Source organism: Sciurus carolinensis, chromosome 6 (genome assembly GCF_902686445.1).
Source record: "Sciurus carolinensis chromosome 6, mSciCar1.2, whole genome shotgun sequence".
NCBI lineage: Eukaryota > Metazoa > Chordata > Mammalia > Rodentia > Sciuridae > Sciurus > Sciurus carolinensis.
This window is the reverse complement of record NC_062218.1, coordinates 100,272,220-100,333,533: the sequence shown is the minus strand read 5'-3', so window position 1 is coordinate 100,333,533 and position 61,314 is coordinate 100,272,220. Positions and strand designations below refer to the sequence as shown.

Below are 61,314 nucleotides of genomic sequence, written 5' to 3'. Positions count from 1 at the left end.
AGGCTTCGCAGGCCGCAACTTCTGCAGTCACACGGGGCTGCTCTGAGAAGGGCCCAGACTCAGAAGGGCTCTGATTTGATTTGATGCTATGCTGTTGCCATCTTGAAATTCTTAGTAATTTTTGAACAAGATTTTTCCCTAAAATCTGAAAATTACGTAGTTGATCCTGTACCCAGGAGAAAGGAAAAACCAGTGAGTCTATTAGAATACGCAAAGGGTTTACCTAGCTATCACAGAGAGAAAACGTGAAATATCAATAATCACTCTCAATTTTCTGTACTATAAATCTTGATTGTCAGAAAACAGAAATCTAACTACATCAAACCATACCAAAACATACCCGTTAAAAATGCGAAGGAGGGAAGAAGAAGCTCCAAAACCTTTCACCAATGTCACTAATCATATTTAGCCAAAGAAGCAAAATCCATGGCAACCCTACCTCAGGGTGCTCAGACTAGAGATCAGACACCTCCCAGAGATGCAAAAAGTGAGGAACCCCAAGAATCAGCTCAGGAAATTCTCACAAAGTTGTAGCAGGGGGTGGATTATGACATCATGTCATGATCTCATGTCAGAAGTCACAAGAAAGAAGAGAGCATTTCAAAGCAGGGTTAATAATTTGGTGGATGTTAAAAGATTTAGAATCTAGTTTTAAGGAAAGGATTGGATAAAGAGAGTCTTTTATTAAGTTTTTTATTAAGTTTTGCCTTTTGTCTCCATCACAGATTTCAGTGATTTTGGTTTTGTATATGTGGTTAGTCTTTTCAAATGAGCATTTCCCTTATGCCCAACCCTGTGCTATATTAAACACTTTACATGCATTGTCTCATTTAAACACTCAGGACCCCCATATCTTAGGTAATTTTATCTTTCTATTTTACAAAAGAGGATGTTGAGGCTCTAAGTTTGAAGTGATTTGATCAGTGTCACATAACGGTGGAGCAAGGGTTAGGACCAATGCCTCATCAGTCTGACCCTCTTTGGTAGCCTATAAGACAAGAAGTTACAATTTGCTGTAACAGATACAGAGAGCAACAGCCTCTAGGGAAGGTCCTAAAGAAGTTAGTATTAGAGTTTAGGACATAAGAGTAATACAGACAGAGGAAGAGACCCCAACTCTATCTCCCATCCCCAAATGATGGAGCCTAAGGCTAGGAAAGAATAGTGGTGATAACAGTGGTTCAACATAGGCCATTAAGTGGACACTAGGAATGAGTCACAGAATAAGACTCATTGCTGTGGAGATGAGTGAGCCTTCTGCCATTCGTCCACCACTGGTATCAGAGGGTATGAGGAGATTGTGCTGGGCTCCTCCACCTTCCCAGCCTCCTTTCTGAGAGCCACCATTCACAAGCACCGCTGAACCAAGCCCTTGACACATGGAGAAGCAGCAGTGTGGAGAGAAAGGCCTGGCCCAGCTCTTATGGAGAACTGGATGGTGGTGAGCCCCACCGAGTATCAAAGTGTCACTGAATTCTTGTTGGTCGACTGTCATTGTTTATTTGCTCATCATTTAGATCTTAAAAGTCTATGTTCATGTGGGAATCTGAAAACTTCGTTGTTTTTACATGGAGGCTTCATCCTTAAAAAACAAAAACAGAAAACTTGGGAGCTATTATACTACAAGTTCAACTATAAATAACACTTAGAATACTACCGTGCCCTATTTAGAGCTCTGCTCTAAGTGCATTGACCAAGTTAAAATTTGACAGCAATCCTACAGCATAGTTACCATCATCACTGTCATCATCATCATCATCATTATCACTGTCATCACCATCCCTAATTTAAAGTTAAGGAAAGTAATCATGGAGAAGTTAACTGGTTTGCCCTTGTAACACAGACGGTCAATTACAGACCCAAGCTGTGAACCCAGGCAGCTGGATTCCTGAGCCCACAGCATTAACCCCAATACTATGCTTGAACCAAGCCAACACTTTCTTAAGGAAAGTGGTCAGTTGGGTCTGTAAGGAGAAATAGCCAGATCACCACGTGACCAGCTTCCCTGGTTAGTGCAGCCAAACAATAACATGGGTCGTCCCAGGGTTATATAAAGACAGACTCTTACAAAGGCTTGAGGTTGCTGACAGTATAAGATGTCTTCTGTGCTTCTGATGCAAGGTAAAATTTGATTTACAATAATAGGCACAGAATGATCATGTTTATACTTGCAACCTGGCATTTTATTATTATTCCCCTGAATAACAGTGAAAAGAGTTTTGTAACCCCAAGGTAACATGGCTCTGTGAGAAGGAAAGCGAGGTGAGATTTAGCAGCAGCTGCCATCATAAATCAGTGTGTGGCTGTTTCTCTCAGAGCTCCAGGCTCAACTCTTGGCTGTCAAAAACTTGTAAAGGGAAGCCCCATGAGAATTTATGTAACGATGGGAAGACTCATTTTCCTTCCTGTAAGAGCCTTTCTGAAGCAAGGAGAGAATTAGGCTGATTAGATTCTATATGAAGAAAACAAAAAACAAAAACCAATGGTTTAGAGGAAGGGAAAATGTGGGTCAACTTGAGCTACTTCTCTTGCCAACAAAACTGACCTTGTAAACAGAGAAGAACATGCTGAATTCCACCAAATAAATGAGTGACTGGATGACCGAATGATTTAATGACTGAGCGTGATCCAGGCTTCCTCCGGGTGGTTCTTTCAGTGTGAGAACAGTTCGATCCTGGAGTGACCCAGAAATGCTGAGTACATAACAAGGCCAATCAACAGAGTCAGCTTTTGAATATTCATGAACAGATGATGCACCCAGTCAATATGTTTGATTTTTGTGTTTACTGATACATTTTCAAATTCACTGTGTAACCCAAAATTCTGAAGAAAAACAAAGAGAGAGAGAGAGAGAGAGAGAGAGAGAAGAAAAGAAAGAAATTTGTATTGAGAGCATTTGTTATTTCTGAAAAGGGTTGTCAAATAAAAATACTTTGACCAAAAAAGTATTTAATTATTTACCTGTAATTCAAATTTAACTGGATGTCCTGCATTTTTATTTGCCAAATCTGGCAACTTCTATGTGAACCAATAACTTAAGTAGAAGAGAGGACTGAGGACAGTATCTGGGGGACATGCCTGCACCTGGGAGTCAAAAGGAAGGTAAATTAAAGGAGTCCAAGAAGCAGACAGAGGAATGCGCAGGCATATGGAGAGGGAACTGGGTGAGTACACAACTCTGATGAGCTGTGATGCAGGCATCAGGGAGAGGTGGGGTCCAGGAGGATGCTGCGTTAGGAAGCATCCAGCTTCCTTACAGAGCTATAGAATTGGTGCATTGGTCAACTTTCTGCCACTGTAACAAAATATCTGAGAAAATTAATTTAAAGGAAGAAAGATTTGTTTGGGTTCATAGTTTCAGAGGCTTGGCTGGCTCCATTTTTTTTCTGCGTCAATGATGAGGCAGGATATCATGGTTGAAGGGTGTGGTGGAACAAAGCTGTTCACTTCATGGTGATTAGGAAGGCGGGGAGGAGGGAGCATGGCACCAGGTTCAGGGCAAGATATAGTCTTCCAAGCCACACCCCCAAGGATCCACCCCTTCAACTAGATCCCACCTCCTATAGTACATTCAGGTATGAATCCATTAATGGATTGATCCACTAATGAGGTTAGAGCCCTCATGATTCAATCACTTTCCCAAATTCCCACCTCTGAATATTGTTGCATTGGGAATCAATGCTTCAACACATGAGTTCTTAGAGGACATTCCAGATCCAAACCATAGTAGTTGGCTCTAGAGTTTGGTCTTTACAAGGTTGCTGGTGCATCTGTGAAGTTCTAGTCAAGGTTCTCAATGAGGTTGGAGAGGCCATAGGTTACATGTCAGAATTGACTGGAATGTATCAAATTAAAATCTGAGGATTGTGGAGAGAAATGAGTGTGTGTATTACCCTGAACGATCCAGAACTCATGTGGTTCAATTATGGAGTCATGTTATAGTTGCCAAGGCAGAAAATAAATTTGGAAGACAACACCAATCTTTTCTTGCATTCTTCTTGAAAATCATGAAGGAGGTCCATAGTTTGCAACAACTCATTTTAAGGCCCTTGCCTTCTCCAGTCTATTTTCTTCCCAGTCTCTTTTGTTCTCTAATGTACCCCTCTTCGTAATTTCCTCAACTTTCAGCAAGCCCCTCTCCCATCCAGTTATCATTTTAACATGTAGATCAACTGAGCTCTCTTTCCAGCAAAAAGATCTAACCAACTTCCCCAATCCTGCCCCAAATGACCTAAAAGATGAAGTATTTTAGAAGGAGGTTAAATTGTGCTGGAAATTATAGAATATTCTGTCAGACTGGGATGGGGAGAAGTATGAATTTTCTTGCCTTGTCCCTGATATTTTGCAAAGCTTCCCATGTGATTCTGATAGTTGGTCCCTTTAGAGAACTGCCACTCTTAAGTAAGACTTAAGCCCTTTTCTTTTCTTGAATATTTCTATTGCTTGGCAAGTTTCTCCTTGCAAAATGCATACCTCTTTCTGCACTGGACCCAGGAAGAGGTGTCATTGTGTGCAACAATGCCCCAACAAAATCCACAAAATGCTATGTCAGGAGCTGGTGACCCAGAACATCTAGCTGAGTCCCCTGTGTCAAGATTCCTGTCCCTGCCACATACCTGTAATCCCAGTGGCTTGGAAGGCTAAGGCAGGAGACTCCCAAGTTCGAGGCCAGCCTCAAGTCATTTAGTGAGGCTCTAAGCAACTTAGTGAGACCCTGTCTCAAAATTCAAAAAAATTAAATAAAATAAAAAAGACTGGAGTTGTGACTCAGTGGTAAAGTGCCCGTGGGTTCAATCCCCAGTACCAAGTTAAAAAAAAAAAAAAAGAGAGAGAGAGATTAAAGATTCTTGGTCCTAACTTCAACAAGATCTTTCTGAAAAAGCAGGCTGACTTCGGATGGTACAGCCACCTTTCTGATTGGAATGACCTGAAGACAATGCTTCTTGGCTGAATCAGAGCTGCCTCGTGTGGTGCTGAGCAGCTGCTGGGCAAGTTCATGAGTCAGTGCAGAAGACCTGATCCCTGAGAGTGGACATCAGCCCAGCAGGATCTTAGCCCTCACAGCTGGCCCATGAGGCCCCCAAGGGGCAGAGTGGCACACTACTAGTCTGACCCCTTGAGGTTCCTCAAGATTCAAGCATTTTGAAAAGATCCTGTGACCTCACCATTTTCACTCCATCCCTCGGCTCCTCCCTGTGGCCAAAGGGTCATGTGTGAGCAGCTTCAAGTTGGCAGCGAGCAAGTCCTTCAGGGACCAACCTCAATTCTGTCCTCTTTTAAAAAATATTTGGGGCTTGAGGGAAGCTATCCTTAGTTGTTTCAAATCTTTTTTAGAGTGCTACCCCTGCCCCTTCAAACCTCTTTTCAAAACTCATGGAAATGAAACCTTTACAGACCAACTAGAGATAGATCCATTCACCCTTTGACATGTGACTACTAAAGGGCAACTGACATAGCCAAACACAAGGCAAGAAGATGACTAAACGGGGACCTCACTCCCAGAGGCCACCACCTGTAAAAAGTCTGATGCCTTGTTTGCTAGTTTTGGGATCTTTAAACAATTTTTAAAATGTATTTATTTAGCTTTGGAATCATAAAGGTTTGTTTTAGCATTATATCCTCAATGTGAGTAGAACAGGCACATGGCAACGGTGAAAAACCACATGCAAAATCCAAATTTAAACTTTCTCATGCCCTTTTTCTTTTCTTCTTCTACTTTTTTTTTCCCCCCCAGTACCAGGGATTGAACTCAGGGTCACTTAACCACTGAGCCACATCCCCAACCCTTTTTGTATTTTATTTAGAGACAGGGTCTCACTGAGTGGCTTAACACCTCACTAAATTGCTGAGGCTGGCTTTAAACTCGAGGTCCTCCTGCCTCAGCCTCCCAAGCTGCTGAGATTATAGGCGTGTGCCACCATGCAGGGCTCTCTCATGACCCTTTTCTAAATCCATTCAAGACAATGCAACATGCACACGCGCGCGCGCACACACACACACACACACACAAATAAATTTATGTTTATAATATTATAAACATGTTTATAATATAAACACGTATACAAAACATATATAATGAATATACATGAAACAATGTCTTTTCAAGATTATGATACAGGTAAAACCATGGACTCCATTCATTCCCTCTGGAGCACCATCCACATTAGGTTTTTCCACCATGAGATCCTTCTGTCATCTGTGTGTAGCTTCCTCCATCGTGGTCTTCCGGGCAGCACAGGTCTATGAGCCCTCCCATATTGGTGACTGTCCCCTGTCTGTGCCTCTGTGCTTTCTCCCTGCCTTTGGCCACCAGATGGCATTCTGGAAACACTGTCACCACTGGAGTTTTCTGCATCCAAGTTCCCCTGCAGCATTCTTAGGAATCTCCCTCCCTCCTTGCTTCTCCCTTCCAATTCACTTTCCAGAGTGTGGTGGAAGTGACTTCCAGAGGGTAAAGCTGAATGATCTTGAACAAGTTGCCCAACCCTCTGTGCTCAGTTCTTCAGCCTGAAGCCTTGGTCGTGAGGCTGGCATGAGAGGATGCAGGTAAAGCATTCAGCACACAGCTGAGCACTCAGCACATTGCTGCTATTCTCATTATCCTGCTTGGAGCCTTCTAGCAACTCCCCATGGCATTTAGGAAAAGTTTCTAATCTTTACCATGGGACCCTAAGTCTCCATCATCTGATGACCTCTGCTTGTGTCTCCAGCTCCTCCCTTCCCTCTCCACTCTACCACAGGGACCCTGCTGTAGTACACAAGGAGCCAGTTGGCCACCTTGAGGCCTTTGCCCATTCTGCTCCCTCTGCCTGCTCTGCCTCTCCCCTGCCCACCCACCTTCCTCTGGCTGGCTCCTCCATGTCCACCAGGAGTTAGAGAGCACCCTCCGTGACCACCAGGCCCCAAACCAGAGCCGCTGCACCAGGCTCACTTCTTCCATTCCCCACCACCAACACCTTAGACCATAAGCCCCTTGTTTTTCTCACTACCTGGCACATGGTGGGATGAATGCAGGCCAGACAGCTAAGCCATCCAGTGGTCTGACTGTCCCTAGAGGACCCGCTGTGTCCCTGATCTCTGAAGGACCACTTGACTCCCCTTCAGTGCAGGCAGCTTGCCCAGGTTGAGTGGAGGGAGACCTGGGAAACAGGATTCCTGGACAGGGAAACAAAGAAAAAAGTGAAAGGGCAAATGCAAGGCCACCTTCTCCATTTGCAAAGGAGGCATAAAACCTGGGAGACGACAGAAGGTAAAATCATAGTCCATACGTGCTGTAAGCCAGGCCCTGTGCTGAGCCCTTCATGTGTATCGTCTCCTTAATCCTCACCATCAACTCACGAGATAGGTGACAGTCACACTCTCAGAGAAGGAAACAAACCACGGCTCTGAGAGGTCACCTGTGCAATGTCTCAGAGCTTGCAAGGGTGTCAGTCCCCAAAGTCATGCCATAGGAAATGGCATAGAATCAGGACCCTTGCTCTGATTTAATGAGTTTTAGTGAGATGATGGGGAAGCCTTCAGGAGTGGAATATGGGATGAAAGGAAAGAAAAAACAGGGAAAGGGAGGAGCGCAGATGGCTGTTCCTCAGCCACCTCTGTCCTGACAGCCATGGGCCTCCAGGCTGATGAGCTGATAAACCCTGACAGTTGTCACTTGTGTCCAAATGGCCCCAAGGACTTAGCTGCAAACACCCATCTAGGGGACACTGGCCTTAAGTCATATCACCTCAAATGCTTTACAAACCCCTGAAATTGACCTTGAGGTGGGGTGTAAGTCTGGGAGACTATTGGGGCAACCTACTGAGTGAGAAGCAACAAGACCATCCCAAAGGCCACCCAAGCAAACTGCCCACTTCCTTCTTCCTGTACCTCACCTCTGTAAGGTGAATGGGAGGGAGGACACCCCTTAAGATGTCTAGAGGCAGTGTTGGGGCCAGCAAGGGAGTTGTTGTTTATGGGACTTTGTCATAAACAGAAATGAGGAGAGAAGAATAGGAGGAAGGGAGGAAAAGACACAGATGAAAGGGAGAGGAAGGTGTGGGAGAGGGAAACATAAAAGTCTGAGACAGGGAGCGAGGCTGGGGGTTCCCCAGACAGGGACTGAGGCTGGACCAGATGCAGAGAACAATGGACTGCAAGGATGGGGCCGGAAGGGAAGGGGGAGGAAAGTTACACAGTAAGAGCAAACAGGTCCTCAGAGCTTCAGGAGCGAAAGCCGCGGGCATCCTCACGGTGTGAGCAGGGACTGCCCCAGGACCAGGGCAAGAGCCAGGGGCAGCCACAAGGTGAGACAAGTTGTGCAGATTACAACCCCCTCCCCAGCAATAACTTGCTTGTCACTGCTTATGATTCAGGTCCAGACCCAGCCCGAGGCCCTCATGCCTCATCTCATTTAATCTTCACAATTTCCTGCTCAGAGGGCTCCTATTCTTATCCCCATTCCCACTCTGAAGATGAGGTAATGGAGACCCAGAGAGGTTAAATGACTTGTCCCAGATGACCCAGCTGGTAAATCGCAAAGTCAGTATTTGAACCCAGGCTGTTTAGTTCTGCTGGCTGCTCTGTGCAGCCCAGCTGCTGCATCCTAGGGAGACTTGCACATGAGTGATCCAGACTGGTTCATGAATGAGAGGTAAACAAGTGTAGGAAAAAGAAGTGGAAGGAGGAAGGACGGGGAATGAGGCAGGGAGGACAGACAGCGAGCTTGACTTGTCCAGGAGGGGCATCAGTCCAGGTGCAGCAGGCAGGGCTCAAGTTCTCTGCTCACTTGGCCATGCAGAGGCTCTCTGGTCCTCGGCAGAGCTCGCTGTCTTGCTGTGCGGACAGCATCTTCCCATCCGGTCTGTCCCTGGCCTTATCCTCCTCAGCGGCAGGCCACTCAGCTTCACAGGAAATGCTCTTTCTCTAATTGGCATTGAAATTCACAGCCCTCCCTTTTCCTGTAGGTGGGGTTTCCATAGGAAAAAGCTGCTTCTCTGTTTCCCCAGCCTAGTAACTGTTTGGAAGTCCACTCCCCACATCCTGCTTTACTGGGTCAAGTCCCTCTTAGAGCCACTCTTGCTCATGGTTGCTAAAGTGGACCAAGTGGCACTGCTGTGGGGGGTCTCCTCGGCAATTTTGCTTCATCTGTGCTTGGACCTCTCAGATTGCTTCCAATGAAAATGACCTTGCCTGGGAATCCTGCTTGTTCCTTCATCTTCTAATTATGGGACGAGGTTGTGCCAGCACATCTGGGGGCAGGAGAACGGGGCTCATCAAGCCATCCAGAAAGCATTGGAGGACTTGTCCAGCCTTTGAAGAGCTCTAGCAGCCTCTGAATCTAGCCCACTCTGGCGGTAAGCACGATGCCACTTCTGCAACTTCTGCTGGGGCTTTTCGGGCCAGGTGGCTACTTGTTCCTTTCAGGGGGTTGTCAGGAGGTAGCCACTCTCACAGTGAAATACCAAGTGACAGAGGAGGTGCCACCTGGCACAGTGATAGGGAAGCTGTCCCGGGAACTAGGCCGAGAGGAGAGGCCTGGGCAGGCGAGGGCTGCCTTCCAGGTGTTGCAACTGCCCCAGGCGCTCCCCATTCAGGTGGATGCTGAGGATGGCTTGCTCAGCACGGGGAGGCGGCTAGATCGAGAGCAGCTCTGCCGGCAGAGAGATCCCTGCCTGGTTTCCTTTGATGTGTTTGCCACAGGGGATCTAACTCTGATCCACGTGGAGATCCTAGTGCTGGACATCAATGACCACCAGCCACAGTTCCCCAAAGGGGAGCAGGAGCTGGAAATCTCTGAGAGTGCCTCTCTGCACACGCGAATCCCCCTGGACAGAGCTCTTGACCCAGACACTGGCCCTAACACCCTGTACTCCTATACTCTGTCTCCCAGTGAGCACTTTGCCCTGGACGTCATCGTGGGGCCTGATGAGACCAAACATGCGGAACTTGTGGTGGTGAAGGAGCTGGACCGGGAAGTCCACTCATTTTTTGATCTGGTTTTAACTGCCTATGACAGTGGGAATCCCCCCAAGTCAGGCACCAGCTTAGTCAAGGTCAATGTCCTGGACTCCAATGACAATAGCCCCGTGTTTGCTGAGAGTTCACTGGCACTAGAAATCCGTGAAGATGCTGCCCCCGGCACTCTCCTTATAAACCTGACCGCCACAGACCCTGACCAAGGTCCCAATGGGGAGGTGGAGTTCTTCCTCGGCAAGCACGTGCCTCTAGAGGTGCTCCACACCTTCAGTGTAGATGCCAAGACAGGCCAGGTCATTCTGCGCCAATCCCTGGACTATGAGAAGAATCCTGCCTACGAGGTGGATGTCCAGGCAAGGGACCTGGGTCCAAATCCCATCCCAGCCCATTGCAAAGTTCTCATTAAGGTTCTGGACGTCAATGACAATGTTCCCAGCATCCACGTCACGTGGGCCTCCCAGCCATCATTGGTGTCAGAAGCTCTTCCCAAGGACAGTTTCATTGCTCTTGTCATGGCAGATGACTTAGACTCAGGAAACAATGGTCTGGTTCACTGTTGGCTGAATCAAGAGCTGGGCCACTTCAGGCTGAAAAGGACTAATGGCAACACATACATGCTGCTAACCAATGCCACTCTAGACAGGGAGCAGTGGCCCAGATATACACTTACCCTGTTAGCCCAAGACCAAGGAGCCCAGCCCTTATCAGCCAAACAATTGCTCAACATTCAGATCAGTGATGTCAACGACAATGCCCCTGTGTTCGAGAAGAGCCGGTACGAGGTCTCCACTCGGGAGAACAACCTACCCTCTCTTCACCTCATCACCATCAGAGCTCATGATGCAGACTTGGGCATTAATGGAAAAATCTCATACCGCATCCAGGATTCCCCAGTGTCTCACTTAGTAGCTATCAACTCAGACACCGGAGAGGTCACTGCTCAGAGGTCACTGGACTATGAAGAGATGACTGACTTTGAATTCCGGGTGATAGCAGAGGATAGAGGTGAACCCCAGCTTGCCTCCAGCATCTCTGTGTGGGTCAGCCTCTTGGATGCCAATGATAATGCCCCTGAGGTGATTCAGCCTGTGCTCAGCAATGGGAAAGCCAGCCTCTCAGTGCTTGTAAATGCCTCCACAGGCCACCTTCTGGTGCCCATCGAGACTCCTAAAGGCTTGGGTCCAGCAGGTGCTGATTTACCACCAGTGGCCACTCACAGCTCCCGGCCATTTCTTTTGGCAACAATTGTGGCAAGAGATGCAGACTCTGGGGCGAATGGAGAGCTCCTCTACAGCATTCGAAGTGGGAATGAAGCCCATCTCTTTGTCCTCAGCCCTCATCTGGGGCAGCTATTCATCAATATCACCAATGCCAGCAGCCTCATTGGGAGCGAGTGGGAGCTGGAGATACTGGTAGAAGACCAGGGTAGCCCCCAATTGCAGACTCGAGCCCTGTTGAGGGTCATGTTTGTCACCAGTGTGGACCACCTAAGGGACTCTGTCCAGGAGCCTGGGGTCCTGAGCACGTCGGTACTGACTGTGATTTGCCTGACTGTATTATTAGCTATCTTTGGGTTGATTTTGGTTCTGTTCATGTCCATCTGCCGAACAGACAAGAAGGACAACAGGGCCTACAACTGTCGGGAAGCTGAGTCCACTTACCGCCACCAACCCAAGAGGCCCCAGAAACACATTCAGAAGGCGGACATCCACCTGGTGCCTGTGCTCAGGGGCCAGACAGATGAGCCTGGTGAAGTTGAGCAGTCCCACAAGGACATGGGCAAGGAAGCAGTGATGGAAGCAGGCTGGGACCCCTGCCTACAGGCCCCCTTTCACCTCACACCAACCCTGTACAGGACCCTGCGTAACCAAGGCAACCAGGGGGCACTGGCAGAGAGCCGAGAGGTGCTGCCAGACACTGTCAATCTCCTTTTCAACCATCCTAGGCAGAGGAATGCCTCCAGGGAGAACCTGAACCTTCCTGAGTCCCCGCCTGCCCCAGGCCAGCCACGGGCCAGGCCTCTGAAGGTTGCAGGCAGCCCCATAGGGAGGCTGACTGGAGACCAGGGCAGCGAGGGGGGCCCGCTGAGCCCACCAACCTCCTCTGCAACGCTGAGGCGGCAGCGGAATCTCAATGGCAAAGTGTCCCCTGAGAAAGAATCGGGCCCCCATCAGATTCTGCGGAGCCTGGTCCGACTGTCTGTGGCTGCCTTTGCAGAGAGAAATCCTGTGGAGGAGCTCACTGTGGATTCTCCTCCTGTTCAGGTACCTTGGGCATGGGCATCTCTTGTTTTGGTCACCCTTAGACCATCACCAACAACATCAGACACCCCCATTTCCCTCACATTCCTCACATTCACTCCTTAGGCTCACTTAGCACTTTATGATACTTTCTTTGAGTAGCAATAGTTCAGGGAAGAGTTCTGGGGTCAGCAGATCTTAGTTGTGTGAACCTGGGCAAATGACTTACTATCTCTGAGCCTTAGTTTCGTTAATGGTAAAATAGGAATGATAGCAAGAACATCTCCCTTGTAAAGTCGTCCTGAGGATTCAATTAGTTCATTCCTATTAAGCACTTATTCACAGTGCCTGGCACAAATAGATACATAGCGAAGATAGTGATTATGAGTACAGACTTTGGAGCAAATTGCCTAGGTTCCAGTCCTGGCTCTGCCTCTTCCCAGCTGTGACCCACAGAGAAGTGACTCAATTTCTAACTGTTAAAGATGTCCATGTTAATAGCATCCTTCTCCAAAGTTTGCTTAAGGATAAAATGAGTCAATGCATTTACTCCCTGTAGCACAGTATCTAGCTAGGCAAATGATTACTATTACTTCTGCAAAGCACTTCATCTCTGCTTTCCTCCTTCCCTCATCTCATCGGGCAACCTCACTATGAAGTTAGCAGGCCTAACATCGTTTCTGGGTTCAGGGCTGCATTTGACTTGCCTGAGACCCCAAAACTTACTAGCTGAACCTGCAGAATGAAGCAGAGGAAAAACCTTAGAACCTTGGAGCTAGGCAAGTTCAAATTTCAACAAGTGGGATCTGAGCAACCTTGGGCAAGTTCTTTCACAGCAAAGCCTCATTTTCTTCATCCATAAAATGGAAATCACAACCAAACTTACCCTGTGTCTACCTCTCAGGAGGGTGAGGATGAAGTGGAATGATGAATGCCAAGCTATCTAGTGGCTCAGGATCTACTAGACATGTGTGAAATCTTCATGGGAATGGTGCCTTTTCTCACCCCATCTTCTCCTCTGAACTCCTGGGAGTTTTCATTGTGCCAGGCTGCCTGCCCCAGGCATGTTTCTGTTTGACCAGGCCATCAGCTCAGGTTTCCTGTAGAGCAAGGACACAGTTTCCTTCCCCCACCCCTTTCCCAGGAAGCCACCTGGAGATGGCCTGGCTGTTTTCTTAGGAATCTTGTTGTGGGTTCTTTACAGACCCAGAGTTTGCCCAGAGTCATCTACTCATCCATCCATCCATCTATCCATCCAACCATCCTCCAACCATCCATTCATCCATGCACCAAACACTTTTTGAATGAACTCTTTGTGCCAATCACTGCTGGCTGCTGGTGGACAGGATAGCAGAGAGCAGGCATGATGGGTGACTCCCCTGATATGATGGAAGAGTACTCATTTGGAATCAACTTGAGGGTAAGCAAGTAAGGTACCCAATGCTCATGCCTTTCCAGAAGTACAGCACCACTGTGGAGTCAGACATGAGTTCAAATTTCACTCCTGAAACTTGAGCATAATGGTATCTGGTGGTTTGGACTATTGTAAGGATTAAATGAGATTGTATACTCTCACAGGGGTCTATGAATATGTGATTTAATACCTTGGCTTATTTAAACCTCATAATCACTACATGACCTAGATCTCATTATTATTTACTTTTTCACTATTGAGGAAACTGAGGCTCAGAATGCTTAAGTAATTCCTCAGGCCCACAAAGATGGGAATTAGGACAGGAACAGTTTTAAAATGTGAATCTGAGTCTGGGCTATAACTGTGAAGTGGCCCCAAATGACAGCACTAAGCACAGGGCTTGGCATACAGGGAGTGTTTGCCAAATATCATTTGGACAAAGGCTGCAGGTGCCTTTTGGCCCTGAGCAAGGAGGTGGGATCTACCCTGAGGTAGCAATGGGACCCTGATCCTCCCAACTCACAGTGAAACCCCAGTGCTGGTCACCTCTCCATCCAACTTTACTCTGAGGTTGGCACTTCTGGGCCTTTCTAGGGAAGAGTGGGAGGAGCCCACGGAGGCAGAAGCAGCATTTCTAGGAGTAGCAACCCAAACTCCTTGTATTTGCAAAGTACTTTTAACTTTTCCAAACCTTCTAATTAATCCTGCCAGCACTGTGAAGAAGGCTGGCCCCTCTTTAGAAATCAGAGATGAAAAACTGAGGTCTGAGTAGGTCTAAAAACCTGCCTGAGACTATGCAATAAGTTGGCAATGACCTTGAACTAGAACTCTCTCCTAAGACCTGGTCTTATGGCCTCTCCCTCTCATGGCCCTATAGGGTCTGTCCTTGACATCTTACCCACTTGCTGCCCCCTTTTCCAGCCTTTCTGACACTCTACCATCTTTCTGGTCTTTTGGATTACAGTGCTCTGGTCCTAAACCTCCCTTGCCCAGACCCTCACTCTCAGTCCACTTAATGAACTCCTATGGAGACTCTGGGTCTCAGCAGAACTGTTTGGAATGTGGTAGGAACACAACATTTGTTGAAAAATAATGAATAGACCTCCCTCAGTACCACCTCCCTATGTCTTCCCTGCTCCAAGGTGGCGGGGGGGTGCCCTCTGCTCCTGCAGTCTCCCATCCTTTCCCAGCACACACAGCCCCCTCTCCTAGCCACTCTTTCTGCCTTCCTGACAGACTGTGAGGTCCCCGAGGGCAGCAGCACAGTCTCCTCATTCTTATTCCACAGCAAGCCCTGAGCCTGGCATGGGCAAGTGATTATTAAAGACTTGTTCAGGGAATGAAAGGGTGAAGAAATGAATGATTAAATGCTATCGTTTTTGTCTCCTCTACAATGCAGTCTTACATCTGGCCCACACAAATTGGCCAGAGTGTTAGAATACTGCTAAAAGGGGAAAATAACACTTGAAGACAATTCATATCAAATAATGACTCTATGATCAGGAAATGCTTTTTTCACCCCATGTCACGGAGTCCGCTAGGAGCAGGGCACTTGGGAGAATAATGGGGAGAGAATGAGTCGGGAGGGTCCCCATGCTCTCCCCTATATACCCACAGCAGCGAGCTGCCCCCTCCCACCAGGTCCCTGTCTCCGTCACGAGGGACCATCATCCCCCATTTGATGATACAAACATCTGAAGCCAGAGGAAAAACTATAAAAAGAAAGCACCGGCATTGAGGGAAACATCCGGCGAGGAAGTGTGCTGGGTTGGAATTGTGTGGAGTCAACAGATTTTTCCTGTCTTGTAGCAAATCTCCCAGCTGCTGTCCTTACTGCATCAGGGCCAATTCCAGCCCAAACCAAACCACCGGGGAAATAAGTACTTGGCCAAGCCCGGCAGCGGCAGGTAAGCAGCACGTGGACCCCACGGATTTCCCAAGGCCCCCACTGCCTATCCCTCATCCCTGAAGCCTCAGCGAGTGAGGAAGGGTGAGCACATCCTAGACGCTGAGTGAATGAAGCAGACAGCATCCCCCACCCTGGGCGCCATGTCCTGGGCCTGTTTTATTTATAGTATTTACAGAACCCAGAGTCACTAAGGAAATGACCTCATCCTGACCTCTGATTATCTGTCCCCCGCTAACAGAGGTGCTGCAAATCAGCTTTAAAACTATAACTTTCACCTTTCTTTCTCTTGGCCCATAAACATAATATAGAAGGACATGGATGTGTGGGTGTGTCCCTTTGGGCAATCCGAGAGTTGAAGAGAATTCAAGAGGACATCTAGCAGCTGGGTGTAATAGTATACAGTAATCCCAGTCATTTGGAAGGCTGAGACAGGAGAATCGCAAGTTCAAGGTCAACCTGGGCAATGTGGCAAGACCCTGTCTCAAAATAAAAATGAAAAAAGGAAAAAGAGGACATCTAACCCAATTTCTCAATGTAGATGCAGAAACTGAGGCTCTCAGTAGTTTGATCCAACTTAGCTATGTGAAAACTTGAGCAAGTCAAATAATCCCTCAGGACCTCAGTTTCCCCATCTGGTAAATGGAGGCCATACTACTCCCCTTCTGGTGATGAAGTAAACCCTTCATGATCAAATGTATTCTACATCCATAGTCCAATGCCTATCATGTATTAGGTACATAAGCAAAGCTAAGTCCTTTCTTCTTAAAGTGGCTTTGCTCAAGGTCACTGAACAAGTGAATGGCAAAGTTGGGTTCAGTTCTCCGGGTTCCTGACTGGATCAGTGCTCTTCTTGCCCTAAGAACTTGTATCTCCTTTTAGCAAGGATGGTAAGAGAGAGTAGAACAAGAGGGAAGTTCAAATTTTCTCTCTGAAGGTTCAATTCAAGTCTGCTGCTATAAACTGGCAATGGGCAAATTAGCAGGAGGAAAACCATAACAAATTTTTTTGATCATAGTTTTACATGGGAGACTGCAGATTGAAGACCCAAAGACCCAGGGTGAACTACCCAATTTTATGCTTAAGTTTGAAAGAGTGGAGACAGCTGTGAGAAATATGAGTGGACAAAAGGGTCAAGATAATGGGAATGATTGAGGGGAACCCCAGAGAGGCCTATCTGTCCGGATTCTTCTTGGCCTGTCTGTGCAGCATTCCTTCCTTCCAGGCATGGGTCAAGACCCTTTCTGGAACAGGGGTCTTATAACCTACAATTAAACAAGGCAGATTAGAGAATTTCTTTATGGCCAACTCTTACCCAGAAAGGTGGAGAGAAATGAGAATAATATTTTTAGGTTTTATGGCTAGCTTCAGGAAAAAGAGGCTCTGGTTTCTATGACCCACCTTGGGAAAGAGGAATTCTAGTTTCTATGGCTTGCCTCAGGTGAAAATGAGAGGTGAGAGACAGGAGGGCAGACAGGGTCATAGAGTTACTGCTTCTGAGGCCTTCATTTTGGGGTGTCCTTTTCTGAGCTCTAACAGTATACACATTCCAGAATCACATTGGTCTGGATTTGAATTCTTGCTTCATTGCTTAATCCATGGGGATGTTGGGCAAGCTGAAAAATCTTCACAAGTCTTGGTTTATCTCATATGTAAAATGGGGATGAATAAAAGAGAATGCTTATATGTGTGAATGGCTCGAATGAGAAAGTGCAGGTAGCTTGCATAGTATGAGGCCTAACTCAGTTATTGCTCAATAAACACTAGTGGTCATTATTACCCACAGACTGGCCACCTCCCCACTGATCTCTTAATAGCAACTAAAATGGCCATTAGAGGGGTGGGAGACAATAACCAGAAAGGATTCTTAGACTTTAAAGTTTCAGGGAAACCCTCTCACCTGTTGGGATGAGGGTCCAGGCCTCTCTCCAAGGGACTGTTAGAGGGAAGGTCCATGAGGTAGTGGGACCAGGGTGAGCCAGCAGGAGACTGGGGTGCAAGTGGTATATTGGATCAGCTTTAAGACGTCCCCCCTTAGCTCTGTCCTCCATAGATCTGCTCCTCTGTTCTTAAGATTTGGCTTAAATAGGGAGGAAGAACCATTCAGCCACTCATTCAAAAAAACTCTTTATTAAGCTCCTACTATGTGCCAGACCCTGTTCTGAGCACTGGTGAGAGAACAGGGAATGAGATTAAAAAATAATATCCCTGCCTTAATGGTGGGTGGGTTGACTGCCTGGGCTCAAGAAGTTTACTAAGCTCCTGCTTTGTGCCACACAAGACGAAGACAAGGGAAGGACAAGGGTGAGTGATGACATGAATAAATTCATGTTCATTTCTGTTTGCTGAGTGCTTGCTATTGCCAGGCACTATGCTAAGCCCTTTACCTCCAACATTTCATTTGACAAAACAGCCTACAAGGTGGGCGTTGCTTACTACTGCTATTTAACAGATGAGGAAACAGAGGAAGTATGGGCTGGGATCACAGAATCCAGGCTGGTCTGACTCTGAAGGCCAGGCTGTGGATCCGGTTCCCTGTGAAGATGAATAAATACTGGCATGAATGAGCAAATCTGTGTGGGAATTTCCTCACTCGCAGACTGGTTGGTTTCCTTTGCAGGAGTGCAATCCCAGACACAGATGGCTCAGGTGCCAGGGCTGGTGGCCAGGCAGAACCGGATCAGGAGGAAGGGCCCTTGGATCCTGAAGAGGACCTCTCCGTGAAGCGGCTACTTGAAGAAGAGCTGTCAAGCCTGCTGGATCCCCATACAGGTAGGGACTCCTCAGGCTCACACCAGTGCTGCTTCTGCCCCCATGTGCCCAGGCTTAGGAGTTCTGCTCCAAACTACTGCAGTTCTGGAAACATCCATTCTATCTGGGGAAGAACACTACCAATCTTTTACTTCCCCTGGAACCTCAGAAAATATTCCTTGGTTTAAAAATTGCCTATTAAGTTTAAAAATCATTGAAAATAGTGATGATTACTGAGCTCTTGGTGTGGGTCAGCACTGAGGAGGTACCATCTACACATTATCTCACTTAAACCTTCAATAATCTTTCAAAGTAATTTATTAGCTCCAATTTACAGAATAGCATCTGAGGCTCAGAGATAAAATAGCCTACCCAGAGTCACCAAGCTCCTCAGCGATTGAAGGGAAGCCTAAACCTGGGCCATTCTTAATTCCTAAAGCACACGTGTGCATTTCTTTGTTGTGTTTAAATACCCTTTAACCCTGGGAACTGAGCCAACTCTCTAATGTGCTTACACTGCTAATTGAAACAAAAAGAATTTGGGGGGAGGGTAGCAAAACAAGTAGTTTCAACAATGAATGCAAATGTGGAGTTTAACTCAAGGATCTGCTAGGTGCCCCACCCCCTGCTGCGGACACTGATCAGGCTTCTTTAGGTAACAGCTCAACTGCCTGACCACTGTGGTTTGTTTTCGTAATTAACAATTTCTCACATGCACCATCTGGCACAAACATGTTGAAGGCATGACAAGGGACAGTCCTTTCCTTGGTTAAGAAAATAAAGCCAACATTTTTGCTGAGTGTGTTTTACAGCCAGTCCCTAAGTTCTCATGAGGGAATCTTATGAGAGAGGGGGCTATTCATAACCCCCATTTCATAAAGAAAACAATGGAGGGTCAAGAGTGTGGAATGATTTGCCCAAGGTCGTGCAGTTGATAGTTATTAACACAGGCAGTGTAGCGTAGCTCTAAATTTTCAAGCTGTACTCTTAGATGTGGTAGCCACTGGTCACATGTGGCTATTTAAATTTAAATGAATTAAAATTAAATAAAATGAAATATTCAGGGGCTGGGGATATAGCTCAGTTGGTAAAGTACTTGCCTCAAATGCACAAGGCCCTGGGTCCAATCCCCAGCACCACAAAAAAAAAAAAAAAGAAAAATATTCAGTCACATTTTAAGTGCTCCATACCCACAGAGGATAAGCAGTTAAGCTTTGAAATCTATCCCCATTGGCCAGCTCTGGACCTCTCCCCACAGCACAGAGGGCACTGGGAGCCAGGACCGGAAGTGGAAGATAGGAAGTAAGGGTGAAGGGGACAGGAAAGCCTTTGCTGTTCACAGGGCTCCTGATGAAGGTGCCTGAGACTGGAGTCTGGGTGATCTTTAGATAAAAGCTCCACTTGAGGATGTCATGATGACAAAATTTTACAGGTTTCATGAGCTAAGTGGATTCTCACAATGATGAATGTTACTTTCTCACCACTTGTAAAGAGGGAAAGGAGGATCAGAGAGGTTGAGTCGTTTTCCCAAGGTCACACTGCCCCTAAGTGGCAAAGTTGGAACATTAAACCAGGTAGGACCTGCAGTTGGAACTGGTGGATGATACAGAGTGAATACTCAACTTTTCAGCTGTTCTCAAAGGCCTACTGATTTCTCATTCTCTTATGATGCTGAACCTTGTAAAAAGAAAGGCCTGATTTTTGGACCACCAAAAATCAACCTGACAGTGTCAGTCTCAGGGAACAAGCGTCAAATGTCAAGAGTCACTGTTTACTAATGCTTCAACAGATTGTCACTGTCCCAGGCATGGGGCCAGACTCCAGAATCCAGTACGGCAAGGACCCAACCCTACCTCACAGTCTGCATAGACCAGAACCAAATGCAAAATAGAGAATAATTTATCAATATAAAAAATGATCAGCTGCACTTTGGAATAACGTTTTCAAATCACGAAAGTAGTATTTGGTTAATGTAAAAAATAGAAACGAAAAGGGTTAATTTTGGCTAATAATTTCGCCTATCTCCTTTCCAGTCTTTTATTTTTGCACAAATTTTAAAGCAGCTCACCTGATATGAACATTAAATAAATATGAAAGTAATGTGTGTCCTTTAAGACACTGTTTCTTTTCTTTTTTCTTTGTTGGGGGGTACCAGGGATTGAACTCGGGGTACGCAACCACTGAGCCACATCCCCAGGTCTATTTTGTATTTTATTTAGAAACAGGGTCTCACCGAGTTGCTTTACGCCTCACCATTGCTGAGGCTGACTTTGAACTCGAGATCCTCCTGCCTCAGCCTCCTGAGCTGCTGGGATTACGGGCGTGCACCACCATGCCTGGCAAGACACTGTTTCTTAATCACAAGACTTATGCTCTTTCCTCTGGTTTGACCTTTTGCCATCAGGTCTGGAACTAGTTTTTTGAGACAGGACTTTCCGTTGAAGAAATGGGGAAAGAAGTATGATGGTGGTTATCAGGAGTCTAGAGGACAAACTTTGAATTCCCAGGCTGCTTTATCACTGCCCCTGCCCTGGTGCCTTTCCTGGGATGGTCCGCAGTCAGGTAGCCTCTTTCCAGCCTGACTCTAGGCCTGGGGTTCCTGCAGCTTGAGAGGTGAAGGTTTGAGGAGGAAGAAAGGTTTTAGGGCCAGGTGGTGACAGTGTGGCCCTGGGCATCCCTAGGAATTACAGAGAGCACCTGGAGCATCCAGGGAGAGGAGGGGCCTGCTCTTAGAGAGAATGGGAAAGGTGATGCAGTCCCTGAGGCTTCAGTCATTGGCCCTGGAGTCAAATCCAGGTTTGGTGGCTGAGCAGATGTGTGACTTAACTTCTTTGAGGTTCATTTCATCATCCATAAAATGAAGATAATACTCTTGACCTCAAAGGCCTGTGCAGATATTAAATAATTATGTAAATTATTTGGCAAGTAAGTACCTAATAAGTAGCCACTGTTATCATGAATGAACAGAGGACAGCACCAAGCCAGGAACCCCAGGCGTGGCTAAGAAAGGGGATTTCCCCCATCTTCAGCTGGCCTTGCCGTGGGGGAAGAAGTCTCCCCAGAGGGGTGAAAATCCAGGCTGCACAGGAGTGAGTAGAAGGCACTTAAACCCCACACGTGCCACAGACAGGACAGTTGGTCAGGAACAGGCTAATTTCTAACTTGAGGCCCTCCTCTTCCTCCTGCCACCCTTTACACAGCTCATCCGGGTGCTTCAGTCAGCAGCCTTCCTGCCCAGCAAGCTTCCCTGTCAGGGCCTCTTCCTTCCTGTCCCCCTCTTGCCACCGGGTCTGTCCCCTGACATTTCCCTTCCCTCCTTTGTCCACTGCCCTCACCCTGCCCACAGCTCCTCCTCAGCCGCCTGGCTCTTCCCTGGCAGACCCCTCACTGAATGCCTTCCTCCCCCTATAGGCCTGGCCCTGGATCGGCTGAGTGCACCTGACCCCGCCTGGATGGCGAGACTGTCTTTGCCCCTCACCACCAATTACAGAGACAACGTGTCTTCCCCAGACACTGCGACCTCGGAGGAGCCAAGGACCTTCCAGACGTTTGGCAAAGAGGCAGGGCCTGAGCTGAGCCCAACAGGCACACGGCTAGCCAGCACCTTCCTCTCAGAGATGAGCTCCCTGCTAGAGATGCTGCTGGAGCAGCGCTCCGGTGTGCCAGTGGAGGCTGCCTCCGAGGCCCTGCGGCGGCTTTCAGTCTGTGGAAGGACTCTCAGTCTAGACCTGGCCACCAGTGGGGCCTTGGGCATGGAAGCACAGGGGGCCCAAGTGGAAAGAAGGGGGCCGAGGGCAGGACCAGTGGCAGCAGGTGTCTCTGAACACACCTTGGAGACCTCCAGATCCAAGAACCAGGTCCCCTAGGAGATGTGAGTGAGCAGAAGCCCTGAGGATTGGGTCACATGATCTGGTTCTAAAGTCTTGGAACTCACCAATCAGAGGTAGTCCCAGAATTTTAGGGTGACTGATGCGGCCCCCATAGAAGGGTCTGACCAAAGAACTCCCTTGAAAGGGGCTCTGTGAGTCTTTTGGATGACAGGGACAATTTTTGGCTGAGGTGTTTGCTGGCAAAACACACACAGAGTGTAATGGGTTGGTTCTTCAGGCAGAACAGAAGCCATGGAGTCTCACAAGCAGGAAGGTGGCCTTGGCTACTGGATGAAGACTGGATCCTGGGGGCACCAGGCAATGCTCTCTGACCCACCAACAAAGGAGAAAAGCGGCTCATTCTCCAGTGTGCACCTGTTGAGAGGGAGGAGGGAAGGGTAACAGAGCAAGGGTTCTTTGTTGTCCAATCCCTAGCAAGAAAGTCAGGCTGGGTCTAGACAGGTGTGGGGCACCTTGGTTCACAGTGACAGGTATGCAGATGATGGATGTGCGTGTTCTTGTCCATGCTCCACTGTTATCAAATAATCTGCTTCTCAGCTGGAAAACGAAGACTAAGAAAAGCACAGCTATAAATAGAGCACTTATATGAGCCAAGCACCACACTTAACAATAGGATTTAATTGGATTTTCCCACAATCCTGGGAGGGAAGTACGATATCCCCATTTCACAGACAAGGATACAAAACTTGGAGAGGTTGAGTGTCTTTCCCAAGATGGAACGGGAAGTAGAGGCAGAGCCAGGATTGGACCCAGGTTGATCCAACACCAAAACCATGCCCTTAAATTTGGCTCAAGACTGCCAGTCAAAAGAAGGAAAACCAGAAGCCCAAGAGGTGAATAGTGGACTCACCCAGCTCCCCTTGCAAAAATGCTCTTAAAACGGACATTTCCAAAGGCACTCAGGCGCACACAGCTCTGCACTAGTAAGCACTGGGTGAGAGGAACTTGGATCTGACCTGATGCAGGTCCTGTCCTTTCCCAGTGAGTAGCCTTTCAGTTGCTGACGTCATCTTACCTGACCCCTGTTTGAGGGTAAATCTTCCTTTGTCATAGCAGGTCCAGGCCTCTGAATTCAGGCCCCAGAGGACTGTATGTGAACTGGATCTATGAAATCCCACTGACAGCAGCCAACCTTCCAGGGGAGGAGGAGTGAAGAAACAGCAATATTTTCCCAAGGTTTAGCCTTATAATTTTCCTGGAAATTTCCAAGTAGTCACAGCTAGTTTGTGAATAGCACGGGGACTCTCACAGTCACTGAAGGCAGAGTTCCTTCACCTCTCTTCCTTTTGTCCTCTTTTGGAACTCAGCACTCATGTCCACAGAAATGGGCCAATCATACTCCCAACTAGGGCTAATGAAGCAATACATATTTGGGATGCAGTGTGGCATCATTATTCCATTTTACAGATGAGGAAAATGAAGCCCCCAAAGTTAAATACATCAGGGGCAAAGAAGCTGTGGTCTCTGATCACCTCCCTCTGGACAACAGTGATCTCCTTACAAGAGCTGTGATAGTCAAGCTGATTCATGGAGCTGCAGGTCACTGAAAGAGACCATGAGGTCTCCTGCCTGACCAGCCAGGTACCTGACACAGAGATACTTCACGAGTACCTGCTGAATGGATGCCTGAATGAATGAATAAATTGATAAATGAATGCTTCAGAGTCCTCTCTTATCTAAACTGAAACTCTGGGTAGAACTGCACTGGGAAAAAATGGCTTCATTATGTAAAAGCAAACTCTGAAAACTGCAGAACTACAGAAGACCATGCTGATCCCCTAGCTACTAGTAGCCCTGCAGTTGGGAGGGTGGAGAAAAGAAGAAATTGGGGGAGGAAGCTGAACCATAGCTGCAACCGGGTCATTGGGTTCTCAGGACTACTGTATCCATCACTCTAGTTCAAGGCTCTCAAACTGTAGTCCTTGACCCCTGAATACCAGGCAAAACTTTTATATAGGCATTTTTTTAGGCAGAAGGCACAAGTTCTTATCAGATTCCCAAGGGAGCTTGTGATCTATAAAAGGTTATGTCTAAAGGGCCACTGTCATCATAAGGAGTCTAAACTTTAGCTATTTCAACTTTTCATTTTATATCCAAGGATATAAAAAGACAGAAATGGCAGATGACTTGGCCAAGGCCACATGGCAGGTTTGTGGCAGAGCTGGGATCAGGATCTGGGACTTGGTATAGTGTTTTTTCTAATACATCGAGGGTTCTTAACCTGGGGTTCTTGTCTGGGCTTCAGGATGTGTGAACCTGATAAACTGCATTCAAAATTGGGAGGATGTGCATTTTTCTTTGGAAAGGGGTGCTTTCATCAGATTTCCAAAGGGGTCTATGACTGAAAAAAGATTAAGGGTTGGATATGGTGGCACAAGCCTGTTATCCTAGCTATTCAGGAGGCTGAGGAAGGAAGATCCCAAGTTCAAGGCCCAGCCTGGACAACGCAGCAAGACCCCGTCTCCAAATTAAAATAAAAAGGGCTGGGGATGTAGCTCAGAGATAGAGAACCTCTGGGTTCAGTTTCAAGGACCACAAAAAAGTAAAAAAAAAAAAAAAAAAAAAAAAAAGATTAAAAACCACTACAATCCTCGAGGTTGCTTCTTAGTCCTGCAGAACCTGGGGAGTCCGGGGCAGAGCTGCTTCTGTTCTGAGGCAACTGCTCTGGCCAGGGTAGGAGTGTGAGGTAAGGGTGGGTGCACTCTCCTGCACCATGCATTCCTTCCCAGCACGCTGACACCAGCACTTTTCCAAAGAACAGACTGAGAGTGAGACAGTGTATATGGTGACAGAACTGGGTGTGCTGAACAGGAAGGTTACAGAAACTTCTTGACATCAGTCAAGATGTCAAAGCTGAGATTTTGGACATGCTCAAAACAATTTCAACCAAGATGGGCTCTGTCCCCTGGGAGGCAGAGGGAGCAGGCGAGCTATCAAGCACTCAGTTAAATGTCGTCTTAATTTGGAAAGCACAGAGGGACACTTTTTATCAATAGTCAGCCATTCTCCAGCACCAGGAGTGCAATGCAGTGCTCGCTGGGAGCCTGGGGGCAGCTCAGAGATTGACAGGCAGCCTTCTTGTCTGTCACCCAATTTTCAGCTTGGCAGCTCACTGACCCTACCTCTCCTCTGGCTGAAACAACAGTGAGATGGAAACCACTTCCCTTGGAACTCCAGAGAGAACCAAATCCCAAAAAGAAGATAAGAAAAGGGTGGAAGGAGTCTTAGCATAGGATCTGGCTGGCACATAGTATGTACCTAGAAAACAGGACAGTGTTTTCTAGCCCCTACTAAGTATTGAGTGCAATGTAATGGAGAGGCACAATCATAAATATTCACCCAACACTTTGTTGAACAATATCTAAGTGCCATTAAGTAGCAAAGGATCAACAGTAGGGGGAAGGGCACTTGGAATCATTCATCCATCATATTCAACAATTGTTTAAAGGATCTACTATGCTCGAGGTAGGTTTGGTGCTAGGCTTTGGGTGGAGGGAGTGTATATAATCACTCTCACTTTGTGAATAAACATTTACTAAACATCTAAGTACCTGCACCGTATTAGCACTGAAGATCTAATGAAGCAAATGGCCTTGCTCCCCGCAGTGTTGGGGCTTCCTGGGAAGAGCATCTCCAGACAGAGAAACTGAGGCAGTAGAGCTTTGCTCAAAGGTCTCCTGACTGAGGACACCAGACCCTAATCTTTGGGTGCTTCGGCATTCTCAGTCAGGCTGGTCCTGCTCTAAGGCTATCTCCCTGTTCTCCTCTCACATTTTCTCTCAGGGCACTGACAATCATTAATAACAGAATTTTAATGGCAGAAGCACAGCAGTTCCAGGGTCTGCCCATGAAGCCTGTCCCCTGGGGCTTTATCAAGACCGCAGTGACTGCACAGCCATGAGTTTTTGGTCCCCTGACAACATGTCTTATGACTTCCACCCTTCCCTCTCCACAGGGAGAGGCGCTTCCTTCTTAGATTGGAGGGCTTAGAAACATCCCACCCCACCTCAGGCATTGCAAACCAAGTCTGTGTTTAACTCTGCATTAACTGAGGGGGAGGGAGAGTGGCATCAGCCATCATTACAGGATGCCTGGGGTCTACTGGCTGAACCACGCTCAGCCCCAGGCATGGTCAAGGGAAGCGGAAGTCAGAGAGCCCAAAATGCCACACAGGTGAACAGGCTAGCAAGCGTGGCTGTGGGGAGAGTAGACAGTGACACTTTGAAGAGTGCCCAGGAAGGACAACCCAAGGGAGGCAGGCTCTGCTCATGTCAGCGAGGAACACACTGGGTTAACCACATTCTTACAGCAGGACTTCTTGGAACTTGGAATATGCTGATGTGTACTGTGAATCTATAAAAAGGGGACGTCTAGTGCAGTGTTTCCCAAACTTATTTGACCACAGAAACCTTTTTTTCTTTCTTTTTGGCTTAGAACTCTGACCGTGGAGCCCGACACTGCACAGAGCACTGATCTAAGTTCTGGAATACTAAGGCGGGTCCCTGCTACCAAGGAGCACTGTGTAGGGGAGATGGCCATGTGAGGGGTGAGGATAATGTGCAGGACAGCTTTGAGCAGGGATCAGGGGGCAGGGAAGGCACTGGGGCTCCAGCAGTCAGTGAGGTACTGGAAAAATGTGACAGAGACCACTCAGAGGTTGGGAGAGGTGTGGGCAGGCAGCAGAGAGGAAAAAGTAGACAACTCCCCCCTCCAAATAGAACTGGCCAGGCTGGCTGGTCCTTCCCATTCAAACAGTCATCAGGGGCTGGTCGTCAGTCCCTCCACCCCTTACCCTCACCACATCTATGCTATTGAACTTGGGCTAACATCCAGAAGCCAGGAACAGCTATTCACAAATTCAGTAATTGGAGTCATTAGCGTTGACTCAGAAATCATTTTTTTTCCTTAAGTCTCTCTCTTGGAGAAGCTTTTAAGACCCTTTAAACTGGTTAATGGAGAGTTTAGAGATGAGGACGGAGCCTCAGCTTTCAGCTCCCTCTGCCCGTCTCCCTGCCCCTCCCCAACACATTCAAGGGCAAGATTGATGAGATAATCCACCATCTGCTTTATTAAGCACCCATATATTTCTGGCTCACCTTTCCCAATGGAGGACTCACAATCTATACTCTCCAGCTCCAAGTACCCAATCTCCATTTACTCCCTCACGACAATAGGACCATAATAATGCTTTCACATAAAATGACAGTGCAGACTAGCAGAATGTAAGGCTGGGCTGGGAGTCAGAAGGCCAGGTCCTCATACTGGCCTGGTGACGCATAAAGACACTCAACCACCAGCATCACTGCCTCAGAGCCTCAGCAAGCACCCAGGTCCTTTCTGCAGTGAAATGCCTGTGCTTCAGAGCTGTAAGGTAGGAGGCAGGAGGAAACATACCATGGCCCTTGCTCTACAACTGAAGAAACAATATCAGCAAGTCAGCTCACTGCTTTAAGAGGATATGGCCAAGCAAGCCGGCTGAGTCAGAAGCTGGCTTCTTCTCACACTTTCCTCTTCTTATGGTGTTGGGGAGGTGCTGGGGTTTGAAGGAAGATAAGTGAATAACTGGCCTCTTCTTTGGGACTCCAATGTGATATCTCTGAGCATTCACAGGTTCCCTCTCAGGGTTTAGGTGAGAACTGAAGAAGCCAAGCAGATCCATGCAGGCAGTTAGGCAATAAACTCCTTCTGCCCAAACTAAAGGTGAAATGAAAACAACCATGAATCCACTGGGGGTGAACAAAGGCCAATATCTGAGTTAGTCCCAGGGATGTCCCAATTTGGCACTTTTTTAGCCACTCATAGAACCACCCCCATAATTTTTGCCACTTCTCTGGATCTGTCCTCCCCTTTACACAGTGTTCTTTAAATTGACCTCTCCCGTTTTTTGAAGTTAGCTTTATAAATATCTGTAAAAAAAACTATAGATTGATATGTTGTCATCTTTTATATTACACACTAAACATATGATTCCTAAAATCCTCTGCACCACCGGAGCCACACGGTTCTGGTGCTGGCCAAAGACGATGCAGTCTGAGTGTGAGGAAAATGAGGCATGGGATGGAGGAAGTGAGGGGCTGGCTCAGAGACAGGCTAAGGTGAAGAGCAGGGTCTCTGGAACCTCCAGTAGCTTTTCATAGGTCAATGAATGCATCCTTTTAGTGCACAGACCAGAAATGACTGAGAATGCTCATTCGTGAGGCTACCAAGTCAGGGGAAAGGTCAAAGTCATTGATTAATCATGTATTTGATAAAGTTGGACACCTACACTCCCTCTGGAATTTCTACCATGGAAAGGGACTTTGACACCCTATTTTTTATCATCTAACTTCCTGTTCCTCACCCCCAGGCCCATAAGGGACTGTGTTTCATCTCACCTTAGCCAAAACCCAATCTTACGAGACTGCTTTCCAAGGAGGGGATAGCCCTGCTGGGGGTTCCATGGCTGGCTCCAAGATGTCCACTTCTGCAGAGGAGGCCAAGGTTCCCTGTGCTGGAGGCATGAGGGAGGCCTGAGGCACCTGCCAGCAGAGTATTCAGGCTGCGGAGGGAGGGGCTGGAGAAAGACTTCAATCCTGTAACTGCCAGGTGGCTGGTCCCTGCGGCTACAGGAAGGGACAAGAGCAAGGCTTACTTATATGGTATTCTCAGACTCCTACTTTGGAGCAATAACTTCTTATAGGACTTGGTTCCCCTTGCACTGTGAACCCAGCCCTGCTGGGTTCTTGGTTCTGGTTCTTGGGCTCCCAGAGCCCAAGAAGGGTAACTTGAATAGCCTCATAGCTCTCCTAAGAAGCCATCAGAGCAGCCATCATTTGTTCAATACCTACTGTGTGTCAGGCTGTAAAAAGTCCTTTAATCTCATTTAATCCTTACAACAAATTAATGAGTTAGGTACTTTCACCCTGATTTTCAGAGGTGAAGAAACTGAGGCTCAAAGACATGACTCAGTTCAGTTACAGCAGGGGTTAAAATTCCAAAAGCTGTGCTCTTAACCACCACTGGAACTGTACATGACAAGGATATTCTTGTCTGCCACAGGGTGCTGAGCTCAGCAGAGGAAACTTCTGGCTTTGACCTGCATTTGTACCTGTTGCCTCCATGGAAAAGAGGGTGCGCAGCCTCTCCTGGGCAGGTTCATTTCCCAGAGCCGCTGACAGTTGGTAACATCTCATGGCATCTCCCAGATTCCTCTGCACACCAAGGCCCTTCTCATAGCAAATTCCCAAGTGGTACCTGCTCTGTGAGTCCTAAAGGAGAAAATGGATAGACATATAGACATGTGCAGGGCTTAAGAAGTGAAAGGCTCAGCTGAGAGAAAAGTGGAGTCAGGCATGCTGGGACTTCGTCCGTGCAGGGTCAAAGGCCAGCCCAGGGCCCAACCACTTCCAAGATATCTCAACCATGAAATGCCAGAGGCCCAAAGCTCGCCCAGCCCAGAGGAGACAGGATGCCTCCACCCAGGGAGAATCCAGACAGAATGGTGTGGAGGCTTCTCTTGCTGAGGCTGCCTGAAAGAAGGCTGTAGCCCTTATGGGAAACCTGGGATTCAGGCTCCTGCATTTTCCTAAAAGAGCAGAAGGCAATGATGGAAGATCAGCTTCCCAAAGACCCTGTGTGCCTTCCTGAGTCCTGGCCCCAGAGGTCTGTGGAGCAGAAACAACAGAGCATAGCTCTGGGTCCTCTCTCCTGTGGACAGAGTTCCTCAGAAGCAGAACCAGTAGCAGTTGTGAACCTGGCCTGTGTAACTGTGTCCCAATCTTGACTACTACTTATGGGCTGAGTAACCTAAGACATGTTACTCAACATCACAGTGCCTCAGTTTCCTCACCTATAAAGTGGAGTTATAATAACAGCGCTATCTTATTAGTGTGCTATGTTACTATGTGAAAAGTGTTATTATTATTATCATCCCCTTTAACTGCCCACATCATTAGTCCCTCCCTCTCTATTAGAATATTTTCATCAAATCCAATCTCCCAACTTAGAAAAACATGAGATACTTTGGGGACTCCCACCTATGGTCCCATTTCTCTTTTACCCTCCACAGTCAATTTTTTGCTACACATTCTGCCCCCACTTCTATTACACACTGGCCAAAGTCTCTGCAATAGAGTAGCTTTGGGGCTACAGGCCAGGTCAGAACCAGGCAGTGGGCATAAGTAAGGCTAAACACCCACCCAGCAATACTGCAAACCCAAGGAGATACCGTTCCCTATTAAGTGGGAAAAGCGTGAGGTCAGTGTTCCCACTGACCATAATGCGTGACAGACATCCTTTGTACACTTTTCCTCTTGGTTTGCTAGCTGACTCTAGCCGGTCAGGGTGCTCCCAGGTGTGCCCAGCACATGGACTGTAGGCTCACTTAGCCTGAAGAAGGTTGTGGGGGTGCTCTTGCAAGGAAAAGCAGACACCATGCCAGGTAATGGTTGGGGACATTGGTGCCCTTTTGACAATTACTATATTTACTTTGAACAACATAGAGTGGACAAGAAAAAGTATTCTGATGTCCAAGAGTACAGTAAAGCTATCAGGGTATTGAAAAGAATTTGGTGTTTTACAATGACATAAAGCTTTGAGATTTCCTGCATTAAAGAGAGCTATTGTAACTCAGTATTCCCCAAACACAACAATTTTTTCTCTTTTAATACTCATATACATCCTATGGAATTAATGCTCTATGGAACAAACTCTGGGTTAGGACACCTGAGTACCAAGGTCCCCAGTTCACAGACGATCAGATATCCCTTTCCCCACAAAGTGCTTAATGTGTCAGCCAGGTGCGTCTGACTCCCTAGGGCCACCACCACATGTAATGATGCACTCATCACGGAAACAGCTTACAATGCATCCTCATAGCTATTGCCATGGTTAAATTTTGATCCTTTCAACAACCCTGTGAAGTTGTAGACAGGTGAGGAGGGCATCATGATATCAGTTATAAAGATGGATAAACAGGTTTGAATCAAGAAGTGACCGGCCCAGTAATGTACTGATAATGTTTTAACAACTGGCTGGGAGGGAGGAACCCTGCTTTGCAGCATTTAGCAAGGTCTATAAGTAATATTCCTACATGGCTGATTTTCACCTCTAGCACAGCACTGGACCTGCCCAGGGGTCACAGAATAAGTAAGCCAGAGCTAAGACTTGAAGCCAACCCAAGGCTCCTTGCAAACAATTTCCTAAGCACAGAACTCAGTATCTGTTCCCAACTACCTTCTCTGTTCAGACTCAATATCCCAACATGCCTGTTTTCCAGAGATCTCATACCCCATTGTTGGCTGCAAGCCAAAGATATTTCACAGCTCCCTGTTCATTTAGGTGCGGCTCCTTGGTGAAAAGCACCCCGAGGAAAGCCTGGGCCTATAGACAAGGAGGAAGGAAGATGGCATTATGGTCACTTTTTAGGATACACATGCTCCAGACATCTAGAACAGACCCTGCCAAAGGCACTCACCTCTCTCAAGCCCAAGTCTGCAGCTTGCTTCAGCATGGACACTGCCCTCTGCCACTGAGGGTTATGTGAGGAGGCTGGGTCTTGCAGTAGGCATCTGGCATAGCGGTACTGAGCCAGGCTGTGGCCCTGGCTGGCAGCCAGTTGGTAATAAAGGATTGCCTGGGGCAAAGGGAAAAACACCAGTCTGCTGGTAACTCTATAAGCACCTTTTTCTTTGAGTGAAATTTTTTGAAAAACCATTTAAATAATACATAATCATTATGGATTAGTCAGGAAATTCAGATAAGCCAAAATTTAAAAATAGAAACTAAAATCCTGAGAAATCCTGCCTCCTAAAGATCATTCTCTGTTAAAATTTTAGTACACAGGTTTGTAGATTTCTTCCCACATATGTGTGTTACATATGTACACACAGAAGAAGAGAGACACACAGAGAGAGAATAGGATCATACTACTCTATTTTGTAACCTTTTACTTAACAGTACACTATGAATATCTTTCCCTGTCAATAAACATAGATCTATCACATCATTGGTAAGACTCATAGATATAGTTTGCCAGTTGTCTATTGAAGGAACTTTAAGTTGCTTTCCCTTTTCTTGCCTCTATACACAAGTTAAAGAAATACATTCATGTATATAGCATTTTTGTGTACTTATCTTACTTTTTTGAGAAAGACTTCATTTTTTAAGGGCTGTTCTAGGCTCTTGAGGGTATAACTACAAAGAAGATTCCTGGAAGATTCCAAGATCCCTGCTCTCCCAGAGTTTTGAGTCTAAATTCCTAGAAGTTAGGAGTGTCTTTTTGACTTTTTCTTTACAGTTGAACTGCAACCAAGTTAGGAAAAGAAGCTGGACTTTTCCCCATTCCTGCCCACTACTTATTTCTGGAGATTGCTCTGGGCAGCTCAGCACAGGGGACGGGCCTGGGGGCAGAAGGGACAGTACCTTTTTGAGGTTCCTGGGGGTGCCTCTGCCATGCTCGTGACACAAGCCCACGTTGTACTGTGCTTTGCTATAACCACGGTCTGCAGCTTTCTGGAAGTAAGAAAAGGCTGCTGTGTAGTCCCTGTTCTTCATGTTCTCTGTCCCTATAAGAAAGTGCAGGGCATAAACACAACTTCCTCTGTGAACGCCCAATACCCTCAATCGGATACACTGGGCTCCCCATTGCATCCCACACTCCTTCTTTGTGATATACATCGACATATGTTTTCATCTTCCAAATATCTCTTTGGTTTACCATAGACAACAGTGGGCTCTGCCCTCCTATAAACCATCCCTCCTCTTGTTAGTAACATTCTGGTTGCCCTTTGGGAACAATGCTGTCAACATGCCTGTGCTCTTTCTAACCAATGAGACTCTTAGGAATCTGCATCCTGATCTGGTTGGGATAAGGAGGGAAGATGGCTTTTGTAAGTTTATTCTGACAGCAGCTGTGGAGATATTGTCTATTGGTTGCTGTCCCTTGCATCTCTGGAGCTTCTCTGAATCGTGCCCTGAGGCTTGGCAGGTCAAAAGATTCCAATAGATTCCTTTTAGCCTTATGTTAGCCAGAGTAGGTTTAGGGTGCTTATAACCAATGAGCAATACCTGACACAGGTGACACTTATTATTAGTTTATGAAGAAACTGGGAGCGATAATATAAGCCAGTCAATACCTGAATGCAGGTGCATCCCATCCCAAACCTACACTCTTTCTATCACCCAAACTAAAAGGAAGTAGGAAAGCAGCATGGGACAGCCCATTCTCAACTTTGCTCAAACTGGTTCCTGCCCGAAACCCTTCTGTGCACCTCTACCATGAGACCTCCCATATCATTGCTGTTCTAGAACCTTCTGACCATACTCAGGCTTTGCACAATTTTTTGGTTCTTTCCTAATATACCAAACTTCTCCCTATGAAATAAACTGCTTTAAGAATACAAGTCCTGTCTCCTCAATTACACTGCAAAATCCTAGAGGCAGAGCGGAAAAAAAATAAGAATGTAGGAGAAATAACTTTGCATAGGGTGGAAAGCTCTATACAAATGCAAAATATGATTATAGCTTATACTGCTTTTGTATTCTGCCACAGTGCTTAGCACTTGCTGAATAAATAAATATATGAATGAGGGAATGGGCAAGAAAATTCTGAGACTGCCCATCAAGATCATAAAAAGCTAATGAGGGAGAAACCAGGTTCCATTCAGCCAGCAGTGAATTAAGTTTGCCTTCCTGCTGCCTGACGACACACTGTTCAAGGTTCCCAGAGCCCTCTGTCCTTGGGAAGAGGACTTGAGGGGACAAAGGATCCCACCCTGTTCCCAATCCACACACTGGCACCATCAGTAATCCTGATCCTTCTACTCTTCTCATTTCTCTGCCTCTAACCTCGTGTTTTAGCTATAGTATTTTCTCCTACTTACAGAATTTTCGGGGAAGCACATGATCATTCAGCTACCTCTGATAAGTGTGGCCAAAAGCCTACACTCTGGTTCACACAACTCTCTACAAGGTCATGTTCTTAAAGGGACGGAGTGATCCATTAGCTTTTCCCACCTTCCCACTTCCAGTTATCTAAACTGTGGATTGGAGGGCAGCAGCTGGAATAGCTGAACTGGACCTCAGGATGAGAGTCAGTTTTAAGAATGTCAGAGCACATATGAATAAGAATGGGTCCCCTACATCACTGAGCAGGTGCCTACTGGGAGAAAACAAAATCTCTTGTTCAAACTACTCCCTATTCTCCCTACCCTCACTACCCCATACCCTTTCCATGTTCCCACCCTCCTGCTTTGAGGCAGGGTCTCTCGAGTTACCCAGGAAGTTGAAAGCGATGGAAACACTGAGCTGGAAGAGGTGCTGAATGGAAGTCACAGCCTCCTCGAGGGGGAGAGGTTTTGACTTATCTTCTTCCTGGGAAAGAAATATCCAGATGCATCAGGAGATGACTTACTGGGATGGCCACCTGACCCAGGGAATGTTATGAGGATCCAAGTGACCAAATCTGGATAATACCTTCTTTTCACCAGGGGGCTGAGGCTGGGCTGGCTTTGTCTTAGGCTCAAAGCTACTGCTGTCATGCAGGAAGCCAAACTCACTGGGACCTGCAAGGGAAAGAACCCAGCCAGGGTGAGGGAGAAGACTGTTACTTCCCCTAGTCTCCCAGTCTGCCCAGTCTCTCCGTCTAGCATCCATTTCAGGATCCAAAATAAATGAATCACCCCAGAAAGCATGAAACCTGACAGGAATGACAATTCCCTTACTTGGGAATATACAGCAACAAGCATCCATCTGTCCAGCTTCCCCTACCCCACCCTTAGCCCCAGTCCCATCTTCTGTCCATTCAAGAAGGTGAGGATATACCTTCCTCAGGAGGCTCCTGAAGACCAGTTGCTCTCAAGGAGCTAGGCAAGGAGAAGTTCCTGGACTGAGCCGAGAGTTCTTCCTGGCCCAGCCTTGGTTTCCTGAGGCCAATATGCCTGGGAATTGGGCCATCAGAGTCAGGGAGAACGTGTCTTCGTAGTGCTGGAAAGAGTCAGCAAGAGTGGTCAGGTCAGAGGGGATAGTTCAGCTTTATTGAGTCCTCCCTGAGGTTCTGGAGGTCAGAGGAAGAATTCTGAAACTTCTGGGATATCTTCTTCCCATTTTTCCTCCTGCATTTCCTTTCTGTCCTCCCTCCAGGGCCCACATTTATGCTGATCTCCCATCTTGAGCATAAATCACTCCTCTGCTTGAATTATTTCAGTATCAGGGAAGGTATCAACCTATTCACAGTGTAGCCCCAGCATCTAGCACTTTGTTTAATGGCAATGTTGGTAATGATTATAAGCATAATAAGAACAAGAACTTAAACTGATAATTACCAAGCACTTATTATATGCTAGGCACTGGTCTAAGTCCTTGACATATATTAGCTCATTAAGTCTTCCTAAGAAACCTCTACAATGGGATTTATTATTATCACACCATTTTCTAGACAAAGAAATTCAAGCATGGGAAAGTAAAAAGTGACTTGTTCAGGGACACAGAACTAGTACGCAGCAGAACTGGGGCTTGAACCCTTATGACTTCAGAGCCTCAACCACTAGGCCTCTGTACCATTGCACATAATACGTACTCAATAAAGATTCATTTTATGGATGAGTGAGTGAAGGACTGACCAGAGAATAACCTAACTTGCTGAGGGTGAGGCAGGAAGCCATGCCCAGGATTCTAAAGTATTCTGGACTTGTGAGCTCCCTTCAAGGGAGATGATGGGAGGACATGGAGGGACATAGAGGGCAGGTGTGGCCCACACCCTGGGTGGACAGAACTTCCCCACATTCCCCTTCCTCTGACTTCAGATAGGAAAGGCAAGAAGCTGCTGATGGCTCTTTTCCTGAGGTGTGTCCAGAGATGCTTCCTGGCCTAGAGAAACTCCCAGCCCAGCCCTCCTGCTCCAGGACTGAGAACTCACAGGAGTGTGGGTGCCGCCAGGGAGGAGAGAGGAAACGGTCCAGGGGACTGCGCCAAGAGCAGTGTTCTGCTTGTCGAGGTCCTGCTGGCAGGGATGCCTGAAAGTGGATCTGCCTCGCCAGCTGCAGTGCCAGCACGGCCAGAGTGCCCTGGGAAAGAGCACATTGGGACATGGTCCCCCACCAGTCAACTCCTTCAGAGCTGACCTTCAGCTCCCCCATCATTTCCTTTTCCTGACTCTGGCTGGGCAGCTCCCCCACTACATGCTCTCACAGCACACAAACTTCTCCTCTTGAACTTAATAATCATTGCTACAATTAGTCATCTAAGGTCTGTAGCTCCTGTTAGCATAACAAAGGCAGGGACTGTGCATGCTTTGCTCACCACTGTATCCCTGGTTCCCAGAACAGAGCTAAGCTATAGTAGGGACCTAATAAATACATGCTACATAAATGCACCACAAGTGACTGAAAATCCAGGCAGGAAAACAGACGATGCAGTAAGTTGGGGCTTGGCCACAAATACAACATGTTAAGAGTTCCCTACCAGGCTTACTCTCTAGCATGAGTCCCTTCCCAACCAAGCCACCCCACTACACATTTCCAGTTGCAGGCTTGTTGAAGGTATCTCTTCTCTGACATGTCTGCAGAAAACTGAGCTAGCTCTTAACCCAGTGACTGTCTGGTTTTCCCTGTCTCTTCCCTTGTCGTGCTCAGGAAGGGATCCCTAAATACTTTTCTGTTGTAACAGGTACTGTGTGTATAACGGCAAATAAGACAGTCTCTATCCCTTGGAAGTTTATATCTTATATAACTCATGTATACCCATGTATAAATACAATAATTTGCAACCATGCAAGGTGCCAAAAAGGAAATAAATTGTGAGGTTACAAAGAGTATAAGAGGGAGGCCTGAAAAGATAAGGAGTCAAGAAAAGCCTTCCTATGTGAGTGATGTGTGAACTAAGGTCAGAAGGAAAAGAAGTCACCGGGACTATGAACAAAGGGACAAGTATCCATGGCAATGGGGAAAGCTTGTATATAGGCCCTTTCACATGAACAGTAGTGACAGAGCCCAGGGATGATATCAGGACTTCTGGAATCCAGACCTAGTTCACAAAAGGACTCAGTGTGGCATTTCCCTGAGGCTCAGATCTTTGGCTAATGGAAAAATGCTCCCCTCTCTGCAGTACATTATGTCCCTAGTCCACAGAAACCCAAAGAATGGCATCCCATCATAAATACATCCCAGACTCAACTCTGCTAATGACACCATTTTAGAGATTTAAAAAAAAAAAAAAAAAAAAAAGTGAGGTTGAGAGAGGTAAAGTTGCTTGCCCAAAGTGCATAGCATGAAAGTAGTGGGGATGGGAAGTGATAGATTCAAGAGTGATACATGTGTCAACTTCATTCACAATACCTTATAAGCTGAAGCTCTACCTGGAACTTTGCCTGAAAGACAAAGATCCTGCCCTATTATACTTAGTCTTTACTATTGAGCACCTAACCATATAGATTCTGCAGTAGGTGCTTTTACAAGTCAAAGTAGCTGAAGCAACCAAATGATTCAGAAGCCAGAGTTAAATCTGGCTTCTCCACTTAACAGCTGTGTGACCTTAAGCATATTACTTAATATTTCAGAACATAAGTTTACTCATATATTAAATGAAGATTACACTAGACACGATAGTGCACACCTGTAATCCCAGTGACTTGGGAGGCTGAGGCAGGAGCATTGAAAAAGTTCAAGGAAGGAGCTGAAGAAATAGCTCATTTTGGAGAGCGATCGCCTAGCATGCACAAGGGCTGCGGTTCAAATCCCCGGCGCCTCAGAGTTTAAAAAAAAAAAAGTTCAAGGCAGCTTCAACAACTTAGTGAGACAGTGTCTCAAAACAAAAAATTAAAAGGGCTGGGGATGTAGTTTATTGGTAAAGGGCCCCTGGGTTCAATCCCCAGTACCAAAATAAAAAAAGATTACATTTTCTTTGTAAGATTTTTGTAATGATGTTAAACAGGATAATGCACATATAATAATTTACATTAGTATGTAATGATATTTATTATTATTTACTGTAAGCTCTATGAAGGCAAAAATTATATCTTCCTTGTTCTCTGCTATGTCCCTAGTGCCAAGGAAAAACGCCTGGCTCAGAGAAAGTTTAAAGAAACATTTACTCAATAAAATGAGGAGTAACTACACACCAAGGGTACAGGGTGTGTTGCTATCTCCTGCTATCTCCTTGAGTATACTCCAGTGCCATGGGTTCCTCATCGTATAAACACAATGATGGCCTTGCTCTCATTTCCAGACCTGGCTATTCTTCTATGCAGGATCATTCTCAACCATGCTGAAGGTAGAGGACAGGGCTGGGGATGCCTTACCCATGATATGGCATCCCACAAGGTGTTTGGGGAGACACGAGCAGACATCCACTGAAAGGCATCCTTCCATCCATGGGACTTTGGGCCCCTTCTAGTACCTGGGCCATGGTGGCCTAACCTAGATGATATAATTAGAGGTCATCAAGTTCTGTCCAAAATGGGGGCAAAGGAAGGCCAGAAGAGAAGATGGGTGAAGAATGGCAGTGTCTCACCTGTCAAGGTTGGGCAAAGGGATCAGCAAGGTGGAGGACGTTGTCTGAGGCACATCTGGACTGTTGGTCTTGAGGGTCACACCTCGGAGGTCAGGTCCCAATAGACGGGGAAGAGCTGTACACAGCAACAAAGGATCAGTTATTTAAACAGGAACAAGACTGAAGCAAAGTGGCTGTGACAATCTTCCCTCCCATCTGTGACAAAGCATTATTTCAGGAACACAAAAATCACTGGCATCTGCCTCTACAGTGTTTGTTTTCTTGTTTTATTTTTTTATTTTTTTTGTTTTGCAATGCTGGTGATTGAATCCAGGACCTCGGCCATGTTAAGCAATCGTTCTATCACTAGACACATACATCCCCAGCCCTTGCACTGGTTCTCAAACAAGCACACACATGTAAATATTCCGCCTTGTAGGGAATCTATGGTGCCAACCAAGAACCAATAACACTGACTCTCAGGATGTGCATCTATATTCTGAAAAAGTTCCCCCAGGCAACTCTGATATCCTCTTATGGGTGACAACCTTTGCTCTGTAACCACACATCCATACACGTACTCTCTCGCCCAGTCTCGGTTTCCCCTACTCCATAGCCCTTAGTTCTTTCATTGACTCCTCCCCTTTCTAGAGCTCCACCCATTTTCTTGGGCCTAAGCTCCACCTTCTTCTCGCTTTGCTGCACATCTCAAATTCCATCAGCTTCTGGCTTCTTGAGTGTAACCCCGCCTCCTTAAGGCCACGCCTTCCTCGGCTCTGGCGCCGCCCACTGTCGCTCGGGCAGTTTCTTTGCGCCTCTTCCCTCCAGCTTAGAGTCGACGCGGCCTTCGGGCGCTGGCAGATGGGATGCCCCTTACCTCGGCTCAGGAGACTCGTCAGGCGCCACATGTCGCCAGCACCATACAGACCGCGCAGCCGAAAAAGCCAGGCCAAACCATGGGACAGCGGCTAGAGCGGCCACTGTGGCGTCCGGAGCGGTCGAATCCCCACGCAAGCTTTGAGCCCGCCAATTAGAGAGGAGCTCCACCGGAAGGACGGCGCTCAGCGAGAGGAAGTGAAGGATGTGGGCGTTTCTGAGGCCAGTCGAGAGGTGAACCGCCACAAGGGCGTGGGTGTGTGGGCCCAGGAAAGAGCTGTCCTTTGCGACCCCCACCGGAGAAGGGAGAGCGCGCGGATCAGGGCTCTCAGGTGGCGAAGCCAGACCGCGCAGAGCAGGGCCATTGAGAGCAGGGCTGGAGCGGCTGCGCCGGAGCAGGAGGACCTTGCAGACACCGTGGAGCAGCCAAGAGGAAAAGGCCCTCCAGGCCCAGAGGTTTAAAAAGGCGAAGTATCCAGGCCGGAGGACAGGAGCCTTAGGGTCCAACGAAGAAGCAGCGTCCCAGCTTCCGCCCGAGGCCATCGTTTAGAGATGCCAGGCCCGGGCCCCACCATAGGCCAGGAGAAACGCACCAGGCAGGATTTAGATTCCGGGATGTTAGCTGTGGCTCTGCTTTGTCCCACTGTGTAGGCTAAGGCCCACTTCTTCCCTTATCAGGGCCTCAGTCTGTGTGCCACGATGGGGTCAGATGGAATAGTCTCCACAGGTCCTTCATGGTGTTACCGGCTGAGACTCTTTGATTTGTTCCTTTTAAAATCCGAAGAGGAGACAGCCACACGCCCTGTTAATCAGACCCCTCGTCTACAGACCCAGCCAATGTTGTGTGTCCTTTTGAGAGAAAGAATAGCTCTCTCCTTTCACTATATTTGACTCCATTAAATAAAAGTGCTTAAATTAAAATGTAAGGTGTTCAGACTTCTTTTCCTCTTCCCCCTTTTAGGTGAGTGTAAGTCTCTAGGGTGAAAGAGTACTGAACATAACTACTTTTAGACCCAGGCATGTGGCATAAAAGTTGTATTTGTTAAACAGTTCTTGAGCCAAAGTTCAGCTGCCGTTTTAGGATCTCGGAAAACAATTGAATAAAGAGCTTTTGTGACCTTCAGGAATATGTGGTCCAGTGGCTTAGAGTGAATGATGGAGTCCCACAAATCTGAGTTTGAATCCCAGCTTTCAAATTTTCTAGCATATTGTGCATGCAGGTTCCTTAATCACACCAAGCCTCTTCATCTATAAAATAGGGAAAATAATACCTCATGCAATTGTTGTGAGGCTTAAATAAAAGTTTAATATAGTTCCTAGCACATAGTAAGAACCCAATCAGTGTAAATTGCTATTACAATTGTGGAGGAGGTGAGTAGGCAAATGTATTAGATAACATTGTAATAGAAGCATGAGCAGTGGATTATGGGATGTACCATGAAAAGATTCAGAAAAGTGATTGCATTTGGGCTGGGCCTTTAAATACAAGTAAAAGTGTGCCAGGTAGAGAAAAGAATTGTAAGCAGAGAAAACTAAATAAAGGCCCAGGAGTTTGAATATTGGGAAACTATTCAGAAATATTCTTGGTTTGGGATTTGGGACAGCTACTTTTCACATTCTTTGTGTTGCTGCTTCAAAATAAGTGTTCTAGTTCAGCTGTATTCTTCTTGGGACTTTGGTGCCCTTCCTTTCAGCCTGTCTGTAGTTGGCTTCCTTTTCCAAGGGTCAACCCAATCCTAACTCTACAGTGAAGATGCCCCAATTGTTTGAGTCCTCCCTGCTCTCTGCTTTTCCCAGTTCCTATAGCACTTAATTTCTTACTACAAGATTTAACAGTAATTACTTGTTGCCCTGTTATTTAATTATCTCATTTGTGTAAGTCTAGTCTCCCCAGTTCTCTTCCTCCAGGGCAAAGATACCATTTTTCCCATTTTGTATCCTATGTGGGGCTGACATAAACTGTAAGTCCACAGAGCATGTTCGAGCAATGCCTGTTGATGACCAGATACATTGTGCTGATGGTAATACAGCCACAGGCACCAAAGCTCCATCATCCACCAATTTGAGTGGAAATGTATTCACTTCACATACAAACGTTCATTGAGGACTCTCCATTTGAAGCGAGTTGAAAGGTTTTGAAGGAGAGGATCTGAGAAGACAGATGTATAAGGTGCTTGTCTCCAGGTATAAAATGACATTTTGGTGTCTCTTGTTCCCAGAGAGCAAGGGGTAGATGTCAGGGGCAGCTGGCCTTACTGGCACATCAGGAGCACTGTCAGGAATTTGTTTCCTTTATCTTTGGCTTTGCCTGAACTGCCCAGGCTCCAAACCATCAGCCATTCTCCTCTGCTCCCAAACTGTGTGGTTGGATTGTGGCCCAGAGTCAACTTGATTTAATCCCTCTTCAAAGGTAAGCTGTCTTACACTGGGAGCCTGCCTATTGTCCGGGTACCCAGTTAATCACCTCTTGTGATAAATACTTATGCTACTGTGTACACAGTGAATGTTCTAGACTTTTGTTATTGCCTTTGTTTTTGTAGACATTCTTAATTTGCATTAATCAAATATATGAGACTTAATTCAGTGCTTGAGAATGTTCTGAATATATAACAATTTTAAAAATGACTGTGGTCCCTGCCCTCACAGAGAAAACAATGTAGTGGGGCAAAGTTGGTAGGCAATTAAAATACAGAATGGTGTTTTAGTTATTTATTGCAACATAACAAGCTCTCCAAAATTTAGTTGCTTAAAACAATCATTTTATTAATCTCTCACAGCTCTGTAAGTTGACTGGGTTCAGCTGGGCAATTCCACTAGTCTCTCTTGAGGTCTCATGAGGTTGCAGTTAGATGGCAGCAGGAGCCAGAGTTTTATGTAGACAACTGGGGGCACTGGAAAAGCCAGGCCTCTTTCTCTCTCCATGTAGTCTCAGGGCCTCTCTGCTCTACATGGCCTCTCCAGCTGGGTAGCTGAACTTACATGATGGCTCAGAACTTCCAAATGTACCAAAGTGGAAGCCGCCAGGCTTCTTAAAGCTTCATCCTGGAATCAACACAGCATCGCTTCTCCTGTGCTCTGTGGTTAAAGCAGTTTATAAAACCAGGTCAGAATCAGAGTGAGAGCAAAAGACACAAGGTCATGAATATTGGGAAGGGAGGTTCTTTGGATACCAGCAAGTTCTACTATGTTGGGAATGTACAAGGTGCTGTTGGACCCAGGCACAGTGGTACATGCCTGTAGTCCCAGTGACTCAGGAGCTGAAGCAGGAGGATTGCAAGTTCAAAAAAGCCAGCCTCTGCAATTTAGCAAGGCACTAAGCAACTCAGCGAGACCCTGTCTTTATTTATTTATTTACTTATTTATTTATTTTATTTATTTACTTATTTATTTTAATATGGCATGGCATGGAGGAATGACTTTATTTATTTTTATTGTAAACAAATGGGGTACATCTTGTTTCTCTGTTTGGAGACCCTGTCTTTAAATAAAATGTAAAAAGGATTGGGGATGTGTCTCAGTGGTAGCGCATTCCTGTGTTCAATCCCCAGTACCAAACAACAACAGGGTGCTGTTGGTACAAGGAGAGGCCTGCCCAGACCTCGGCACAGGAGTTGGGAAGACTTGGAAGCAGCTGCATCTAAACTGACCAACCTGAATGGTGAGGACTAGGAACTAGTCAGGTGACAACAATGGGAAAGCACAGTTCAGGAAGGGAAAATAACTGATGCAAAATCCCAGGGAGACAAAGAAAACGCAGTTTAGCAAAGAAAGCACAATTAAAATCCCTGTGGATGTAGAGGGTCAGGGCTGGCATGGGGACGGGGTGCATAGCATAATGACATCTGGAGCGGTAAATGGGCCAGGTCATAAAGCCTTGTAAGCCCTGAAGTTGTCTGGACTCAGTTAGAAGACAAGGGTTTTAGCAAGTGAATAGCCAGGCCAGAGGACCCAGGAAAGGCCTTTGGCTGCTGTGTGTAGGACATATTAGAGAGATAAAGTCTTCATTTTCACTCTGTTCCTTCTAGGCCAATGGCCTCACCTTCATCATTGAGAAGGCTGAGTTGTCACCTCAACCCTGACTTAGATTCTTTAAATGTTTTTCATTAGTGGGGATTTTTGTTATGAAGGTATGCATATTCCTTTATACAAATGTTTTGTTTCATTTATTTTAAAAAGGATATGTGGAAAACCTGCTACCTGGCAGCGGGGATCTGGACATGGGGTTGGTCAGATGGTCAAACAATTTATATTTAAGTGTGAAGTGTGTTAAGGAAGAGCCTGCTGGTAGGGAGCAGGGAGCATGCCAAGTTCAGTAGATTTGACCCCTCAGATAAAAAGATATATAAAATTTAAATTATCTTTTCATTACCAATGAAAAGATAATGTAGGAGAGGGCAGAGAAGGTCACTGAAAGTGCTGCTACTCTAGTAAAAAGTCAAATAGTACTAAAGGTTTATATCAAACCCAGCGGACTTCAGCTTCCTGCTCTCCAGTCTCTAGTCCTGCTCCCTGGAGGCAACGCTTTTCAACTCTTTGAAGTGTCAGGAAGCAGCAGAAGAGCAGAGGCTGTGGAACTGGAGTCTCTCACATCCAACATGGCTCTCCTACTGACCAGTCAGGTTATCTTGGCCAAGTTAATTATAATATTTTCCCTCAATTTTCTCATCTCTAAGATGGGGCAATGCAGTCAATGAATAGTAGCTATATGTGATGATGATGATAATGATGGATGAAGACTAACTTGAGAGGTGCTGTGCGTATACTTGGATGTTAGTCACATACTATACAAATAAACATAAGGCATGATTATGATTTAGAGGAAATGACAAGGACGTAGACTCAGTTGGAGAGGTCTGAGTCTTTCCTTTCTTCTAAGGCCAAACTGTTTGTTCTTAGTCCCATTCCCTTCCTGTCTCTTCCAGAACCTTGTTGCTATTATTATCCTTTTCCTCATGCTAAAGCATACATACTTTACAAGATTTTTTTTCTTTGTGCCTATGAAATAGACCAGGTCTTACTTATCTTGGGTGAAAAGTTCCTTACTTGATCTTTTGCCCTTTTCTGCTCCCATTCTGTTCATTTCTCTCTACTGCCAGGTTTCTCAATTAACACACAGGCTGCTTCCCAGTTCTATACAGCTTCCTTGCCTTTCATCCATGCCTCCCAGCTTCTCTCCTTGTTCTTCTGATGCGGGGTCACAGGGATCATCAAAGCCCACCTCACTGATCACCAGTGGGCCTTTGGATCCAGAGCACTTGATTCAGTTGACTATTGCTCCTTAAATCTAACATATAGAACCTCACCATCCTGCTTCTTCATTTTTTATTGTATCATTTCTCCAAGCCATCCAGGGAAGAAAGAGGATTGACTCAATTCCCCTCTCTGTCCCTCACACCCCCACATTCATTTTGACTCTTATTGCAAATACTAGAAACTCATTAAAGCTAGCTTTTGAAAAGTTTTATCAGAATACAGGGTGGCAGGGGGGATATCTAATGGACCCCAAGGTGAGGATACAGCTGGCAGACAGGTAAAACCGGAACTATTAGACTCAGGAGCCAACAAAGTGAGCATATTCATATTCATTTCTCCCCCCCACTACCTCCCCTTCCTTCTGGACTTCTTGTGATCTGCACAGACACCCCAAAGGTGTCAGACACTCCCACACCCAGCTAGTCACCAGGTCCTATAAAAAATCACCCTCTTGCATCAGGTCCTTGAGTCTTCTCCTCTCCAGTTTCCCTTGTACTGCATCTTCCTTGTTTGTTTACCATCTGATCATTTTTCTGTTTCTGTCATTGCTTCTTCCTTCTTCTGACCCCTAGTGCAAGCATCACCCACATTTCAGTTCTTTACTATTTTCTGGAACTCCCTTCTGTTTTGTTGACTTCTAAATGAGAGTACAGTGGTTAAGAACTTGGGTTCTAGAATCCTAGTGGCCTGTGTTTGAATCTTCCACTACTTTCTGGTTGTGTGAACTTGGGAAAGTTACTTGAATTTGTGAGCCTAAATTCTTCATCTGTGAAATGGGGTGCTTATAAAGTGCTTAGTTAGCACAGTGTCCAGCCCACAGAAAGGACTCAATAAATGGTAATGATGATTAGCCTTACCCTTGTTCTCTTTCTTGAGTTTCAGTCCTGTGTCACCTGATAGCCTTTTCCATTAGATGTTCTGCTGTGATCTCAGATCTCCTGTCAGATTTCTCCAGATACTGGGGGAAGATGCACCTTTCTGGGAACTAAGGGTGGGGGGAACCTAAGAAAGATGGTTGGTCTCATCAGAATCTCAAAGGAACCCCCATCCAACCTGACCTCAGCCAGGCCTCAGCAAAGAAGACTCCAAAGAGCAGTTCCCCTCTAGGCCCCCAAATCCTGTGCTGGCTGACTCTCAGGATTCAGGAAGGCAGGCAGGGCTGCCACCAAAAGATGGGAATCCAATCTAAAACAGCCCCAGGTGGTGAGAAGAGATGTTGCAGGATCTTCAGTGCTTCAAGCGGGGGCGTGAAAAGTGGGAGCAGCATCCTCAGGGCATTGTGCCAGGCTCAGGCTGGGGCCTCCCTCCAGTACTGGGGATTTGGTGAACTTCTGGAAGCCAGAGGCGCTCCTGTTTTTAGCTGAGCTATTGCAGGTCCCCTTTGCACCCTTATGAACATTCATCACCATGATCCACATGTAGAGTGTACAGCTTTCTCTAGCCCAGCTACCCTGCTCTCCTGGCCTGCTCTCTGCTCCCAGGTGGAGACATTCCTGCAGCAGGAATCTTGGAGGGCAGTGCTCCCCTCCCACTAGCACAGAGATGGGGAGGCGGGCAGGGAGGCTGTCCTGCCAAGTAGTTCAGAACTCTGACTCTGTCAGAATGTGCCTATTTGCATCCTGCTTTTGCCACTACTATCTTTGTGGTCCTAGGTGAATTATTTAACTTCTTTGTCTCATTTGTACTGTAGGGATGATGATAGGTCTCTAATTGTTGCGTTTTAGTGAGATAATGCAGGGAAAGCACTCAGTTTTGTCCACTTACATCATTGGGGGTGCTTAGGGCCCTGTCCTTGCAGGAGTAGCCACCCCCATTCCACACACATACCCTGACTGCCATATCTGTGTTGTCCTCTATTTATATGTCTGTCACTGCCTTTGGATGATAAACTCCATTAAGTCAAAGATAAAACTGTATGGGTCTGTGTCCTTGGTGCCCAGCATGGGACCTGGCATACAGATGATCTTAATACTTGTTTATTGGAAGGAAGTGGTGAAACAATATAGAAGACCCAGGATTCCTTCTGCCTCAGAGTCCATCATCCACTCTTGTTATTCACCATAGGTGGAGGGCCTAGGCCAGTCACTGTCCTAGAGGCTAGAGATACCATAGCAAATGCAAGAGGCTGAGCACCTAGCCTGGTGAACTGTCCAGTGGGTGCTAGACATTAAGCATATAACAAAACCAATGGTACATTTCAACTGGGAAACTTGCAAGTAAGGAGAAACCTGGCTGCTGTGACAGCATAGAACAAAAGGACCACATTTTAGGGAGGGAGGAATTGGAAGGATTTGCCACACAATGTAACAAGTAACCCAGGCCCAAAGAAAGGACAGGCTGGGGGTAGGGGATGTAGCTCAGTGTTAAGAGTACTTGCCTAGCATGTAGGAGGCCCTGGTTTAATCCCCAGTGTCTGTCTGTCTCTCTCCCTCTCTCTCTCTCTCTCTCTCTCTCTCACACACACACACACACACACACACACACACACACACATACACACAGGCTTGGTTGAAGCAGAAGGTGAAAAAAAAAAACTTCCAGACAGAGGGAAAATGCAAAAGTCCTGAGGTTGAAGGCACTGAGTCTACTGGATGAAAAGCAAGGTTAATGTGACTAGAACCCAATAATGGAGATCAGTAGCTTCTACAAGGCTGCAGAGCTCGGAGCACAGGTTATGCAGAACCTTATGGACTATGGTGAGAATTTTAGTTTTTATCCTAATGATACTAGCTAACATTTACTCAACTTTATGTATATGTGCACTGTGCTAAGTACTTTGTATGCATGTTTTTTCAGTTACTTTTCACCTTTTGGTGCTAGTATTCCCATTATACAGGTGAGGAAAACCCTGACTCAGGAAGGTGCACTTGCCCCAGATCACACACATAGCACTAGCAGAGTCCACACATCAGGGTCCAGCATCTGCCTTCTTAATTCTTGCATGACCCAACCCAAGAGTTAAGTGCGGACTGTCGCCTGTGGTGCACATTCCTGACTTGCTTCTTGTCGCCAATCCCTTTCCTCCAGATTGGAGGAACCAACATACACGTTTGCCCCGGTCAGATGAGCTCTCCTCTCTGGTGGTGGGCTTGATCGCCTGGATTGGGCCCCTGCCCACGTGACCAACCGAACGCTGCCGTACAGCCCAGCGCAGCGCAGTGCGGCGGGTGCTGCTGCTGCCACCGCAGCTGTAAAATCTGCAGGCATCCCACCGGGGTAGCCGCCCGGCCTGGGCAGGGAGGGGCGCCCCTCGGCCTCCGGCAGAGGGCTCTCTCCCAGCGCTCCCAGTACTGAGCCCGCAGCCCTACCGCCTGCTTCACGTCTCCTCCAGCGTTGAGGGGGAAAGCAGCGTTCATTTCTGATTAAAAACGACTCTTTTTAAATGGGCTTCATTCTTTATTTCTTTCCGTCCTCTCCCAGGGCCAGAAAGAGGCGGAAAGCGACACCGAGAATCCATTCCAAACGAGCAGCCAAGAGGAGACGCGGCAGCTCCCAGATGTTGATGTTTTGTTTTTTGACATAAATCTTTGCACTCATATGGGAGTTTTCATTGATTCATGTTCCCATCTGCTGAATTTCCTTTTATTTATTTAATATGGCTTTTTTGGGGAAATCTTGCTCCGAAGCTCTGGAGGAGCATAAACCGTGGCAACTGCTGCACCCCTCCTCCCTCCTCCAAACCTTGGCTGCTGGGGGCCGGGAGATTCAGTGGCATCCTGCAGAGAGGGGCCGCTCCAAGGCTTCCTCGCTGGGGGGGCAGGCGCTGCAGGCCTGTGGCTGTTCCGCTACTTGGGGCTTGCCAGAAGCTGTCAATGCAAGAAAGAACAAGCCGCCCTCCCCCGCGGTGCTGCGATTGAACCCAGGGCCTTGCGCATGCTAGGCAAGGCTCTACCATTGAGCTACACCGCAGCCCCACACCCAAGAAAGCAACCGTGAGAGAGAGAGGTGGGGTGGAGTGTTCCTCGTCCTTCCCGCACCCACAATACCACGTTCCCTTCATGCGAAAACACTCGTTTTAATCAACTTGGAAGCCAGAGTACATCTAACTATGAATGTCGGTATTAAATGTAATAGCGTCCCTCTGCCCCGCACCCCCGCACACACACACAGACACATCCGCCTTTCGGCACCCTTCCGGCACTCCAACAGTGATCCACTGGTAATTACCAACTCGGACTCAGGAGTCAGACTGTCTGGGCTTGAATCCTGATTCTGCTTTCCATTGCAAATTCCTGAACAAGTTAACTTCTCCCAGCCTCGGATCCTGCATCTTTAAAATAGGGTTAATTACTACTTCTTTCTCAGACACAGGCACACTTTACAGATGAGAAAACTGAGGCTAAGAGCTGTTAAGAGATCTACCCAAGTGATCCTCACCAATCCTACCACCTCTCCCTCCCACCAGTGCCCCACTCCAACCGCTCCCCTACTGTTCCAAGATAGATCAGACGCCTGGAAGAGAGAGGCAGAAAAAAGTTGAAAAGTTGATTCAGAATGCCTGACACTTTAGAATGATTTCCATTTGACTTTGGAATGTAGGCCCAGTTTTGGAAAGGACCTGGAAGTCATGTCATCCAGTCTTTTACTTATGCAGACCTCTCTTATAGGCACAGAGAACTCACCCCACAAACACACCCCTACCCAGCAACACAGCCTTTTCTAGAGGAAGATGACTCTAGCATTAGGAGACACACAGACCATTGTATAGAAGTATTGGTATGTAAGCAACCCCAATTTCCACAGACCAAGCCCCTTAAAGCCTGTTGTTGTTAAGGCTTGGGGCTGTTACATCCAGTCCTGAGTAAAATGGAGATCACTTGCAGTGTAAAGCCATCCCACAGCACCATCCTTTGTGGGGCTACATTCCTTCCCTATGTGTATCCCATCAAGTTCAACCTTTCTGCATATGCTAAGCGAATCTTTCCTTACTGAGTAGCATATGGCTGGATATCTGGGACTTGATTTGATTCTAAGTTCACCATGTCTATACACATGACCTTAACCTTCATTTATGAGTGCCATGTCTATAAAACCTAACACATACATTAAACCTTGCTCATACTCCCACACTCTCCCAGCTGGATCTCAGACATGGTAACAATCTGACCTTAACCATGCCCCCTACAACAAGGCAGTAGAGGATCCTTGATTTCTAATGACCATGTGGAACAGGGTTGCCTGCTGACCTAAAACATTCCTCAGATCATTATGTGATGGGGGGGAAACCACCACATTTCTATTATTTAAGCTACTGAGCTATTACTGGCTTCCTAGTTATACCAGTTGAATGCACCTTAAGTTTAAAAGAAGGGTAGATAGTGAGTTGGTTGAGAGCATAGGTTTTGAAATCAGATTGACTTAATATACTTTCAGCTCCACACCCTTCAAATTGGTGGCCCTAAGTTACTGATGAACATTGCTAAGCCTCAGTTTCCTCATCAATAAAATGAAAGGAATAACTATAACATCACAACCACTTTGGTAAACAATTTTTGGACTTGTCCATTAAAGTTGTTAAGATAGAAATAGTCTTTGATATAACAATTCCAGTAATCATTCGCCTTAAGGTTTTGGACCCAGGTACACCAAAACTCACGCATAAAAATGTTCATAAAGTCCAAAAAGGGAAAAGAAGTCAAATACCTATCTACTGTGAATGGAAAAAAATCATTTGTGGTATTTTACACAATGGAATGTGCAACAATGAACCTCAATTAACTTCAGATACATAAAACAACCTTAATTAACTTCACAAAGATAAGAATAAGTTTAAAAACTCAATATATACGGTGTGATTCCATTCACTTATATTTCAAAAATAGACAAAACTAAACTATATCATTTAGGAATGCATACATGGGTAATAGAACTATAAAGAAAACAAGGATTCTGAGGTGTAGCTCAGTGGCAGAGCACCTGCCTAGCATGCACAGGCTCCTGGGTTCAGTCCTCAGCACTGCACTCAAAAACAAACAAAAAACCGCCAAAGGAATGTTCATCACAGATGTATGTAACAGGTATTTATTAATTTATTGTAGGGCATAATTATTTTTTAAACTGTTCACATACAAGCTTGTGTGTGTGTGTGTGTGTGTGTGTGTGTGTGTGTGTGTGTGTGTTAGATTCCATAGTTAAGTTTTTAAGGCATAACTTGCCTAGTAGGGTTGCATGAGAATTGAATGAGGTAACATGTAAAACACTAAGCATGGGGCTGGGGTTGTAGCTCAGTGGTAGAGCGCTCACCTAGCATGTGTGAGGCACTGGGTTCTATCCTCAGCACCATGTTAAAATAAATAAAATAAATTTTTTAAAAATAAATAAACATTTTTTTATTTGTCCATGGATCTTTATTTTTATTTATTTATATGCGGTGCTGAGAATCGAACCTAGTGCCTCACACATGCTAGGCAAGCGCCCTACCACTGAGCCACAACTCTAGCCCCTAAAATAAATTTTTAAAATTAAAAAAAATTTAAAAAAAAACACTAAGCATCACTTCCTGGCTTATAGTAGATGCTCAAAGGAACTGATTTTTTCAGGTCAAAGGAAGAATTTGAGGGCTTTGAGGTTTCATACAATTAGCCAATGATACAATTAAGAAAAGATTCTATTTTTTCTTGAAGCACATTGACTGCCTATATTTGTAGCTTCTGTGTACATGTATATGTACACAGGTGGGAGGTATTGATTGATTTAGGATTAATTGATGGTCACAAATTTAATGCAGAGTTAGAAAACTTCATTCTGCCCCTCAGAGAAGACAGAGGGAAGGAGGAGAAAGATCAGCTCTAGGGGGCCTGGATGATGGGTTAAGAGCAATGAGAAGAAAATGCATTGTTCTGACTTTGTATGAGGGACCAGGTCTGAGGCTTCAGCAGTCCCCTGGATATCTTACCTACACCCTCCTGGCTGCTTCATGCTTCCTGCATTGTTGACAAGGCCTCAGAAGCCAGTACGGATGACAGTGGGTTGACCCAGGGCCAGCTCAGTAATGGTGAAGGAAGTCATTTTGCTGACCATGTGCTCTAAGGAACTGTGGAAGCGGCCAAGAGTAAGAATGGTCACCCAGCCAAAAGGCACTAGAATCAACCAGGCAGGCCAGCAAAACCTGACTAGAGTTTTCTGGCTAGGAGATGCCATCAGAGCTGTGTGCCCCGCCCCGTGCCAGCCTTGAGGGTCTCAGAACCAAGACTGCTCTGCTCACATTTGGCCATGAACTCCCAGATATGCCTCCACAAGGGGAGACCAGTTTGAGGTACTACACAAGGCCTCTTTTCCAACAGTCTTCATTTGCTTTCTGCTACTATAACATAATACCACAGACTGGGAAAATTACAAACAATGAAAGTTTATTTGGTTCATGGTTCTGAAGCTGGGAAGTCTAAGGTAAAGAGGTTGCATCTAGCAAGGGTCTTCTTGCTGTACCACAATATGGTGGAAGGGCAAGAGAGCATGTGAGAGAGAGAAAGAGAGGGCAAGAGGGGCTGAAGTTATAACAAACTCACTATTGACCTAATCACCCCTTAAAAGTCCTGCCCCTCAACACTGTTACAGTGGCAATTAAATTTCAACTTCGGACCTGATGCTGGTAGTGCGTGCCTATAATCCCAACAACTCTGGAGGCTGAAGCAGGAGGATCACCAAGTTTCAGGACAGTCTCAATGACTTAGTGAGATCCGCAGCAATTTAGCAAGATCCTGTGTCAAAATAAAATAAAGTAAAAAGGTCTGGGAATGTAGCTCAGGGGCAGAATGCCCCTGGGTTCAATCTTCAATACAAAGATTAAAAAAAAAAAAAAATTCAACTTGGGACTGGGAGTTCAGCCCAGTGGTAGAGCAATTGCCTAGCATGCACAAGATCCTGGGTTTGATCTCCAGCACCAGAAAATAAAATTTCAACTTGAGTTTTGGAGGGAACATTCAAACTATAGCACATGGTGGGTTTGATACACTCCCCCATGCAGTGAAAGTCATGGAAACAAGGGCTTTTAAACCTTGGACCACGTAGACGGTAGGTTCTTGGACTCAAAGACCCCTTATACTTTCTCCTTTTACTTTGCTCCCTTCTAGATAATCAAATTCAGTCATTCAATTCACCCTGTATCTTCTGAGCATGTGTACTATTCAGGCACTTTTTCTAAACACTGGGGATATTATGAATAAAGAAGACATAAACCCTGCCCTCATGGAGTTTACAGTTTAAGGTAGAAAGAGGGACTGGGTAAGTGATTACAATTATGGTGTGTATTAGCAAAAAAGAGGCACAGGGATCTATGGAAAGAGGTTAATAAGAGGATTAACATGGTTTAGTGATGTTTCTTAAACATGGTCCCTGAAGTACCTACATTAGAGGCACCTGAAGTATGTGTTGAAAACAGATTCTGGGTCTCACGCCAGATGTGTTGAGTCAAAATCTTTGAAACTGGGGCCCATGGAATCTGTGTTTTTAAAAAACTGATGGAAACTTTACATAACAAAACTGCAGCCATTTGAAAGTGTACATTCCAGTGGCATTTAGTACTTTCACCATGTTGCACAATCATTACCTCCAGCCAGTTCTAAAACATCTTCACTATCCCTCAAGGAAGTGCCTCCAGTCACTCCCATTCCTCCTTCTCCCCATCCCCTGCCTACCACCAACCCGCTTTCTCTCTCTATGGATTTATGCATTCTGGACATTCCATATAAATGAAGTCATACACTATGTGATTTTTTTGTGTCTTGCTTCTTTCACTTAGCACAGTGTTTTCAAGTTTCTCCCTGTTGTGACCTTTTTTTTTTTTTTTTTTTTTTTTTTTTTTTTTGGGTGCTGGGGATTGAACCCAGGGCCTTGTGCTTACAAGGCAAGCACTCTACCGACTGAGCTATCTCCCCAGCCCCAACCTTTCTTTTTAATGCTGAATTTTCTTCATTCAATCATCCATTGATGGATATTTGGAGGATAGTTTCTAGTTTTTGCCTATTGTGAATAGTATTACTATGAACATTCATATACAAGTATTTGTTTGAATTTTGTTTTCAATTCTCTCAGGTAAACACCTAGAAAAGAATTGCTGAGTTATATTGTAATTCTATGTTTAACTAATTTTTTTTCTTTCTTTTTTTTTTTTTTTTTTCACTGCTGGGGATCAAACCCAAGGCATAGTGCTTGCAAGGCAAGCACTCTACCAACTGAGCTATCTCCCCAGCCCCTTTTTATTTTCCCCCCCTTTGGTCCCGTGCTTGAACCCAGGGATGCTTAATCACTGAACCACATCCCCAGTCCTTTTTGTTTTATTTTGAGACAGGATCTCACTAAGTTGCTTAGGGCCTCAATAAGTTGCTGAGTCTGTCTTTGAACTTGCAATCCTCCTGCCTCAGCCTCCTGAGCCACTGGGATTACAGGAGTGAACCACCAGGAGTGCCAGGCTATGTTTAACTTTTTAAGGAACCACCAAACTGTTTTCCATAGCAGCTGCACCATTTTACATTCCATCAGGAATGTGCAAGTGTTCCAATTCCTATTCATTCTTGCCAACACTTCTTATTTTCCTTAACTATAGCTACCACAGTGGGTATAAAATAGTAACACATTTTGGGTTTGATTTGTATTTCCCTAGTGACTAATGATGATGAGCATCTTCATGTGCTTATTGGCCATTTGCATGTCTTCTTTGGAGAAATGTCTATTTAAGTCTTTGCACTTTAGGTTTTTAAAAAAAATTTTTAGTTGTACATGGACACAATATCTTTATTTTATTCATGTGGTGCTGAGGATCAAACCCAGTGTCCCACACATTTAAGGCAAGCACTCTACCTCTGAGCCATAGCCCAGCCCCTGCCCATTTGATTTTATTGTTGTTGTCGTCGTCCTTATTTTGGCAGGGCTGGGATCAAACCCAGGACCTTGCACATGCTGAGTAAGTGCTCTAGTACTAAGCTACATCTAAGCTCCTTTGCCGTTTAAAAAAATTGGGGTGTCTTTTTGTTGTTGAGTTGGAAGTTTTTAAAATGTATGTATACTGAACCCTATATGATTTGCAGATTAATAAATAAAATGGAAAATGCCTTTTTTGTGTGTGTGGTACTAGGGATTATACCCAGAGTTTTTATTTGTTTGTTTTTTACCACTAAGCTATGTCCCCTGTTTTTTTTTTTTTTTTTTTTTTTTTTTTTTTTTTTTTTTCATTTTAAGTTTTGAGACAGGGTCTTGTTAAGTTGCCCATGCTGGCTTTGAACTTGTGATCTTCCTGCCTCAGCCTCCTGAGTCTTTGGGATTACAGATGTGTGCCATCACATTGGCTTCTGTTTCTTTTTGTTTTGGCCATTAAGTTTGTGGTAATCTGTTGCATAGCAATAGAAAACAAATACAGGCCCAAAGCAAAAGGAGGTTCCGAAGCTAGTACAAGCTGCTTCCTTACTTGAGCCTTATGATCTAGCAGATTCAACGGTGCTCCAAATGTCTACTGCAGATAAGAATTCTGATGAGCCTTCTGGGAATCACTGATAGAAGAATTCTAATGTAGATTCTAGAATTTTTTTTTTTTTTTTTCTGGACCCAGGGGTGCTTTACTAGTAAGTTACATCCCCCGATCCTTTTATTTTGAAACAGGGCCTCCCAAAGTTGCACAGGCTGGCCTCAAACTTGTGATCCTCTTGCCTGGGCATCCTGAGTCACTGGATTTTGGGCACGTTCCATCACACCTGGCTAGACTGCTAAAAAAATTCTTTTTAATTGCAGCTATGCCTTCTTACATAAATAATATATTCATGCAAAAAAAAAATCCAGCTCCTGGATTTGTTCCTGGGGAAGAAACCAATTGCCTGATCGGGAATGCCAAGTAGATTGTAATATTTACCTATTTATTACAGAAGCTATTTCAAAGGATTCACATGAAACAGCCAAATAAAAGAGGTGGATAAAGCCAGGCATGATGGTGCTTGCTTATTATCCCAGTGATTTGGGAGGCTGAGGCAGGAGGATTACAAGTTCAAAGCCAACCTCAGCAACTTAGTTAGATCCTAAGTGAGACCCTGTCTCAAAATAAAAATTTAAAGGACTGGGGATATGGCTCAGTGGTTAAGTACCCCTGGGTTCAATCCCTGATATGGGAAAAAAAAAAGAGGTGGATAGGATAAGGGATGTGGAAAATGACATGGAGCTTCACATGTTCAGCTATCTGGAAGCTCTTGTAACTTCATTTTTTATGTGGGGCGAGGTAGGGTTCAACTTCCCTTTTCATTTATTGTTTTGTGTGTGGATTTCCAGTTGCCCAGAACCATTTATTAAAGAAACTATCCTTTTCCCTGTGAATGGTCTTGGAACTCTTGTCAAAAATCTGTTGCCAATCCAGGCATGGTGGCACATGCCCATAATCAATCCCAGTGACTTGGGAGGCTGAGACAGGAGGATTGCAAGTTCAAAGCCAGCCTCAGCAACTCAGCAAGGCCCTAAGAACTCAGACAGACCCTGTCTCTCAATAAAATACAAAAAAGGGCTGAGGATGTGGTTCAGTGGTTAAGCACCCATTGGTTCAATCCCCATTATCAGAAAAAAAAAAAATGTATTGACTGTAGATGTGTGAGTTTATTTCTGGACTCAAAATCTGTTCTCTTGATATATATCTAGTCTCAAACCATTATTATACTGTTTTGATTACTGTGGTTGTGTAATGAGTTTTGGAATCAGAAAGTGTTTCAAAATTGTTTTGACTTTTTAGGATCCCCTGCAATTCTATATGAATTTTAGGCTCAGTTTTTCCATTTCTGCACTGAGTCAGAAACTCTGAAGGAAAGTCGGGCATGGTGGCACAGCCCTGTAATCCCAGCTACTTAGGAGGTTAAGGCAGAAGGATACCAAGTTCCAGGCCAGACTCATCAACTTAGTGAGACTCTGTTTCAAAATAAAAAGGGTTGGAGATACAACTTAGTGATAGAGCACTTCTGGGTTCAGTTCCTATGACCACAACCAGCTCAGGAATTCCCCTCCTCCTTTTTAATGGTGCTGGGGATTGAATTCAGGGCTTTTTGCATGCTAGATAAGCACTTTCTCATTGAGCTACAGCCCAGCCTCCTTTTTAAATTTTTTTTTTTTTAATTTTGAGACAATCTCACTCAGTTGCCCATACTACGAATGTGTCCCACCATGCCCAGCTAGGAATTAATTGTGAGTAAAATGACCATAACATAAAATTTACCATCTTAACTATTTAAATAAGTAAATACAGTCAGTGGTGTTAAGTACATTCACATTGCCATACAATCAATCCCCAGAACTTTTTCATCTTGCAAAACTAAAATTGTACCCACTAAACAATTCCCCATCCCCCAAACTGGATCCTGGCAGTCACCCTTCGACGTTCTGTCTCTATGAGCTTCACTCTCTAAATACCTCATATAAGCGAGATCATGCAGTGACTTTCTGTGACCGGTTCGTAAATCTTAGCATCATGTCTTCAAGTTTCATCCATGTTGTAACATGTGTCAAAATTTCTGTCCTTCTTAAAGTTGAATAATATTTCAATATGTCTGTGCGTATGTGTGCGTGTGTGTGTGTATAGTTTGTTTATCTATTCAGCTATCTATGAACGTCGAAGGGTACCTTTGGCTACCATGAGTAAGGCTGCTATCAACATAGGAGTCCAAATATCTCTTTAAGAGCATGCTTTCCATTCTTTTGCATTTATACCCAGAATTGGAATTGCTGAACCACATAATTCTATTTTTAATATTTTGAGGGGCCACCATACTATTTTCCATTGAACTGTTTCATTTTACATTCCCACTAACAGTGCACACAGTTTCCAGTTTCTTCACATCCTCACCAATACTTGTTATTCTCTCAGCTTTTTTTTTTTTGACAGTATGAGGTAATATCTTATTGTGGTTTTGATTTGCATAGGAATCTGATTTTTTAAATAAACTTTATTTTCAAGCAATTTTAGATTTACAGGAAAGTTGTAAAGATAGTATGGAGAATTTCTGTGGATCTCTCATTCGGTTTCTAAAAGAAAAATCACTAATGTTATAATCTGACTTACCATGGTACTTTGTCAAAATTGGGAATCTAGTTGGGCATGATGGCACATGCCTGTAATCCCAATGGCTCAGGGGGCTGAGGCAGGAGGATTGCAAGTTTGAGACCAGCCTCAGCAATTCAGAGAGATCATGTCTCAGAAAAAAAAACAAAACCTCCTGGGAATCTGCTTTGTGATGAGCACAAACACATAGTGATGTGAGTGTGTACGTGTGTGTGTGTGTGTGTGTGTGTGTGTGTGTGTGTGTTTTGCTGGGGATTAAGCCAATGGCCTCACACATACTAAGCAAGTGCTGTACACCTAAACTATATCCCCAACCCGCACAGTGATTCTTACATGTACTAAAAAGTCACTGATTTAGGGCTCAGAAAAGTTTTTCCAGGGACATACATTCTAGCAGTTACTTGAAAGACAAGTCTAAGTGAGCAAAAGGAATTGGGTGTGATCCAGGCAGATGGAACAAACTGTGTTAAAGCCTGGGGGTAATAAAGGACTTGGAGCATTTGAGGATAATCATAATGACAATAATAGTAATTTATTGACACTTACCATATGCCAAGCACTAGTAAACACTTTAGAAAATTATTACACCTAATTTTTCACAACTCTATAAAGTGGGAAATATTATCGTTTCTATTTTATAGATGAGGCAACCGAGAGTTGAAAGAAGTAACTAACTTGCCCAAGGTCACCCAAAATGGCTAAAGTAGAACTTGAACTCAAGTCTCTTCCATTTCCTTTTCTCCCACTAGGCCCAAGTAAAATTTATTCTCTGCTTGCAGTAAGGAACAAAGCATTAAATACATGGTCTTCCCTCCCCCGGTCTACTCTCCTACTCTCTCCCCGAAACTTTGCATCCTTCAGGGCTCAGAGAGGCCTTACCATTCTAGAGCTGTTTCTTTCTCTCTCTCTCTCTCTCTCTTTCTCTCTCTCTCTTTTAATTTTTTTTAGTTGTATGTGGACACAATATCTTTATTTTATTTATTTTTATGTGGTGCTGAGGATCAAACCCAGTGCCTCACATGTGTGAGCAAGTGCTCTACCACTGAGCCACAACCCCAGCTCCCTAAAGCTTTTTCTTAACTGTTATTCTGTCTTATTGAATTGATAGGTAAATGAATGAATGCTAGAAACTAAGAGCATTAGTAACATTTTGCAATTATTTATATATTCATTTTCGTATCTGTTTAATGCCCATTTCTTTCACTGTACTGCCAACCCTGCAATGGCAAGGATCCAGCCGGATTGGCTTACCTGATACCAATAGATGCGTACTAAGTATTTATTATGAATTAAATAAATGAAGGTAGGAACTCTACAAATATATTTTGGATGTTGAACAGTAATTTTTATTTTTGAGAGAGAAGAAAATCAAATGGGTTGCTGGATACTATTTAATATATCAATTATAATTTCCATCTCTTTCCAGCAAAAACTTCAACTTCACTTGCCCATCCATCATATCCCATAGAAAATGCCAGTGGTTTTGTATGGGGAGAGATATAGAGAACACCTTGGTCTCACTGACCTAAGAAACTTCTCTTTGACTCTTGAGAAGGTCAGACCCAGAGACCGGGGTGAGAAATCTCTGTTTAAGAATATAATCAAGGCTAGGCACTGTGGTGCACATTTGTAATCCCAGTGACTGGGGAGGCTGAGACAGGAGGATCTCAAGTTCAAAGCCCGACTCAGCAACTCTGAGGCCCTAAGCCCTGTCTCAAAATAAAGAATGAAGAAGGGCTGGGGATGTGACTCAGTGGTTAAGGGCCTCTGGATTCAATCCCTAGTACCAAAAGAAAGAAAAAAGAAAAAAAAAAAAAAAAAAGTACATCAAGAAGAAAATAGAACACAACTTCAGAATGTCAACTGCCTTCAAGGAGAGAAGGGGGCCAGTAACCTCTCCAGTCCTCTTCCTATTCTGAGATTCTGTTTTCCATCGCAGCACCAAAGAGCTAGCAGAATGACCATGCGGCAAGTGAAGGCATAATTGCTCTTTACTTCCCCTGGCTCCCCCAGTGTTAAATTAGCTTTATGTCAATACCACATTGGCAGTTGGGATGAATTATTGAAGCTCATTCACTGCAACAGGCGCAGGTTCCACTTGCTTTATGGAACAGAGGTGACTGTGAGCATATTATTTCCGTTTGTCTTGTTATAGCCAGTACATTTTCAGTCTGTTGTTAATATGAAGGAACTCACCCTGATAGGCAGATCATCCCAGCCTCTGCTTGTCATGAGAGCAACTCAGGTAGGCATGGTGGGAGGGTCAAACCTGTGAGAGAGCTGGGAAGAGCACAGACCACTGGTGCTGGTCCCTGCTCCCAGGGCTCTTTAGTTATCATGATTCACGCTGTAGTCCCAAACACCTATTCATATACACACCAGTACGCACCCTCAGCACACAAATGGTTGTATATGTTCAGAGTCTTAACAAAATTACAATCAACAGGAGCCCAGCAACAAAAATACATAGGGAGTCAACTTATTAGAGAATGATTTCCCAATACACTGTGCAAATTTTAAAGCTTCTCCTCCCTCTACCTTTAAAACACCAATGCTTCTCTAGAAATACTGACTAGTTTACTGACTATACTTGGCAGAAATGATTGACCTGGAATGTCCAAGGGTGAGGATAAGGAACCCAACTTCTGAAGGCTCCTGTGTGCATATAGGGAAATAGTCTTTCTTCTTTGCTTTTCCCTAAATTCCCAAGAGTTGGCATGTTACTAAATTTCTTTTTTTTTTTTTTTTTTTCTTCAGTTATGGGGGATTGAACCCAGGGCCACTCTACCACTGAGCTACATCCTGAGTTCTTTTTCTTTTTTATTTTGAGACAGGATCTCACTAAGTTGCTGAGGCTAGCCTTGAATTTGCAATTCTCTTGACTTCACCTCTTGAGTTGTTGGAATTATAGGTATGTGCTACCATGCCTGGCTGTGTTACTGAATTTCAAGATATTTATGCTGCTTGGCCCAGTTGCCAAAATTATTAACTATAGCTCTACATTTATCCAAGCATACCTGCAATGATGTTCACAGTCACAAACATGCATTCACATTCCCATTCTTCCCCGCCTACACACACACACACACACACACACACACACACACACACACACCACATATGCCAAGATAGGCCTCCTAGCCTCATGGTTTGATGAGAAAGCCTCTTGATTCTATCAGCTGGTCACGTGCCTCACAAAAATCCCACCATTAAATATTTATTCCTTTGGGAGTCCCCAGTTGAGAATCAAATACCTCTGGTCAAGGCACACATCATAAAGTTATCATCTAACATTTTGGCAGGAACTCCCTCTGCCCTGGGAATTTCCTTCTCCTTGGCTGATTGACTCTTACACATTCTTTAGATCTGATCCAGCGTTCTCCACCCAGCACCCCTGGTTCAGAAAGGAAGGTTAGTCCTCCTGTTTTCCACTCTCATTATTCTCTAGCATTTTCCTCGGATGCAACTATTATAACTGTAATTAAAAGATTATTAGTGTTGTTATGTTCATATACTTTGTGACTTTGGTGAATGGATAGCTCCAG

General features: G+C 45.4%; 2 protein-coding genes across 4 annotated transcripts; one reads left to right on the top strand and one right to left on the bottom strand.

The window, feature by feature from the left end:
• The first annotated feature begins 9,010 nt into the window (after window positions 1-9,010).
• Window positions 9,011-24,173, top strand: Pcdh12 (protocadherin 12). The gene is given in 5 exon segments (XM_047556495.1): window positions 9,011-12,221; window positions 15,421-15,518; window positions 18,138-18,289; window positions 21,680-22,033; window positions 22,036-24,173. Coding segments are annotated over 5 exon segments (3,537 nt in total). The 5' UTR covers window positions 9,011-9,344; the 3' UTR covers window positions 22,092-24,173.
• A 3,030-nt stretch (window positions 24,174-27,203) lies between these two features.
• Window positions 27,204-39,652, bottom strand: Dele1 (DAP3 binding cell death enhancer 1). 3 transcript variants are annotated; one of them, XM_047556785.1, is made up of 13 exons: window positions 39,500-39,652; window positions 38,644-38,758; window positions 38,432-38,549; window positions 36,053-36,200; window positions 34,960-35,121; window positions 34,612-34,700; window positions 34,413-34,509; window positions 32,560-32,702; window positions 31,613-31,771; window positions 31,426-31,518; window positions 29,246-29,405; window positions 28,533-28,760; window positions 27,204-27,852 (listed from the first exon to the last, which is right to left on the bottom strand). In XM_047556785.1, exons 1-12 carry the CDS (start codon window positions 39,528-39,530, stop codon window positions 28,534-28,536), a joined length of 1,542 nt encoding a protein of 513 aa, XP_047412741.1. In that variant the 5' UTR covers window positions 39,531-39,652; the 3' UTR covers window positions 27,204-27,852; window position 28,533. The 3 variants fall into 3 exon arrangements, with proteins under 3 accessions (XP_047412741.1, XP_047412743.1, XP_047412744.1); XM_047556787.1 differs by having other exon boundaries at window positions 27,204-27,794; XM_047556788.1 differs by lacking the exon at window positions 31,426-31,518.
• Window positions 39,653-61,314: the final 21,662 nt, after the last annotated feature.

Coding starts and splice junctions, on each gene's coding strand:
- Dele1 (XM_047556785.1), bottom strand. CDS start 39,530: ATGTGGCGCCTGACGAGTCTCCTGAGCCGAG. Junction 36,201..38,431: donor TGTGGGATGCCATATCATGG/GTAAGGCATCCC, acceptor GCTCTTTCCCAG/GGCACTCTGGCCGTGCTGGC. Junction 31,772..32,559: donor CCCCCAGGAACCTCAAAAAG/GTACTGTCCCTT, acceptor CCTTTGCCCCAG/GCAATCCTTTATTACCAACT.